This window comes from Artemia sp. Qi Xiang Cuo, chromosome 3, assembly GCF_049724085.1.
Source record: "Artemia sp. Qi Xiang Cuo chromosome 3, ASM4972408v1, whole genome shotgun sequence".
Taxonomy (NCBI): Eukaryota; Metazoa; Arthropoda; class Branchiopoda; order Anostraca; family Artemiidae; genus Artemia; species Artemia sp. Qi Xiang Cuo.
This window is the reverse complement of record NC_142796.1, coordinates 69,197,284-69,269,372: the sequence shown is the minus strand read 5'-3', so window position 1 is coordinate 69,269,372 and position 72,089 is coordinate 69,197,284. Positions and strand designations below refer to the sequence as shown.

General features: G+C 34.8%; 2 protein-coding genes across 2 annotated transcripts in view; one reads left to right on the top strand and one right to left on the bottom strand.

The window, feature by feature from the left end:
• The window catches only part of LOC148954471 (uncharacterized), a 53,278-nt gene extending 41,017 nt beyond the window's left edge, over positions 1-12,261 (bottom strand). The window contains exons 1-3 of the mRNA XM_089086538.1: positions 12,171-12,261; positions 4,276-4,386; positions 2,587-2,687 (exon numbers count right to left, since the gene is read on the bottom strand). Coding sequence (XP_088942664.1) covers positions 2,587-2,687; positions 4,276-4,278 — 104 coding nt within the window. The 5' untranslated portion in view covers positions 4,279-4,386; positions 12,171-12,261. The remainder of the gene's footprint in view (positions 1-2,586; positions 2,688-4,275; positions 4,387-12,170) is intronic.
• A 6,730-nt stretch (positions 12,262-18,991) lies between these two features.
• On the top strand, positions 18,992-66,780 carry Smurf (SMAD specific E3 ubiquitin protein ligase). Its single transcript, XM_089086280.1, has 12 exons — positions 18,992-19,020; positions 20,614-20,714; positions 24,748-24,990; positions 26,557-26,899; positions 27,622-27,854; positions 30,650-30,899; positions 31,798-32,010; positions 44,361-44,520; positions 45,911-46,129; positions 48,081-48,397; positions 51,969-52,291; positions 62,671-66,780. Exons 1-12 carry the CDS (start codon positions 18,992-18,994, stop codon positions 62,853-62,855), a joined length of 2,616 nt encoding a protein of 871 aa, XP_088942406.1. The 3' UTR covers positions 62,856-66,780.
• The last annotated feature ends 5,309 nt before the right edge of the window (positions 66,781-72,089 follow it).

Below are 72,089 nucleotides of genomic sequence, written 5' to 3'. Positions count from 1 at the left end.
AGAGAATCGTGGGCATAGGAGAATCGATTCAACATCATCTGTATACCAGCTTCCAGTGGAAACTCCAGTAGTAACTTCAGAAATAATGGAGGATAGCTCCGTTTCTAGCGAACAACATGAGGTTCAAATGGAGCCTAGTCTAGTTAGTGTAGAAGTAGATAAAGGGGAAATAGAGGTTAAGGCAGGCTCGAGTGGAGAATCAAGTAGTCTTAGGAGAAGCAATAGGAAAACAAGAAATAAACCTCCAGGTTATTATAGAGAGTATTGAAACAATTATAGAGATAAGAAGAGTAAGATGATTGTAAAGATTAGTATGTTATTGCAGTACAAACGGTGTTGGGAATTGATGTTAAGTCAAAATGAGGATGTAGCTGATTTTTATGCTGATTAACTGGACAGGAGAAATGCTTTCTTTGAAATAGGAAAAATAGAAAGATAAAAATGACAAGCGAAAGATGTTTGAAAAACCTTTTTCAAATGATGTATTTACTTCCTTTTGATATCTTATGGATAGTAAAATAACCGAATAATTTGGAAAAAAAGAATTAAAGCTTTGGTAAAAGGAAAGTAAAAGAAAATCTTATTGTGTTTCTATTGAAGATTATCATTTTTGTTTTAGTGTTCTGTTCAAACTTAATTTTTTTTAAAAGATATTCTGACGATGTGCAAATTTTTATATTAGGTGTAGCTATGCGAATTTTATGCGAACTTAGCATGACAATATAAAGTGAAATGAAAGTGCCAATTGGGAAAATATTTTCTTGGGTCTTGTTGATTCAGTTTTAGTGTCAGTATTTTATTTTATGTTCTTGTTAAGTGTACCTTTGTTTGAGGATAGAAAATCGTTTTTTTTGAAAAAAAAAGATTTTGAAAACCCCGGGGAAAATCTGTAAACTTTGGAAGTAGGTTTTTCTTGGTTAAAATCAATAATTAAAATTCTAAGTATATGTCAGAAATTCATATGTATAATCCTTCCCAAAGTCACTTGAACCCAGAATAACCCCACTATCTAAAATACAAACATTGTAAATTATCAACAATCAACAACCCCGCTCCTTAGAATAAAGCAATAATATTTCCTATCTGGAAGAAACTCAATGGTCAACAACCCAACCCGAATTCTCTTTATCAGAAGTTTACAGTTCTGTCAAATGTCCGGATGTGTATGTGTATCTGCATATTGTGCTGAATATAAGTTACCAATTTAGATTATTTGAGTCAGTTCGAATTCTGTATCTGTCCTCGCCATATGTACATTCACTGTATTATATGAATGAATAAACATTTTATACTCTAAACATAAACTATGTGATGGTTAGAGGTTCTAGACATCCTCCACCGGTAGAACCCAGATAATAGGCCAATGCTACCATAAGGCCCTAAAGAGAAGAAGTCTCACTGTACAGAGAAGTAGATAATTCACAGAGAAGTGAACAAAGAAAGTTTACATCATCATCCCTACTTGACACATTATCAGACCACTGTGTCTGCACCCTGGTTAGAATCACATATTGGAAACACTTCAAAGTAAAGATAGATACTCTAAGATCCTGCTAGTTCCAAAAATGGAGCATGATTCCTCTGTCTTGCAAAACCCAAAGCAACAGATCAAGCATAAAAACAAAGGCTCATTAAAGCGAGAGAAGGATTATTAGGACAAAAAAATGTGTAAAACAAATCGAAACTTTGTTTATATGTATTTTTGTTTCTTTTTTGCGAGCTGGCCAAAGAATTAGGGGGGGGGGTCAAATCCAGTAACACCCCTACCCTAAGTGCAGCCTTGGCTAGTAGGATTCTAAGTTTCAAAGTAGGGACTAATTCTGCATTTACTCCAAATTGCAACCAATATTATAGTTCTACAGCAAAAATTAAAACAAGAAGTTAATACGAGTTCATGCACTTAACATAAGAATAACCCATGTTAATAAAAACGATTGTACATTGATTAAAAAAGAAAAAACTTATCTTAAAATCAGCTCTTCAAAAAAAGTCAAGTAAGATGTTAAAACCTAAAAGAAGTCTGCTCGTTTTATGTTTTAGTTCTGCTCTTTACTTTTCTTGGAAAAACTTATTTTTGGAAAAAGCTTTGTAATTGATCAATGTTATAGTCTTAATAGTTGATTACTTAACAATGAATAATAAAAAATAAAGCCCTATATTCCCATATACTAAGGTCTGTTAGGAAAACACAATGCACAAAAGTTTTCAAAAAACCACTTTGAATCCCTCAGTGCCACAAACAAACCATAAACAACCTTATTTTATCTGAGGAACACAGCTCTCAGCCAAAATATTTGCAATGTTTTCTTGTTTTCACTGGCTGCAAGTTTTCCTCGTTTTCCCCCTATATTTATCTAATCTTCCTCAAAGATAAGACTAGTTTCTAGATGTTCTGCTTATTTTTCAGGAAACATAGCTTTTCCAGATTTGCTTTTTTTTGGATCCACCAAATAATTTTAATAATTTGAATCTCTATTCCCCAGCAAATCTTTTCTGAAAAATAGCCTGCATTCTACAAAATCACACCACTTCCCTACAAAACACAGTACGTAGGAATATATTAAAACAAATAAAAATCCAAATCACCTGTCACGATATTTTGGCCTTTCACTCCTGTAGCTACCTCTGTCAGCCTTTCTTTCTTCTGACGCCCTTGCCTCAGCAACACGATATCTGCCATCTCTTTCCTAGAATTTTGTTCTGGCGTTGCAAAGCAGCAAAAGACACATTAGTACAGAAGAAAAAGCACACCAAAGTACACTATGCAAAATATCCATTTTTCCTAATATTACAGTTGCATGAGCTGGTTGAAAATTCCATACAAAAAAAGACTTAAATATTTTTTTTTTTTTAAGGAGAAACCAGCAAAAATGTGTAACTTATGTAAAGACTGTACATCACAGGGGGCGGTTGTAAAAGATACACAATGTTGGGGTAATTTTTAATTCAATTTTTAGTAGGAAAACATAGACAAAACTAAACTTCTTAGTTCTTTTGGTTCAAATCTGGATTATAAACCAAAATTAAATAACACAGAAAAATAACATGATACAAAATGAAAAGAAAAATGATATGAACAAAAAACATGACAATCCAAAATTTTCTCTCTCAAATTAACATTTGAATAAACCTTCACACAGCTCGACAAAAAAATTGTAGGGAAAAGGTAGCAGGACCCCATGCTTCACTTGTTTTGCCCTTATGAAAAAGTCAGAGTAATTTTCTTTCTCCCATTGGAGGAATAAAAACCAATGCCATGGAGGAGCATCAGCCAACTTTGAAGCCACAAGGACCCCTAACAATAGATTCAAAGTGCTTCTTGACAAAGAAAAAGAAGATAAGAGTTACTTAGAAGAAAAACCATTAGACTCCACTTTTTAGGGTTAGCCTCAAAACATTGACTGACTCTAAACTTTGTATCATCATAGGGAAAGCACCAAAAAAAGCAAATTGGCTAATTTGACTAACACCATATTAGAAGGACTGAAGTCAAACTCAAACACAGATTGCCATTGAAAAAAAAAAGTTTTCCTCAGATGATTGGTTCAACCTTTTTTTTTTTACATAATTATTTGGTTTAGCATTTTAATCATTTGTACATACATATATATATATATATCCATTTTTGTGGGTAAAGGGTTAAATGAGAAGGAACTTCTAGAGAACACACCATTTTGATCTAACATAGTCCCCTTATGACTCAATAGCCTCTTAAAAATGAACAGGTTTCTTTCCAGTATTTATTGGCAAGACATTGCTCACTAATAGAACTATACAGATTTTGGCCCTTAGCAGAGGAAATGTATATATATATAAAAAATTAATAAGCTGGTGTTTAAACTAATCAGACTTATGAAATCATCAACATCAGGAGAATAGCAACATATTGTACCTTTTATACTACACAAGTTCAATTAAAAAACTGAACAATTTAATATACATGAACAAAATGGGAATAAGGATTCAAACTATTGATGATTGCTTGAGAACCTGACCACTCTCCTCCCCAGCAAAAAGAAGGCACACAAACATGACGAAAATGAAAACAAAAATCCAGACAGCAGGGTGTGAATAATATTCATATTCAAACACATCCCATACCAAATATGCATTTATAGATACACACAGCCAAAATTTTGAAAGGAGGGGGAGGAAATAACTTTAGGGAACTAGTTTCCCATTTTTCCTTGAGTGGCATGAGGTCCTTTGGTCAAAGTTGGGGGGAAGGGCACTGATATGTGAGTATACATAAATTTATAAGAACAACTGACTTACCATCTGGAAAATCTTGTCCTGACTTCTATATTCTATTCAATCTTCAAGTATGATGTGTTACAATGTCTAAGAATGAATTGTGTAACAATATAGAAGCAACTGATACAGAACCTATAAAATAGACATAAAAAACTTGGTTTCCTTAAGGAATCAAAGACCCCAAGATAAAGAAGGTTTTATCTTCACCCCAAGATAAAACTTTAGTACACACAAAGGAAATATTATATGCACTATTCACTTGACTTATTTCTTTCCATAAAATCCTAAAATGACCTGAAAAATGTAGTAGGCAATAACTTGAGAATCCAAATTAGCAAGTAAAAAGCAAAATTTTCACACAAAAATGTATAGAAAAGAATGAAGTAAAATACCATACACAAATTGACAGAAGCATTAGGATTGGTTGGGGGGGGGGGGCTGCCTATATATCTCCTGGATTTAAATACCAGTAAGTTTAGCTTCACTATACAAATTTCAGTAAAAAATGTGTTATAGAGCAGCATAACCTTACATTTGTGTCAATAATAGTAATTAGCATGTTGACAAAAAGAAATAGAAATTAGAAGTTTTTATTGGATAATTATTAGTGAAAAACAAATTCCTCTGATGTTTAAATATTCCAAAGGAAAAATGTTTCTTCTAGACTAATAAAATAGCACAAATAAGAACCAAAAACAAAACTGTTTTAACTCTGAAAATAAACTTCTTAGAGATCATTTAAGATTTGAATAGTGCAGAAGGTAAATCATCTCTATAAAGCCAGACATGAAAGTTTTGTATCTCTTCCTTGATTTCTTGGAAATAATTGTGTTAAATTTTTCCAAATTGTTATTTACCAAACTTTTTGAATTTTATCAAATGAATCTGCAGAAATGTTATACTAATGAATAGCAACTTCAGAAATGGATTTATAACTCTTTGGTCTGTAGAATATTTTCAATCTCATACCCTATTCTTTCCCTGTATGTAAAGACAAAAGGATTATATGAAAATAGGCTTTAACTTCAAATAAATCCACATACATGGCTTAGATTCCTGCTCAAACGCTATGAACAAGTTGCAAAGACAACTAAATAACAATTCCAGGAATTGACATCACTGCTGCCAAATTTGGTCAAAAGGAAAAAATCCCTGTTGGATTCACAAATTGGGATCACACCTAGATGTTTTGATGAAACTGGTACAAACACTGCATTGAGAAGTTATGCCTTATCCTGTTATAATGAAAGTTTATAGGTGAAATAGGATAAAACACAATGATGACCAAGAATCAGAGTTTTTGTCAATTAAATAATTTTGCCAGAGCTCTCTTTTTCTTTTCTTTTAAGCATTATAGAGCAAAATATTCAAGTTGGACAGAATGGGAGCTTTCTACATTTTGAATTTAAAAATCTGAGACAAATTTTTCCTAATCTTCAATCAATATCAAAAGAATATCCAGAGAATAAATCTGAGAATATTAAAAAATCCAGGAGAGGCATTTTTTCAAGCAAAATTAAGAGATTTTGTCCCTCAAGAGACAGCTTTTGAATAAATCATACCTTGCAGATCTATCATCACAGGAGTCCACACATAAATTCAATTTAATTAATGGTAAGATTTGGCCACTTTTGTCTAATAGTAGACGACAATAGACCTCTTTTACATCCCAGATATTCTTTACTGTTACTAGGTGCAGTACTTACTGCCAATGCTCTACCATTTGGTAAAATTTAAAGGCACTTTAAACAATCTGTCTGTAAGTAGAGAGATCTAGCATGCATTGTTAATGATCTTACTTACTTCCACTTACTTAGTTCTTACTTACTTCAACCTAGAGGCATATAACACAGCAACAGTAGACCTCCACTTCAGCCAATCTGTGCCTCCATTTCAGCCGAGTATGGATGAGGGTGTGGGTCATGTGATGTATGAGTGTGTAGAATTGAGTGAGTTGAGAGATGAAGTACAAGGCATGTTTTTTAAGTAAGTACTGTTTTGCAATTCTGCCGCCACAGCGCTAAGGTTGTTGTTCTGCGCATGTGTGCTGGTTACCTACATCTCTTGTCTACGCACTGACGCCATTACAGTCTGATTCTTAATTGTATACGTTGTTTACTGAGTGTTTAAGATGCCTCCGACAATCATGAGTCCTGCCAATTGTGAAGTACGGGCGGTTATACAATTTCTTAGTGCTAAAGGCATAAAACCGATCAATATTCATTGTGAGATCTGTGAAGTTTACGGACAAAACATTATGAGTGATGGAACGGTAAGGAAATGGGTGAGAGCATTTAAAGATGGCCGCACAAATGTGCATGATGAAGAACAGAGTGGGCATCCTTTGGTCTTTAATGAAGATTTGGTGCAAAAAGTGGAAGAAAAAGTGAGAGAAAACAGATGCTTTACAATTTCATCAATGTGCGACTGGTTTCCTCAATATTCTCGTAGTGTTTTGTATTGCATTGTGACTGAGAACTTGACTTACCAGAAATTGTGTCCATGTTGGGTTCCAAAAATGTTGACGGATTTGCACAAAACCCAACGTTTAGGCAGTGCATTAACTTTCCTTGAGCAGTACCACAATGAAGGTGAAGATTTTTTAGACCAAATTGTTGCTGGTGATGAAACATGGGTGGCCTACGTCACACCAGAATCAAAACAACAATCCATGGAATGGCAACATTCATCATCACCCAAAAAAGTGAAATTAAAGCAAACAATTTCTGCCCGGAAAATCATGGGCACAGTTTTTTGGGACAAAAAAGGAGTATTGCTAGTGGAGTTTCTGCCTTGTAATAAGACAATCAATGCAGCGTTTTATTGTGAGACATGCAATGCAGAACAAAAGACGTGGCAAGTTGAGTAAGCACATCATTTTGCTGCATGACAATGCCCGTCCACATGTGGGTATTTGGACCAAAGATCTCATCAAATCTTTTAAATGGGAAATTCTAGATCATCCTCCATACAACCCTGATCTGGCGCCCAACAACTACCATTTGTTCCTGCACTTGAAGAAACACCTGTGCGGTCAGCATCTTCAAGATGATAACGAAGTCAAAACAGTTGTGATACAGTGGTTAACAAGTCAGGTGGGAGAATTCTATGAGGAGGGTATTCAAAAACTGGTGCCACGTTATGACAAGTGCCTCAATATTCATGGAAATTATGTAGAAAAGTAGATTAAGGTACAGGATTTCATGTTAAAATAAAATTATTGTGATATCTTTGCACATCTTTTTTAATTCCAAAACGGTACTTACTTAAAAAACAACCCTTGTATATGAAGAGTCTGAGTGTGATGAGAAATGGCTGGTGAATTTAACAAGAGATGATTGTTTTGAAAGTATCAAAATTTTAGGACAAATTCTCAGGTTGGCAATGGAGCATAGAAGTAGATTTTTGTAATTTGAGTTTCGCCTTGTTTTGTAATTTGAGATTTCTCTTTCTGATATGTGAGGATAGTGTTATGTTTATGTTATACAAAAAATTGTTTTTGTTTTGTACTGCCAGGGCCTTAGGGCTTTTAGTAGAATAAAACTTACTTATTTATACCAATTTAGGGTACATATTTACAGATTAGGAAGGGGGGGATAGTTCATTTCCAATACAAATGAACTTTTAATTTGGATTCAGGATGTAATTCTGACTATAGAAGTAAGTTTGAACTTAACAAAGTAATCTTTGAAACCTCATAAAATGGGGTGTATCAAAGCTGTGAAGCTGAAAATACTTTTCTTGGTAAAATTCTACTTTATGCTATTTTGGCTACTTTTGGCTATCTTGAGTTAGGGTTCAGTTAGAAAAATAAAACTTTCAGGGATGGGTCTACAGGCTAAAGTATGTCATAGGAAGCTATTTTGAAGTACCTAGCCCACTTCCACTCCTCCCTCTAGAGGGTCCTGAAATTTTGCCTACATGACCAGGTCTTACCTATTGAAATTTTGACAAGACAACAGTTTACCTTAATTTTCAGAAATCATTTTTTTTCTTCTCTGGCTGAAGTTCTAAAAATGCAATTCCTGTTATTTGAGTAGAATTTTAAGCCATATCAATGTTTTTTTCCTCAAAATTTAGGAAATGTACTTGCATATCTTTAAAAGCTTTGAAACTGGGATTGAGCAAAGTTGTGAAACTGAAAACAATTTTGTTGTACTTCATTTAAGCAGTAGATCTATTTTGCAAGGTTTCATTTTTGTAACACACAAATTTTTAAAGGTCACCAAAGGTCAGGGCCCTCTAGAGGGAGGAGTGGAGGTACGTGCTCCAAAATACCTTCCCAGGCCATACTTTAGCCTGTATACCCATCCCTGAAAGTACCATTTTTCTAACGTAAACCCTTTCTAAGATAGCCAAAAGTAGCTAAAGTAGAATTTTACCCCACATAAAACATATTCAAATAGCTTAATCCTATAATGTTGAAAAATTTTGCTTTTCTTTTTTACACCCCTGATTTAAAATATGTAAAAAATGCTGGAACTTATATAAAAATTTTCTTCAAGGGTGCAAAGGTTAGCTGCAAGGGGATTTGATAGCGGGGGGAGGGGGGGGGGGGGGGCGGTGGTCAGCAACCTGCTTGCTGTGCCCCTGCTTATACTAATCTAAGCTGACCATTTTGTTGCAACGTGTTCCACCAGAATCATGCTCTAAAATCTGGTTGATAATTTGCCTGTCTAAAAAATTTGTCTGAGTTTTGTAAAAGGGGAAAACAACCCCTAAAAGTCAAAGACTTTAATAAAACTCATACCATCCAATTTGTGGTTCTTGGTGAATACTCGCTGGAAATCCCCCCCCCCGAAAATACATCCCTGCAAAAAATATCCTCACAGAATATCCCCCCTCCCCCCCCCAAAAAAAAAATACCCCCATGGAAAATAAGGCTTTTCAAATTTCAAATTATCAACCAGATTTTAGAGTATGAAGGGGGAATGGGATGAATGGTAAGGGGGATTTCAAAAACTTTGTGAGTTATAGCAACAGAACCTTGCAAAATAGATCTTCTGTTTACATGAAGCACAACAAAATTGTTTTCAGCTTCAAAACTTTGCTCAATCCAAACTTATAAGGTTTTAAATATATGCAAAAACATTACCTAAATTTTGGAAATAAAACATTTATATGGCTTAAAATTCTGCTCATATGATTTTCAGAACTAGAGCCAGAGAAAAAGCAACTGATAACTGAAAATTAAGGTAAAATGTTGTTTTGTTAAAATTTCAATGGGTAATGGTATTTCAAAAACATCTTCCCATGACTTAACTTGTAACATTGATATGGCTTAAAATTCTGCTCAAATAACTGAAATTACGTTTTCAGAACTAAATCCAGAGAAAAAGAAACTGATAACTGACAATTAAGGTAAAATGTTGTTTTGTCAAAATTTCAATGGGTAATGGGTATTACAAAAACGTCTTCCCATGACATAACTTGAATGGGTATTACAAAAACATCTTCCCATGACATAACTTGTCCTCTAAAGTTGATTCTGATGTTTGTAGCACTCTATGTCTTAGCACTTTAGAAATATTTAAAAAGCTTCTAAAGTGGAATTTTGGAAAATTTTGAGTTTGGAGGGAAGGGGGAATTATTGTAGAATTAATTTGGCCTCTAAAGTTGATTCTGATGTTTGTAGTGCTCTATGTCTTAGCACTTTACAAATATTTAAAAAAGCTTCTAAAGTAAAATTTTGAGTTTGGGGGGAAAGGGGGATTTCAAAAACATCTTCCCAAAATATAATTTGTCCTCTGAAGTCGATTCTGATATTTGTAGAGCTCTATCTATTAGTGCTTTAGAAATATTTAAAAAGCTTCTTAAGTAGAATTTTGGAAAATTTTGAGTTTGGGGGGAAGGGGGATTTCAAAAACCTCTTCCCATGACATAAAGTGTCCTCTAAAGTCAATTCTGATGTTTTAGCACTCTATCTTTTAGTGTTTTAGAAATATTTAAAAAGCTTCTAAAGTAGAATTTGGAAAATTTTGAGTTTGGGGCTTAGCACTTTACAAATATTTAAAAAAGCTTCTAAAGTAGAATTTTGGAAAATTTTGAGTTTGGGGCAAAGGGGGATTTCAAAAACATCTTCCCATGACATAAATTGTCCTCCAAAGTCAATTCTGATGTTTGTAGTGCTCTATGTCTTAGCGCTTTACAAATATTTAAAAAAGCTTCTAAAGTAGAATTTTGGAAAATTTAGAAAATTTTGAGTTTGGGGGGAAGGGGGATTTCAAAAACCTCTTCCTGTGATATAACGTGTCCTCTGAAGTTGATTCTGATGTTTTTAGCACTCTATCTTTTAGTGCTTTAGAAATATCTTAAAAGTTTCTAAAGTAGAATTTTGGAAAATTTTGAGTTTAGGGGGAAGGGGGATTTCAAGAACATCTTCCCATGACATAAATTGTCCTCTGAAGTCAATTCTGATGTTTGAGTTTGGGGGATAGGGGGATTTCAGATACAACATCCCAAACCATAGTTTGTCCTATAAATTCAATTCTGATGTTGGTAGTACCCTATCTCCTAGTGGTTTAGAAATGTTTAAAAAGGCTTCTAAAGTAGAGTCTTTGAAATTTTTGGTTTTGGGGGGAAGGGGGATTACTAAAAAATTTTTACATTCCATGCTATGCCCTATAGAAGTGATTATGGTGTTTGTAATGCTCTATGTCTCAGCGCATTAGAAATATTTAAAAAAGTTTCTAAATTAAAATTTTGTAAAATTTTGAGTTTGCGGGGAAGGGGGATTTCAAAAACCTCTTCCCGTGATATAACATGTCCTCTGAAGTCAATTCTGATGTTTTTTGCACTCTATATTTTAGTGCTTTAGAAATATTTTAAAAGCTTCTAAAGTAGAATTTTAGAAAATTTTGAGTTTGGGTGGAAGGGGGATTTCAAAAACATCTTCCCATGACATAATTTGTCCTTTAAAAACGATTTGTTTATTTTTACTTGTCTATCTCTGGTCAAATTCTTTCCCTAATTAATAAAGTTTAAATGGCTTATCAACACAGAGTTGTTTGACACCAGCATGCTACCCTTAAGGGTAAGGGGTTATATGATAAGCAAAGTTGTGACATCAAAACAAACCCAGTTTCATTATACTGTAACAAAAGTCAGCATGGGTAGGAAATTAGGTCAATATCTACAAAATCATATTATTGAGTTAGGACAAAAGTGAATACACTATTTGATGCCTTTTTTTATGCTGATTACGAATATAATAAGCATTTCTATTGGAAATGAGTTTCAGCCCCCCCCCTATCTATGTCAATAGAGGGGTAGGGGAGGTATCGCCGATATAGGGGGGGGGGGACTGAAATTAATTTACAATATAAACGCAGATTTTATTTATAATATGCATTAAAAAAGGCATCAAATAGTGTATTCACTTTATTCCTAACTCAATAATGATTTCGTAGATATTGACTGAAAATTAAATGGCTTATAGGCCTAATGGAAATAGGATTTTAGAATATATTTTAATGAACAAGGTTAAAAGCTGAAGTTGTGTAAGGTAAGCAGTGATTTATAATTATGATGTAATATAGGATGAAATATGAGCTAAAACAACTAGTAATGTGCAGTAATTTACCATTATATAGAGGGGGTGGGGATGAGTGGAGGTAGGTACTTCAAAGTACATCCATCCCTTAAAGTTTCATTTTCCAAACCCAACCCCTTTCCAAGATAGCCAAAAGTAACTAAAGTAGAATTTTACCGAAATCAGATAGTAAAAAAGAATTACACCACTGAATTTCCATTCAATGCACAATCCATATCTAATAGCCTAATCACTAGGCTAGTTCAGAAAAGGAATTTTCTACCAGGATTACTGGTAAAACAAGCACATTTTACATTAAAACTTAGAACACTATAGGCCTACAAACCAAAATAAACATCAACATAATGGTCGTATCATTGCTTACTGTTAGGTTTAGCTTCAAACAATTCGTCTATATGGCCCTTTATTTTTGTTAGAAATTTTCAGTTTTTCTTCTCTGAAGCCCTTTGAAGCAAACATTAAAGTTTATAATAGATGTCAATACTTTTGATCACTTGCAGATTCTAGAACAAACACAACCATAGATCGTAAATGTATCTTTAAAAGACAATTGTGGACATAATAAATTTCATTTATGGCCTCTCTTCCAGTTTATGACACCCTATCGGTTTTCTTTACGGCGGAGATCAGCTGCGCCTAAGCGAAAACAGTGGCGTAATGCCGATTTTCTCCGATGGCGCGCCAGTCTCCGACGGTGATATTTTCTATCAAGAAGGAGTTTCATACTTGTTCTAAACACGATGAGTGACGCATTGCTCAATTCCAAATAAACTGACGAGTCCATTAAGATCCTTTGGAACTCTGAAACTACGCACTACTTAATCTGCAAATGTAAATTTGAGGAGAATGTGACACAAGCAACGATGCCTAGCCATCGGTAGGATCAAGCTCGCATTTCAATAAATGGTAGCGTTCTACTCCATCCGGGCTTTCATGATACCTGTCGTTGAACTCAATGAAACCCATTTTCCTACAGCCCATCTTTTCAAGCAATGGACCTTATTAATTTTTGTTTTCAGATTGTACTGTTGAGGGAGAAACTTGAAAGTTTTATAACCTTCTGAAAATTGAAAAGTAAAGGACTCGCTAAACGTGAAAAAAGCCTCTTTAAGATGTCTGCTTTATTTTCTGAGAAGTTCTCTTAATTCTTTAAAACCCAGTGTTACTTATTTTTTTGTTAAATTTTAAAAATTGAACCAAGAGCAATGGGAAATTATGCATATTGATGCACATCTTATTTGGTCCTAATCCTACACTAATGAATCTCCCATTGACTCAAGTCAAGACTAAGGAGCATAGAGCGTTGAAAACAATTTTTAATGGAACATAGGCATGGTACGCAACTGCCAAGCTGCCGAAAAACCTATTTTTATGACTAAAATTTATATGGATGCATAATATGAAGGCAATTTGGTTTGTATTGAACAAAAAAAAGAAGCAAAATTAAGTCTCGGTTTGATCATTTTCAAAACTGGACTTGGTTCTTCACTTTAATCTATTAGCTCTTGATGTTTCGTTCGCTTAAGTATAAGTCAGGTCGTTTTCTCACATGTTTATCTGCTTCAGTAAGATCCACAAGTTCTTCAGATGAAGAGTAGAATTCCACCAAAATTCTCTTTTGAGGCTTAATCTGTGATGTTATTATTATTATTATTATAAAAAGTGGGGGATCCACTATCACTGGATCCAGTCTCAAGCCTCTCAAGGCCCATTACCTCCTCGCCCCGGAACTATGCTCAATTTGTGGCTGGTGGGTCGAACATGGGTTCGGTCTCCCCACCCTTGCTATATTTTTTGCCAGCTGTCGGTTTTCTCTTTCGCTTATTATATCCTCTAGCTTAATGATGACAATATAAAGTATCACAAGCCGGTGACTAATCCTAGCTGGATATTCCCTTATTAAATGCCTTCTTGTTTATACAGCGTCCATCTCGCCCTTTTGCCATAATAGAGTTTGGCCTTCCCTACTCGGTAAATATATTTCCCAAAATTTACAATTCCTTTTATAGTTTTAATAACAATTAATGTCTCAGACCTTGTCAGTAATAGAAAATATTTAGTTAGAAGGGTTGAAGCTTTGAGAACAATTCCTTTCTTTCGTTACATCCCACCTTCCTATTTCAATTTTGTTCTGCTCTCTTGTTTGTCCAACTCCTCACAACCATCTGCGAGCAACTCTGAGAAGTTGGCATGAAAGGCTCTAGACCATGGCATCTCAATGATGTCCCAATCTTAGCTGCTTCACCTGCCATCTCATAGCCCTTTGTTCCAGAGCGCCATGGGACCCACATCAGGGATGTTTTGTTTTCTATGGATTCCAAGCTATTCAGGACTTCGTAGCATTCCAATTCTCCCTTTTGTCAGCTCTTTACATTCTAAAGAGCATTTAAGCATGCTTGATTGTCAGTTAAGATACGTATATCTTGTCCTGTATTTCCCATTTGCAGCAACCTTAAATCCTATTCTATTCCGAACATTTCAGCCTGAAAAACAGTTGCAAATTTTCCATGGTGATAACTAATTACCTCCTTTTCCACATCAGGAGTAGTTTGGTATATTACTACTCCAGTTCTAGATTTCATGTTGAACCCCAAATCATCAGTATGACAGACTATCACGATAGTTTGGCGGAGGAGTTTTATCTCTTGCTCCACTTCCTTTCTGTCCTTCATGACAATTTGGGTTTTAGTAGTAGAAGTAGTAGTAGTAAATGTAGCAATGATAGTAGTACCAATGATAGTGCACACATATTGCCTGTAGGTGAGAAAATCTTCTCATTTAAGTATTCTCTGAAACTTCCAACTTAATACCCTAATAAATTCATATGCTCTTTTAACAATGTACATACACATAGCGTCTTCTGACCTAGTTCAAATTGCCCGTAAAAATTGTAAATGGAGTAGTCTGCGGTTGGAAATGATATAAGTACGTAATTTTGAATTTTTTTTTGTTTTTATAATTGTACTGTTTCCTTTTGGAGAAGCCAGCCAATAAACTGGAACCAAGGAAAGCTTGTGTTTTTTTATTTTATAAAACTACATTAACTTAAACACTATGGAAAACATAAGACATAAATTATCAAATTAATAAAATATAATGAGAGCATACCATTATTGTTAAGACTTCCAGCTACAGTGTTGTTCTCTTCGTAATGCCCCCTTGTTGTCTAGCATTTTCAAGATCCATAGTTTAAAGGTCTTGTCGTAATCATTGGTTAGTCTTAACCATCTAAACCTATATACATCATGCACAAAATTAGAAGCCTATTTTCTACGTTTAATATATATATATATATATATATATATATATATATATATATATATATATATATATATATATATATATATATAAAACCATGGAAAATAGGTTTTAATAACAGCGTAGACCAGAAATATTCACAGAACTCAAAATGGGTTAAATTTCACATTTTTATGTTTTTAAAAATAAATTGTACCCCCTCCCCCCCCCCCTGAAAAAACCTCCAAACAAAAGTCCTGGATATGACCCTGGGGAGTACATATCAATTTCTACCTCATCCTCCCCTCATCTCTCCCTTAGAACTGATTCTGTATTCATCTGATGACTCAATGAGAGTTGGAATGTTTTGGTGTTAAAATACACCCTTTGGGGTACCTTCCTCCCTCGCTAACTACAAAAAAATCATAAGACTCCACTGTGGAGGCTTAAAGACCTTATATGCAAATGTTTGGAATTGTAAAACAACAGAGAATTTACCTAAGACAGTGAAATTTGTTTATACCTTTAAAATATTTTGGCTACTTCGGGAGGGAGGGTGATGCCTCAAAGGGCTCATTTTAATGCCAATGCATCCTGACTCTCATTGAGCCTTCAAATAAATACAGAATTAGTTTTAAGGGAGAGACGAGGGGAGGATGGAGGTTTTCACCAAAGACAGTGAAATTTGTTTATACCTTTAAAATATTTTGGCTACTTCGGGAGGGAGGGTGATGCCTCAAAGGGTTCATTTTAATGCCAATGCATCCTAACTCTCATTGAGCCTTCAGATAAATACAGAATTAGATCTTAGGAAGAGACGAGGGGAGGATGGAGGTTTTCACCTAAGACAGTGAAATTTGTTTATACCTTTAAAATATTTTGGCTACTTCGGGAGGGAGGGTGATGCCTCAAAGGGTTCATTTTAATGCCAATGCATCCTAACTCTCATTGAGCCTTCAGATAAATACAGAATTAGTTCTAAGGTAGAGACGAGGGGAGGATGGAGGTTTTCACCTAAGACAGTGAAATTTGTTTATACCTTTAAAATATTTTGGCTACTTCGGGAGGGAGGGTGATGCCTCAAAGGGTACATTTTAATGCCAATGCATCCTAACTCTCATTGAGCCTTCAGATAAATACAGAATTAGTTCTAAGGGAGAGACGAGGGGAGGATGGAGGTTTTCACCAAAGACAGTGAAATTTGTTTATACCTTTAAAATATTTTGGCTACTTCGGGAGGGAGGGTGATGCCTCAAAGGGTTCATTTTAATGCCAATGCATCCTAACTCTCATTGAGCCTCCAGATAAATACAGAATTAGTTCTAAGGGAGAGACGAGGGGAGGATGGAGGTAGAAGTTGATATTTAATCCCTCTTGATTTCTCTGAATATTTCTGGTCCACGTTGTTGTTATGAAAGTAAAGGGTATTATTAAACCCCAAAATGAGCAGAATTAATTCCGTATAGGAGAGGTGCCCCTTCTTCATCCCCACCTCCGCCTCATGGTCGTAAAACTTTGGAGGATGCTCATTTGATCAGAAATTGAGTTCTAGTCCTTTTTCAATAAGTCAAAAGTGATTGGAAACCAACCAGCTGTGTGGGGTTGTTTTTCGCGGGGGGTATTTCCCACGAGGGTGGGAGGAGTATCTTCCGGAGGGCTATTTTTTGCGGGGGGGGGGGGTAAATGCCTAGTCTCATCAAATTGATCTAAGCTATAAATATGTAGATTGAAAAAGTTGGTGATTTGAGGAAAACGATTTGAAAAGATCAAGTTGTGCAAAGTGCAATCCGTTTTACGCCCCTCGTTTTCTCACTTATATTTATAAATTCTCGAGAAAAACAAATTGTCTGCTTATTAGTTCATTTTAAAGATTAGTGTTTATTTAATTTTATGTATATTCGTTATTTTATACTTTTAATCTTCTAAAAATTTTATCTCTAAAATTGACGGTGTTCGTTAATGAGTCCAACTCCTGGGAAGCCAAAAATCTGGTCTTCTTTTTCTACACTCTCCTCCTCCATCCCAATCTATTAAAGGCTTCCCTCTTTGCACCCTCGCAAGAAGTTCCAATTTCTTTTAAATCCTTTCTTACAACCTCTTCCGACGCCATTCGGGGATATTTGTTGAATAATGGTCATTTTGGGTATCGAGAAGACCGACCAAGTGGATAGCTTCACTTACATGGATAGTATCAAACAGTTCGTGGTAACGAACTGTAAGTAAGGAGCGACCCGGCTCCAAAGTAATCGAATCTCTTAAAAAACGAAATATTATGATGCTGATAGATATATCAAAAGAATAAAATTTTGATGCCGATTTCAAAAATATAAGTTACATCAAGTTTAGTCTTACCCATCAAAAGTTACGCGCCTGAAAAATTTGACTTATTTGCGAAAAAAGGGGGAAACAACCCCTAAAAGTCATAGAACTTTAATGAAAATCACACCATCAGATTCAGCGTATCAGAGAACCCTACCATAGAGGTTTCAAGTTCCTATCTGCAAAAATGTGGAATTTTGTATTTTTTGCCTGAAGAAAGATCACGAATGCGTTTTTTTTTTCTTTTTTGTTTTCTTTTCCAGGGGTGATCGTATCGATCCAGTAGTCCTAGAATATCGTGAGAGGGCTTATTCGAATGGAAATTAGAATTTCTAGTGCCCTTTTTAATTGACCAAAAAAATGGAGGGCAACTAGGCCCCCTCCCACGCCCATTTTTTTCTTGAAGTCACCCAATTAAAATTTTTAGATAGCCATTTTGTTCAGCATGGTCGAAAATCTAATTAATATATTTTTGAGTATGACTTAATCCCCCACAGTTCCCAGGGGAAGGGCTGCAAGTTATAAACTTTGCCCATTGTTTACATATAGTATTGGTTATTGGGAAGTATACTGGCGTTTTCAGTAGGATTTTTTTTTCTAGTGGGGGGTCGGGGTCAGAGTAGGGGTTACGGGTAGGTTACGGGTAGGATCTTTCCATGGAGGATATTTTCTTGGGGGAAGGAACATTTCCATGAAGGGGGTGCCGGATTTCCCAGCATTATTTAAAAAAAAACTGTCAGAAATTAAATAAAAAAACAAAGTTTTTTTCAACTGAAAGTAAGGAGCAACGTTAAAACTTAAAACGAACAGAAATTATTACGTATATGAGGGGGTTCGCCCCTTAGTCAATACCTCGCTCTTTACGCTTAAGTTTTTTTAGTACTTTCAAAAGAGCTATCTATTCTAATTAACCGGCCTTTGTGATTCAGGGGTTTGTGATTCGAACAAAATTCGAACTTTAGCGTAAAGAGCGAGGTATTGACTTGGGAGCGAACTCCCTAATATACATAATAATAATATACGAATATAAAAATTCATTACGTAAGTTAATTCGTAAGTTACGTCAAAACGAAATTTCCAGAAAGCCAATAAGCCAAAAAAAGGAAAATTAATATGCGAATTTCGTTGTAATTATTCATGTACGGTGAGCCAAAATCAAAGCTGCATTAATTAAAAAACGTTCAGAAATTAACTAAAAAAATAAGTTTTTTTTACTGAAAGTAAGGAGCGACATTAAAACTTAAAAGGAACAGAAGTTATTCCGTATATGAAAAAGCCTGTCCCCTCCTCAACGCCTCGCTCTTTACGCTAAAGTTTGACTCTGTCTCACAACTTTATTTTTTAAAACAATAAAAAACTTTAGCGTAAAGAGCGAGGTGTTGAGGAGGGGACAGCCCCTTTCATATACGGAATAATTTCTGTTCGTTTTAAGTTTTAATGTCGCTCCTTACTTTCAGTTAAAAAAAACTTGTTTTTTTAGTTAATTATTAGTAAGGATGGTGAATGCAGTGAAGATTTTAGAAGTAGAATAGCCAAGGCCCAGGGTATTTTTTTCAGCGTTGAAAAAAGTTTTGGAAGAATAAATAGTTAATTGTGTGAACCCAGATTAGAATATTTGAAGCTATAGTGATGACAGCGGTCAAGTATTGTTCTGAAACGTGAGTGCTATCGAAAAACGGAGAAGGATTTGTTGGATGTTTTCCAGAGAAATTGGTTTGGATACCCGTTTGACTGACCTTATTTCAAAAGGCGAGATTTACGAAAAATGTAGTTTTTATCCCGCTTTCTAGGGCTATAATGAGACAAAAGTTGAGATGGCTAGGCTAGAATACGTATTGCGAGTGAAAGATTACAGATTGCCAAAGATTGTCCTTTTGGGCTATCAATCTAGGACCAAACGAAAATGTCTCCGAACGGGATGGCCAGAGGTCATAAGAAAGGATTTGAATATATATATATATATATATATATATATATATATATATATATATATATATATATATATATATATATATATATATATATATATATATATATATATATATATATATATATATATATATATATATATATATATATATATATATATATATATATATATATATATATATATATATATATATATATATCGTAGATAATTTCAGTTTTACAGTTTTACTACTGATGACGGTCACTGTATATGTGACCGAAATATCTGGTATTTTTTGTGAAATTTATTATACACTGTCTATTAAAAAGGATTTTGAACTTTTTGATCTTTGAACTTTTTGATCTTTTTTTTAACTTTTTCTCCTTATTTTGAACTTTTATTTTATATATATATATATATATATATATATATATATATATATATATATATATATATATATATATATATATATATATATATATATATATATATATATATATATATATATATATATATATATATATATATATATATATATATATATATATATATATATACATATACACACACAGTATATATATATATATATATATATATATATATATATATATATATATATATATATATATATATATATATATATATATATATATATATATATATATATATATATATATATATATATATATATATATATATATATATATATTTATATATACATATATATATGTACATATATATCTATATGTATATATATATATATATATTTATGTATGTATATTAGTATATTAATAATCTTCTGTTCTTAGAGTTTCAGCAGCAGCACCAAAAGTACATAATTTACAGAGAATATGTTTTTTTTTTTTTGGTATGTTTTTTTATGTTGGAAAGCTATATATTGTTGTGTGAACTTTTTAATCTGATATCTATCTATATTCATCATTGAAAGTGTCACTATTTCTGCACGTTCCATAATTTAATATCCTATTTGTAAATTTTGACACATGAGCAGCAAAGTTATATATGTTTAACGTGGCATTTTTTTATAATTAATTTTCTAAATTACTGATAAAATTGTCACCTTTCAAATACATTTTGGTATTAGTATTTAAATATTCCCCCTTTTTTGTCAAATTCTCATGTTAAACTGTCGTGACTGCAAAGTATTAAGTTGTCATTTATATTAGATTAGCTAATCAGTTTCTTTTGTTTTATGCAATTATAATTACATATCCAAATGTCTTGCTAAAAATAGAGGAAAAATAAGCTATAGATTTGTGTTGACAGTTTCTTTTGTTTGATGTATATATAAATGAAAACTTAAGTCTCTTACCAAAAACAGGCAAAAAAATCAGTTATATGGTATTGTTGACATTCGTAATCATTTCTTTCCTTGTATTTCAGTACTCTGTGCGAAGAATTTGGCAAAGAAAGATTTATTTCGTAAGTATTGTTCCTTGTTTAAAACCAATTTAAAATATTCTTTACTTGTCTTTTCGGCACCTTAATTTTGATATACTTGTAGTATTTGCACGTGTGACTGGCTTACAGAGAATTCAGGAAATATTCTTCTCTGATTCATCCAACTAAGGTGCTTCAGCATGCTATGTATATACACACTTGGGGACATGGGAGAATCCCTCTCCCCAATATCAGTCCAAAAAAAACTCCTTCTACCCCTGAAAATATGCTTATACAATGCAATCGTCACATGAAAAGGTATTCTTGAATTTCAACCTCCCCCTCCCTCCCTGGAAAAAACATCTTGGCACCCTTCTCATCTTGTCTTTTAGAACACGTTACCTTTCATTTTGACAATATAAAAAACTAATGAATTCGTAGTTAGGCAGTCCAAAGACATTTAAAAACAATTGCAGATATTAAAGGATTGACATTAAAAGACTATCCTGTTTCCTTGTTTCTTGACGTTAGGACGTCTTGGTTATAAATAATTTTATTATTCATTAACATTTCTCATCATTGTGTGGGTCTATAAAAATAATAAGAATAAAAAGTTTTAGGCTGTATATTCAAAGTACATATGTATAAAATCTATAATTACTAAATGAATCTACGATTTTATCTCAAATACCAATGGGTTTCCTAGTGAATGTTTGTCTTCTGTTCGTATTAGTAGTGGCGTTTAGGCTTCATATAAGGCTGGAAGACGATCAAAGATTGGAACAAACTAAAATATTGTATGACATGCGTCGTTTTTTTTTTGTTGGGGGGGGGGGCATGACAATAGGTTATTCTAAATAATAAGTCTTTTGTGTCGTAAATTAGAAATTCGGTGGGCCCTTTTTTATGCTTACAAAATTTTATGTCACGATGAAGTATTTTATATCACAAAATGTCAAAATTTTATATCACAAAAATTTTATATCGAAAAATGTCAAATGAAAATCTATAAACCTAAGCACTTGTTTTGGAATTAACCGGTCTGGTCAAAAATAATCACAGAAACCTTAAAATACGGAAACTGTGTGACAGACTATGGCTTCCTTACAGTATTGTCTTAAATAGTTCGAAGTTTCCTAATTTACATTGTATTATGTCTAACTTTTTTTCTTAAGCATTTACTTTCTTCAAGTGTAAATTTAAAATACAAGCCATCTTGTGAAATTGTTTTACATTTTGTCCGCAATAATATATATGATATATATATATATATATATATATATATATATATATATATATATATATATATATATATATATATATATATATATATATATATATATATATATATATATATATATATATATATATATATATATATATATATATATATATATATATATATATATATATATATATATATATATATATATATATATATATATATATATATATATATATATATATATATATATATATATATATATATATATATATATATATATATATATATATATATATATATATATATATATATATATACAGTATATCGTATTTTTAGAGGAACTTTACTTAATCGGCAGGTTGTACACACCCCAGATTGGGTAGGAAATTATGGTCACTGTCACGCGTAAAGGTCGCATTTGACATTTTCATATTTCTGAATATTTGCCAAAAATGGTTTGCTAAGGCGAACAGAGAGAGAAATCAGAGAGCTAAAATTTTAATTTAGGGCTTTCTGGCTTGGTCAGTTAACTGGTGAGATTTGTATTGATAGTTTATCATATCTTTGAGGACTTTGTTCTCTTTTTAAAAATTTCTAATGTAAACTTCTTTTCTTAGGCTCAGCCCTGATGAGAGTTGTATGTTTGGAAACAGTAAAAATTTAACTTTAATTTGTATATACTGTTCCTCAATTTCTCTATTTTAAATTTAAATTAACATTAGCTTTTTAGCTTTGGGATGCAGTTAGCTTTTTACTAGGTCTTCACCCTGAGATTGTGACCTTACCTATTTTCACGGTTTTAATTTGCGATGGGCAAAACCAAAGAATATTATTTAATATGTGCAAATTCGTTTAATGTTCAAAGAATTCTCTAGCAAATACTCTTATCTGTTTTGGGATCTATTTTTTCTCGATACTGAAGATAAAAAATAATATCTCGTATTTTTTTTTCACCTAGTTTTAATTTTGACTGTATAAACATAAGGAAATTGTAAGTTTTTATTCTACTGCTTTCTGTTGTTCATGCCTACATCTAGTAAGGGGAAATTCTTCCTATAGAAGTTTTCTTCTTCTTTTTATCCTACCCCAAGAAAAAGCGCTAGAATACTTAAACCACATAAATGCTGAAAATTAAATAAAAAACTTTGGTTTTTGCAATAGCTAAAAAACAGAAATCTTTTAGTTAAATTCCACCCCCCCACCTTTGAATCAAAATCCATGACATAGCCCAAAACGCTTCTATGTGCATACCTTTTTAAGCTAATGAAAAGTACAGCGGTGTTAGTGTGCGTTAGTACAAGAGGGACTTTCAGTTTGATTTACTTTCGAAGAACCAAATTCGTAGACTATTAGACAATTAATTTGAAATTCATTAAAAAATTAAAAAAAATTAAAAAAATTAAAAAAAAATTAACAACTGTTAAAACTGACGCAATGATGAACACTGTTTCTCCAGCCCACACTTAAGTTTTGGACATCTTTCCTATGAAGTGCCACAGTTTGAAGTTTGGTTGGGAATTTCAAGACGAATAACTGATTTTAATTGGTGACTTGAAGCTGAAGGAAATAAAATAAATATTTAAAAAGTATAAAAAATGTTTTTTTCCAAAATCAGCAAAGTTGACTGAACATAGTAAGAACAAGAATTGTAAAATTTACTGACTGAAGTGTAGTAGAATACAAAATTCAGTTAGTTTAGTGTTCAGAGTGTAATCGACAAAAAAAAACATGTCTAAAAAATATAAATACAGAAATATTTTGGGCTTTCAAAAATAACGTTTCACCTTATTTATTTTTTTTTTGTCTACCTTCTTTGTCTTTTTGTAAGTGCCACAAGCGATAATTATTGTTTTTTTTTGTTTTTTTTTTGTCTATCTGTTTCGTAAAACAAAAAGATAATGTACACAAATAATCAGAAAGATATCCAAAAGTCAAAACATTGGGGATATCCGACATATACTCTATTCCTTTTGTTGGCTAATAACAATGATCTAAAAAAAAAAGTGTTTTTACGCTTGCTTTGTACACTTAACTCTAAATCAGAAAGGGAAAAGTTTTTCTACATTTTAGTGAATTTTTTTCTAAATATTTATTTTTTTAGGAAGTGTAATTTAATTTTTTCTAGCCCTTTTTCTCTATAAGAACTAAAACTGGCCATTCTCCTGTATTTGTTTTTCTCAAGAATCATCTAAGAGCTGCCAGCTCTTGAAGAAATGTAACTGCAGTGTCGAAATTGGAATAAAGGTTGCTCAAAATTTTGTAACAATAATTATTTTTATTTTTTTTATAGTTTTTTTTTCTTTGTTCAAAACGTCCTGTTCTTTTTTTTTTTAGCAAATGACACTGAATCTAAATCAATAACAAAAAAACATCTGATTGTTTTAAGATCTTAGTAAATAAAATTTGAAACACTTAATTGTTTATGAAGTATACCAAATATAGCGTTTCATCCTGACTAATGAGATTGTAATCAAATTTTTATCAAATTTTTCTATAAGAAACGGGATTTGTAAAATCTGGTTCAAAAAATACTGCATCAAAAATCATCTAAGAACTGTGGGCTCTTGAAGAAATGTAATTATATTGCCGAAGCCAAAATGAAAGTTGCTCCCAGCTTTATGACAATTAATGCTTTATTTAGTTTTAATCTAAAACATATGAATTTTGAAAAAAAAACAATCCCCAAACGGTTTTAATTCCCAAAACGACTATATGATTTTTTTTTCGATTTCTGTAAAATATTGTCGAGTTGATAAAATTTTATATAGTACAGTCGATACATGTCGATATTTGATACATGTTCATATGATACAGTTAATTATAATTATATATTATAAAGGTATGTTTCAGGATTGCCGGACCCATTTGCACGTGTAAGTGTTGATGGCTCAGGACAAACCTACAGTACTCATAGTGTGAAGTCAACATTAGACCCCAAATGGAACCAACATTTTGACCTGTTCATTGGCAAAGGAGATTGTTTGACTATTAGTGTTTGGAATCATAGAAAAGTTATGAAGAAAGAAGGCTCTGGTTTTTTAGGATGTGTTCGACTCCTCTCAAGCTCCATTCAGAGACTGAAAGATACAGGATGTAAGAATCCAATTAAAGCATTACAGTTAGGATACAACTCCTGAACACAGACTTGAAATACCTTATTAATTGAATGTGGGAATTGGCTATGAGCCAATTCCCACATTCAATTTTGTTTAGTTTTCAATTTTGAATAGTTTGCTTGTGCTGATTGTGATGATCTTTAGACCGTTGAATCTTTTAGACCGTTGATGATCTTTAGACCGTGTCTTTGTTAGACCGTTATTTCGTTGATCTTTAGACACGAAAATAATCAAATTCTTAGCCAGACTTTGTGAAGCCTATCCCGAGGGTTTTTTCCGTGCAATATTTGCCTCTTTGTTATGACTTGACACTAGAGGAATTTCACCAATCTTCAAAATAGCTCCACTGATATTGTGGCATTCAGTAATGTAAATAACATTCTGAAAGAGCATGCTGAGATATTTCTACTTTTATTTTGGCGGTAAGATATGCTCTGGTTCTGCTAGAGGGTCGGTAATTCACACTTGAATTTGTTTTGGCCGATGTAGGATCATGAAAACGCAAAAACACGCCCTTGATCTGGAACGTACAGTATTGTTGGTTGGGGGAGGGGGCAAGAGATGACATTTGCTCTCTAGATCCCCCTCCCCCGCCTTTCGACTTTAAAAACACCTTTGTTTGTGGAATTTTCGTTGAAAAACGCCTCTTTGAATTTTTATTAAGAAAAAAAATTGAAAAGAGACAAATTTGCCCTCCTCTCCTAGATTTTGAAAAATAAGTTTTTGCTCCCTCTAAATTGTCATGAATTGACGCCACTGGGAACATAAGGAAATCATGGGGAAAACTGTAAAAGTCTAAAAATCTTCGAGAAGGCGGCCCTCGAAAATGATTATCAAAAATTTTGTTGCTTGTCATCCCTCGGAACTAATGACAGGATTTAAAAGTTTTATTCATATACTGGGATTAACTTTCCTAAATTGGAGGTCTCATTTCATGAAAAGAACTAAGATTAATTAAAAATAAAGGCATTGCTGAACCATTTGTTCTGTTTTGCTAATGCTGAGTCTTCTTTAGAAAAACTTTCTTAACAGGATAGGCTTCAAATGATCATTGTTATGTCTGTTGGTCTTAAAAGTCTGTTGACAATGGCGATTCTACTCTAAAATTTCCAACTAAATCATATGTTTTGGTTATATTCAAATGGTCATTGTTATGTCTTTTGATCTTAAAAGTCTGATGACAATGGCGATTCTACTCTAACAGTTCCAACCAAATCATATGTTTTGATTATATTCAAATGGTCATTGTTATGTCTTTTGATCTTAAAAGTCTGTTGACAATGACGATTCTACTCTAAAATTTCCAACCAAATCATATGTTTTGGTGAATTCTTTGTAAAAAATTATTCTAGTTCAACATTCATATTGATTGAAGGGCAATTGAAAAGGCGGACACACACGTAACATGAAAGATTGATTGGAGCTGTTTTCACTTTTGGGATGTAGGATTAAAAAAAAGAAAGAAACAATCTTATACTGAATAGAATCTATTACTGTTTTTGCCTCTAGTTATGTGCTTTCAGCTAATTTAAGTTTGTTGCAGACCAAAGACTGGAGTTGACGAAAGCTGGTGCAGATGATAGTGAAGCTGTTAGAGGAACCATAGTTGTTAGTCTTCTGTCACGTGACGCACAACCTGCTAATTCTTTAGCTATTGCAGATCCTCTAGGAAACTTAAGTTTGACGAATCAAAATCATTCCGAACCTGTAAACGAAGATCAGACTGCTTCTAGTCCCACCTCTCCGTCCCGATCTGAGGATGGTAGCAGCCGGAGTAGCTCAAGTCGAAGAAGAGTTCGACGTGGCTCCACAGTTGGTGTTGCCGCCGGGGTTTCTATCACAGCTGAAATACAACTGAGTCGGGATAAGAGAAGCCAAAGCACAAGGTAACAGCTCATTTTTTTTTCTTTTTTTAATATTGTAGATACAAACCGAAAAGTATACATCTCAGTGGTGATTTAGCTAAATATAAACTGCTACTTTTTATTGCCTAATTTAATCCCCTTATCCGAAAAATAAAGTCGTGATTTTTACCACGAACTTCAGTTTTTCCATGATTTTTTTCTAAATAATGGTGTTTAAAACTAAAGATAAAATAAAATCTAGTCTTAGGAAAGTCTACCTAATTTGAATTTTATTCCATTCTTGACCAAATTTGAATTTCAATGGAATTGCATTTTTTGTAACATTTACGACTTGTTTTTTACACGAAAAATGTAAAATATTGAATGTATGCCATATTTAAGGCTTTAGTAAATATTATATTTTAAAATATCCCATTATAAATTCCTACATGGAAAGCTGACTGTAATTCATTTGGAAATTGCATTTGTAATTCAATCTAAATATAAAATGTGAAAACATCTGGGTAATGAAGAATAAACTAATTATGATGTAACATCTGTGGATTGATCTAAAGATGCAAGCAAATTAAGTTCAAGCAAAAACGTAACGTTGCATTCTGCATGCCAAATGCTTAATCTAAGCTAGTAAGATTTTTTGTTATCTTATTCTCTCACACCCTATATCTCTCTCTCCTCTCTATTTCTTTTTCTCTTTCTCTATTTTTGTCTCTTTCTTCTATTGTGTATTATCTTCTGTTCCCTAGGGAGCGAAGACGGTCTCAGCAAGAACTGCCTTCAGACAATGTTGATGGTGTTGGTAGTAGTAGTAACCGCCGGAGAAACAATGAATCGTCAACACCAAGTCGTCGTTCCGGTGAAAGTTCAAGAGAAGAACGAAGAAGAACAAGCAGATCTAGTCGTCAAACGAATCGTACTCCAAGTGTATTGGTGAACGAAAATGCTGTTAATCCAATTGTAGATTTACCAGATGGATATGGTATGTATTACCATTCTTCTTTCTTGGTGCCACGTCGTACAGTGGTCCTATTATGTGTTTAGTCGTCTCAGCGGCCATATTCTGTTACCATGATGTGGCTCAGTGGCCATGTTCTTTGCTGTATAAATGAATGTTGACCAGTAAAGTGATTATGCAGAGACTATTCACGAAGTGAAGTCCCAGCACTCATCAATGGGGAAATACAATCAACCATTGGGCTTTGGGTATATTTAGTGGTTAGTGGGTAATATATGATTTTGCCAAAAAGAAAAAATAATAAAAACTGAAAAGAAAACGTTTGATTGTAAATAAACATGTTAAGCAATTATTTAAGAAGTCTCAAACAGGGTTAAGAAGAAAAAACTATTATGAATTAAGCGCCATTCAATATAAAGTGAGACCCAAATGGGTAAGAAATTATGGGACTCTATTGTGGGATAACTTAGTTTCATCGTTCACCGAAAGTTTCATCACTCGTCAATGGGAAAACTAATCCATCATTTGCCTCTTTGTATATTAAATATCTCATGGGTAATATATGGTTTTGGAAAAATAAAAACCAATTGAAATGGGAACATTCAACTGTGAACAAGCTGGCTAAGCTGTTATTCAAGAAGCCCAAACATGGTTTAGAAGAAAAAAGAAATGGGAATGAGGTGTTATTACCCTGGGAATGATTCAGAGGCGAACAATGAACAGTGCCAAGCTTCGTAGAGTTGCTAGAAGAAAAAGATCATATAAGAATAAGGAAATGGTCGATGAAAAACCTCTTTAAACCGGAAGGAGCTCGATTTTGATTAAATTTGCCCTTCTTCAGATGAAGAAGAACGATAAAGATTCTAAGCATGTTATTCAATCCCAAAACGTGATTAAGAATAGAAACTGTCCTCGGACGGTTTTACCATTGACTATCAGCGTCGTTGAAACTGAAGCCGGAATTGTTAACTGAAGGCGGAAAGGGCCTATAAACATTTGGTATAGTCTCTGAAGCGAATTCCTCGAAATATGATACAAATCATTTGCGGTGAGACGTAATCGAAAAGTAAAATCAGTTTGAGCTTAACCAGTTCCTCGTCATTGTAATATTTTCCTCATGGACACCTTGTCTGAGATTACTTGACGGTTTCTATATAAGACATGGCTTCTTGTTCCCTCCTCTCTACCACATTGTTTATTTCTAACAAGAGGGGGGACATGGGATTTATTAGTAATTAGCCATTTGGGTCAGGTTTTATGGTCTGTGGCAAAGTAATGCAACATCCACTTAGTTTTGACATATTTTAAATTAGTCTTAATATTTTGTTTGATTTAAAGTTAGATAATTTCTTTTTATTTTTATTTTAATTATTTAAATTTGTCTGTTTTTTATAATTTTTAATTTCAATTTCAACTAAATTTAGTTTTAAATTAGTAAACAGTAACATAGACTTGCATTTTAAAAGTACTGACATAGATTGCGTGTCAGAGAATAGAGAATAAAGTTGGATTTAAGCAGGAACAGTGCTCTCCTGGAACTATCTTTAAATGAAGTATCATATTTTTTATTGTTTTATTTATTTATTTTTAAAAAAAAATTCTTTGGACACGTCATTTGAAAAGTGTTGAGGGGTCAATTACTAAAGCGTTCAATCACTGGCGAAAAAACAAAACGGAAATGATACCCCTGTGATACTTCTGTCGGCGAAGCCGACCAAACGTTGCTGCAATACTTCTCGTTGCCTGACAATTTTATAGCCGAAATGTACCAATCGCAATTCCGACAAATTTACGAGGACAAGTATGATACTTTAGCGAAGAACGGCGACATTGCAACAACAGCCCAGATTGTTGAACTGATGATAGATTCTGCTTTAGCTTTACCACAAGAAAATGTCCTTTGAACCTACCACCTGAAAAATCTAGCAGACTTCAACTGGATTTTTTATCAGATATTTTTTTTGGAGTCTAAAAATTTGGAGGCAACCCAAAAAACTATGAATTTGCTCAAAATTGAAACATCAAAAATGAAATTATTTGTTTATGTACTTTCGACTTGTTGTTAGTGTACATACGTATTTTGACAGTTTTTTTGTAGACTGTGCTTATTTTGTATTGACTTACTTTATATTGTCATCTCTCTAGGGCTATAATGAAAGAAAGGTTGAGGTGGCTAGGGCACGTTGTACGGATGAAGGATGACAGATTGCCGAAGATTGTTCTTTTCGCCTTACCGTCTAGGGCTACACGGAATGGAGGTCGTCCTCGTCTGGGGTGGGAGGACGTCATAAAGAAAGATTTAAAGGAAATGGGAACTTCATGGGCGGGTGTAAAAGGGGCGCTTTGAATAGATTGGGATGGAGGAGGAGCGTACGTAGCTGTGTTGGCCTCAGGCGGCTTGGTGCTGCGGTGAGTTGGTGGTAGTAGTAGTAGTAGTAGTAATAACTATTCTGAAGAATGAACTTATAGGAAATTGGGAATTTATAAGAGGGGTTGTAGAATAAAATTAGGAGTATGTTTAGCCGGAGCTTACGCAGCTGTGTTGACCTTAGGAGCGTAGTGCTGCAATGAGTTGTTAGTTGCAATTTATTCTATTCCATAAGATAAAATATCTTATTCAACTTGTTCTTTTATCTTTTCTATTCTATGATATTCGTATGATATTCTGAATTATTCTATATTCTATCAGAATTTTCTATCCTACGGTATATTCACGTGTGTTCTAGTATAAATTTTGTCCCTTTTGCTATTTGATTATTACTTATAAAACTTATGGATCTTGTGGTATTAAAAGATAATCGCTACTAATTTCTTTTCAGAAATGCGGACAACTCCACAAGGGCAGGTCTACTTCCTTCATGTTCCTACAGGGGCAAGCACCTGGTATGATCCGCGGTTACCTAGAGAAATAAGAGATTCTTCCCAGCCTCTTACCTCAAGCCCCTTACCTCCTGGCTGGGAAGCCAGGCATACTCCGTCTGGTCGAATATATTTCGTTGATCACAACAATCGGACCACCCAGTTTACTGATCCTAGATTTTCATTAGAATGGCTGCGAAATTATGAGAAGTAAGTTATTTCATTTATATCTGACTGTGGAATTGTTAGTTAAAAGTTTAGTGGGCTACTTTCAAATCTTCAAATTATCTTAAGACCAAATCATTTCGCTCAAAGTGTATCTTTTTTTTGGTCTTTTTTTGTCGTGTGAAGAGTAATTAGATGAGGTAATATTTATTTTCAAAGGGCTATACCAAGCTCTAATAGAGCCGAATTTGCTTCATATGGCCGAGTAGAAGAAAACAAGACGTAACAGCCAAGACAGCAAGACAAAGGTTAAAAACTAATCAAACATGAAATCAATCAAACATAAAAATGGTCAATAAATTTAACACAAATTAGTAAAATTAACGTTATAAAATTCCATGTCTAAAATACTGACTAAAATAGAATTTGCTAATTAATGGTACAAAAAACCAACAGGGGGGGGGGGATAATACTTTAGGACCGACAACTATCACGGGTAAAAAAAAGTGTTTTGTAGACTGCAAGATGGTAAGATAAAGGCCGGACTTCCCAGAGCTGAGATGAGACTCTAGTTAAAACCTCTGAAAATTTTTGAATGCGGAAAGAGTTTTCAGCGTAGTGGGATTCTTTGGTAAAGCTTAGTATTCTTAAGTTGTCGTTTGCTTTTTTTTAAAAGAGAGAATTTGGTAGTAGTTGAAGAAAGAAGTAATGATTTTGGAATCTAGTAGTTCTTTGTAACATTCCTTTTTTTTCTGCTATTTCCTGTTAGTCAATAATATTTTCTTTAAATAAAAATTTAGCGGAAGTAAAGTTCGAAGGATCATACCCGAACTAACTGGACTGTCCATTTTCTCTACACATTATATTCATATACATGCATATATTCTGTCTATACCTATTAAACTTATTCTTTATCTTTGAAGTTGTATTTTTTTTTTTTCAGTTCTCAGACAGGACCAGTATCGCAACCTGAAAGGGATAGATTGGCTGACCCACCTCCTCCTCTTCCTCCTGCCTCCGCGACCGATCCCACGTCGAGTCCTTCGAGTCAGCCATGTAGTGGTGATACACGACGCAGTAGATCCTTTGAACCCACTCAGGATGCACGAGCACAAGCGGTCTCCACAAATCCAGAGCCAGATAGACCGGTGACAAGGTGCGTTTTACTTTAGTTTAATCTTGTTTGTTGTGTGACCTTCTTTCATAGTCTTTGTTATATTTGTTGAGTTTATCTCTTAATAATATTCTACTTGGAAGAACCAAAGAGTATGGAAGAACTGACAAATCAAAACAACCAATGCCATCTAGCTTTTGATGTTTCTTTGTCTTTTTCGCGTAATAATAAGGGAAAATTATTTATATAGTGTTATTGGCAAAATTAGTGTATCAATTCATGTCTGATCTCAGTTTCTGAAAGAAAACTCCGCTACGAAGCTTGAAACAATGCCAAGAAACGTCAAACGTTAGATAACGTTTTTTTTTGTTTTTTTTTACAGTTAATAAAAAAAAACTTTTCCCACAAATTAAGTTTTTTTTTAGGTAAAGAACTCCACTTTCTAAAAGCCAGAATAAAATTTGCACTTTGCTGAAAAATTCTTTTTAATGTTTTCACTTTTATAACTTTAAGAAATCAAAAACTAAATAAGATTTTAAGGAATAAATATCAGCATATGTATATTAAACTGACAATGCACGTTCATTTGATTTTTTTTTCACTAAAGTGCAAATTTTATTCTGGTTTTTAGAAAGCATAGAGGTTTTGAACCCGGCTCATGTTAATTTCTGCTCGTTTTGAGTTTGATTCGGCTATCTATTGTAATTTCTGTTCGTTTTGGGTTTTATTTATTTATTGATGCTATTGTGGTACTTCTATGCTTGGTAGATTATTTGATTCTATTTTTGTTCATTTTTGATTGATTGAAGTTCTTTAATTTTTTTTTTAACTTATTTTGCAGAAAAAGTTTTTTTAACTAATTTCTGTTCGTTTTATATTGAAATAGTCTTTTTCGGGGAAAAAGAAAATATTAGTTTGAATTTTTTCAGTTTTTTTTTAAGAATTTATAGTTTGGCCTGCTATTTGTATGCTGAAAAAACTTTTTCAAAAATTTAAAACAACATAAGCTCTTTTGAAAATCATGACACAAACAGTAGTGTTAAATTCAGTCATGTACGTCCTCTAGTAGACCTGATGAATAAAACTTAGTACCATTCCCAAAAAATTATATCTATGCTCTTTCACAGCCTGGATACAATTACGCAACCAGCATACAAACAGTGCGTTTTGATTTAATTTTAAAGCAACATTTAGTTTTTAAGCATATCGGGCAAATTACAAATATGTAAAGGGTTGTCCGACCCAATATCCCTAGAAAAATGATCACTAGATCGTTCAGCTATGGTGAGCAAAGAGGTTGTCTTAAAATTTTGATTGGAAGTGTTTGGAAAATTATGAGCTGTAGAGGAGGGCTGATTGCCCTCCAATCACTTTTGACTCTTGAGAGGGCAGTAGAACTTTTAATTTTCAATCAAATTAGCTCCTTTAAAATATTAATGATATTACTGGCTATGATAGAGCATCGCTGTCTATGTTCTTATATGCCCTATATTGCTTATATGCCCTTTTAATACCTGCATGCATATAGTTTTTTCATTTAATTGAAACTCCCCCTAAACGTGCCCTAAAATTTCAACTTAATACCATTAGTGTCGTTAGTTACAGTAACCGTAAAATGTAAAGCATTAAATGTATACACACGGTGTCTTCTGGCTAGTTCAAAATACACAACCAATGAAGGGGGAGTTTTCAGAGGGTATTTATGTTGTTCAGATGACAACCTGCCATCCGTATGCAGGTTGTCAAAAGGGCATATCAGCAATATCTTAGGAACAGTTTCATGTGTGAAATGAAAACTTATAATGCTTGTTGTGGGGGGTGTTGAACTAACAAAAAGACAAAATTTACTTCACATTACTACTGCCTTTACTCCTAAAACTACTACTACGGCTACTATTATTATTACTGCTACTACTACTGCTGTACTAAAGCTAAGACTACAACTATTATCTGTACTCCTACTGCTACTACTATAACTACTGGTGCTACTACTACTACTAGTAAACCTAAGGGTATTAAGGCGAAAATTTTGAGCATTATTGTAGTTGTGTTGAAATAAATCAAAACACAACACACTATGCCCATACAGGTTTTCAAGAGGACGTATCATTAATGCTTGGGGACCGGTTGATGATATTAAGTTTAAAATTTCCTCATGTGTTGAAGGGGATGTTGAAATAAAGGTGCTATTTGCATACTGCTACTAATGCTACTACAACTATTGATATGCGTAATTACTGAACCTTTCAACAATGCTGAAAAAAAATTGATGTCTCAAAACTTTGTTTGGATGTTTGACATGGGAAATTATGGGCGTGGAGGGGTCTCTCAAATCACTGACTCTTAAAAAGGGCACTATAGCTTCCAATTTAAAATCAAATGAGACCCATCTGAATTTAATGCGACCATTCATTTCATATAAACCTTATATGCTCCTAGGGCATAACTTAAAGCCCTTGTCCCATGGCTCTGGGGGGTTGTGCCAACCCTGGAGGCGTTGTTATATGTTCTTTGGACTATTTTAAACAAAATTAACATCGCACAATTTCAATCAGATGCATCTGGTGAAAACAAGGGAAGTTGTTAGGGGGAGACTACTTGACCTTCATCACTATTGACTCTTAAAAGGGAACTAGAATTTCCAATTTCAACCATATAAAGAGCCATCTCTAAAGTTTATACAACCATCCCTTCCATAAGAACCTTAAAGACCCCAGGGGCATAACTTACAACCCTCACCCTCGGGATCTGATGGTTTGTATTAACCTCAAAAGCCTTGTTATATGATATGTTGACTATCTTGAATAAAAGAATTGTCTCAAGATATCTATTGGATACATCTCAGGAAAACACGACGTGTTTGTGTGTTTGTAGGGGAGGCAGGTTGGCAGCTGCAGTCTGACCATTTTGACTGTTTAAAAGGACACTAGAACTTCTGATTACCAATCCAATGAGTCCCCTCCAAAGCATATACGACCACCCTTTCTATAAGGAACTTATGTACCCCCAGGGCATAACTTACAACCCTTTCCCTGATAGCTTTGGGGGGGAGGGGGCTGTTTTCCTCTCAGATGTAAATTCTGAAACCTTCAACTACAATGAATAAAATTGTTATCTCCAAATTTTTATAAAAGGTGTTAAGGGAAATGATGAGCGTGGAGGGGGTCTTGTTGCTCTCAAATCCGTTTGACTCTTAAAAAGGGTATTATAACTTCAAATTTCAAATCAAGTAAGCCCCGTCTGAAGTTTACACGACCGCCCATTCCATAAAAATCTCATATGCCCTCATGGCATAACTTACAGCCCTATCCCCACGGCATTGTGGGTTTGTGTCACCCCTAGAGAAATTATTATATGTTCTTTGGACTATTTTGAACAAAATCGCTATCTCATAATTTCAATCAGATGTGTTTGGTGAAAGAGGGGCTGTCAGGGAGGGGGGGGGTTCTAAATGTCCTCCGTCACTTTTGACGCTTCAAAAGGAAATAGAACTTCCATTATTCAACCAAATAAGCCTCTTCTAAAGTTATACAACCATCTCTTCCATAAAAACCTTAGATCCCCCGCGGCATAACTTACAACCCTCGTCCCTAGGGTCTGGTGGTTTTTTTCAGCCCCAAAATCTTGTTATACGAACTTTAGAATATTTTGAATAAAATGACTGTCTCAATTTTTTTTATTCGATACATTTCGGCAAAACCCGAAGTTTTGAGGGGGGGGGGGGTAACTGCCTTCTGGTCCCTTCGCCTCTTAAAAAGGGCACTGGAAATTCAGATTATCAATCCAATGAGTCCCCTCCGAAGTATATACAACCACCCTTTCTATAAAAATATTATATTCCCCTGAGGCATAACTTACAACCCTTGCCCTGAGAGCTGTGGGGGTGTCTTTCTCAAAGACATAATTTCCAGACTATTTAACTACAATGAACAAAATTTCTATCTCCAAATTTTGATTGGATGTCTTAGGGGGAATGATGAGCGTAGAAGGGGGGGGCTGGTTGCTCTAAAATCACTTGACTCTTAAAAATGCCCCCTTCTGAAGTTTATGCGACCACCCATTCCATAAAAACCTTATATAGCCCCAGGCCATGACTTAGAACCCTATCCCCGGGGCACTGGGGGGGAGTCACCCCTAGAGGAAAATTGCTATCTAACAATTTTAATCAGATTCGTTTGGTGAATAGAGGTAGTCAGGGGGGAGGGGCTTGCTGCCCTCCATCACTTTTGACACTTAAAAGGGAACTAGAACTTCCAATTTTTACTAAATGAGCCTCCTCTAAAGTTTATACAGCCCTCCCTTCCATAAAATCTTCAATCCCCCCTGGGCATGACTTACAACCCTTGCCTCTAGACTCTGGGGTTTGTTTCAACCCCAAAAACTTTGTTATATGATATTTAAACTATTTTGAATAAAATGGCTATCTCAAAATTTCTATTAGATGCATTTCCGGACCCCATGGCATAACTCACAACCTTAGCCCTGAGGGCTGTGGGGGGTTGTCATCCTCAAAGACATAATTCCGAACCCTTCAACTACGTTGAACAAAATGGTTATATCAAAATGTTGATCAGAAGTGTTTGGGGAAATGAAGGACGTGGAGGGGGGGCATTTCCCTCCAATCACTTTTGACTATTAATAAGGGCACTAGCCCTCTCAATTTCCAATCGAATGAGCCCTTTTTGAAGTTTTAACGACAACGCTTTCTATAAAAACCTTTTATGCCTCCAAGGCATAACTTACAACCTTTGCCCTGAGGGCTTTGGGGGGGGGGGGGGGGTTCATTCTCAAAGACAAAATTTCCGGACCTTTCAACTACGTTGAACAAAATGGTTACCTCAAAATTTTGATTGGATGTGTTTGGGGAAATATTGGGCACGGGAGGGGAGTTAGTTACCCTCCAATCGTTTTCGCCTATTGAAAAGAGCACCAGTTCTCTTAATTTGTAATCGAATGAGCCCTTTTTGAAGTTTCTGCGACAATGTCTTCTATAAAAAACCGAATATTCCTCCAGGGTATAACTTACAACCCTTACCCTGAGGGTTTTAGGGGGATTGTCATCCTCAAATACATAATTTCCGAACTTTGCAACTACGTTGAACAAAATGGCTCTCTTAAAATTTTTATTGGATGTGTTTGGGGAAATTGAGGGTGTGGAAGGAGGGTTAGTTGCCCTCCAATCACTTTTGACTATTAAAAAGGGCACTAGCCCCTTCAATTTCCAATCGAATGAGCACTTGAAGTTTCTATGACAACTCCTTTGATACGAAGTGCCCAGGTCTAAAACCAACCAACCCCCGCCCCCCCAAAAAAAATACATTGTGCCAATATCGTTCTTTACTTTAGAGGATCCTGACACCTCTTGCCAAACGAAGGCAGTAGGAAACCTGAATCTGTAGGTGTTGTTTTTCTAGGCACTTGAGCTCTCAAGACTTCATCAGTAATTGATTGCCCGAGCAAATTATTGACTGTCATTTGTCTTGTCCTTTTCAAAAGAATCTTCCCGAAGCTGGGTCTTAAATTCCCAAGGAATACCAAGGGAGAATCTGTGAACTTATATAAAGTCATTGTATGGTGTATCCTATTCTACTCATGCAAGGTGAGAACACCTGTACTTCCAGACTTATTTTTGGGCTTAGAGAGGAAGAAATTTTTTAGTCCAATTATTGTAGTGCCTCACTCTTGGCTGGCACTTGAATAGAAACATTTCTATTACCTTCGATATGAAGCAGTACCGGAGAATACTCGCTACTGATTTCTTCTACTTTTTAATGTATTTTGCCTTGGTGAATGTAAAACTCAACTCTGTGCAGTGGCTTTGTAACTGTGCAACTGTGGCCGTAGATCAAGCACAATGTGGTCAAAGTTCTCACCCATACGTCCTCTAGTGATGGGTCGACTTAGTGTTTCTCGTAAGAAACTCACTAAATCCTGAACACTAGATTGATGACTCTGACGATCAGTGGCGTATTCACTGAGTCTTTCTGTATATTGTTTGTCTTTCGTCGCCAACAGGGTCTACAGGTTCGGCCAAATTGTGAGACACTCTTCTCGTCGTTTCACTGCAGGCTGCTTGAATCTCTCTCGATTGACATCCACTAAACGTCCAATTCCTTTTTTACAAGCAGACACTTCAATCTATGACCATATTTGTGACTGCTGGGATGGTCTGTTACAACCTGGCCGAGCCAGATCTTGACAGGAATTGGTAGAAACGCTATGCTTAACCAAAAACACTGAAGCTTAGGAAAGAAGTAAAGTACTTAATTTAACATCAATCTTTACGAAAATAAAGACAGCTATAGTTGAAACTGCTGGGATGGTCTGTTACAACCTGGCCGAGCCAGATCTTGACAGGAATTGGTAGAAACGCTATGCTTAACCATGAACACTGAAGCTTAGAAAAGAAGTAAAGTACTTAATTTAACATCAATCTTTACGAAAATAAAGGCTAGTATGTTGTTGTGAAAATAGATCGGAGTTGTAAACCCCACAGTCAATTCAAAAAGATTTGAATTGACTTTTGGAAAGTGGAGCATCAGAAAGTTATACTAGCTGATTTTTGGAAGATATGTTCAGAGTTTATGGACTTATATGAGACTTGAGGGCCATTTTGTCTAAATGCGACGTATTTGATACATGGTGCATTTATCAAAATAAGTATAATTTTCCAGGAGTTTCCAACCTCTCGTATTTTTGTGCCTCTGGCCAGATTTTTAAACGGATTGATGGTCGCTTAATGTTCGACGTAAAAATATTCAAGTTGTCTAGAGGAATACTGTGAAATTGCGAAATTCGTATGTTTTTATATTTTTGTAAAATACAAAAAAATCTCGATTTAAAGGGAGAAAATATCAATTTGTTTTCAGTGTAAATTGGGCTTACATTGCAGCGCATATGAACATCGCCAGGATACGCTAGAAAGGCTTACGTCAGCTTTATGTTTCTTAGTTTTGTATTGCGCGTAATTATATCTTTCTAAATAACTATTGGAGCACATATTTCGTTTGGTTGCAGTTGATAAAGTTATAGATATAAGTTTGCACACAAATGAAACATAAGAAGCTTAACTTTTTCAGTCATACAATAGAAGAGATATTATTCTGCAGAAATTCGATTTCCGGCTGTTTACCCAGTCAGACGTATAGCTACTAAAAAGTTCATAAAAAAGAAGTTGCTTACGAAACTCGCTCCTAGAAGCAATGGCATATGTTGGTTTATTTTTCCCTTGTTTAAAATTAATATTTTTTAAAAAAAAAAAAAAAAAAAAGAAAAAAAAAATCTATCTGATTCCCCAAAAAACGAGCTTTCGTTTGTCGAGATAAAGTTTGCATGTTAATTGTGAACTTTTCCAAAAAAACATATTATTTTCTGGGAAAGTTCCAAGATTTTGGGTCGAATTCAATTTTCTTAAGGCGAACCTTGAAGAATCACTATCTCGTCCATTGTAGATTTTCTAGGTCGTGTGGCCGTACTATTTATAATTGATTGGCCGGTCTTGCCATAACTTGTAGAGCTTGAAAAAGGAATCCGAAATAACTACAGAAAACTAAAAGCCGACATTTACTTTCCCAGAAATTTTAGACATATTATCTAACCTCCCCTGTTTTGTGCCGAAATAGAAGTATTCAGTTTTAATGAAGCTCACGTCGTCAGAAAATCTAAGTTTTATTTTTCGGTTAAGCGGAGCAGAATTATCTCTTTGAAGTCCAGGAAAGGGCAGTTCCTAAAAATCCTCTTGCATTCCTGCTTAGCTAACGCTTACCATCAGTTCAATGGAATTAACATTTTAATAATTGGGCTGTGTTTTGGGTTTCCTGTGGTGCCACCTGCTATGACTGATAAATTTGCCGACAAAAGGGAAATAAAATTTCACTGTCTTTTAGGCCAAATTTTATAATCAAACCACAAATTCTTAATAGGTTTCGATGATAGCTAATCCCCTGAGAAAATTTGCTAATGGACTCTTCGTCTTTGAGCGCTGAGGCTCGCAAAAAGATTTCTAAGGTATCGCATCGCCTTAAGCCAAAGATATTGTCACAGTATTAGAAATTAGATTTTTGACTGATACTTTCGAATAGAACAGAAAATAGAGAGTCAGAAAACGCCTAATTTTGTGTGTTTTCTGTTTCTAGTCTCATTAAAAATAAAAAACGACATCATGTTGCTGCAGGCTATTTTGGCCTTTTTAGGCTTAAATGGACGTGTTTTACATGGATGCTGACTCGATATTAGAAATCAACGCCATCGTTTACTAAAAAAATCGCCTTCAAACCAACTGCAGCAGATGTGTGACACCAGACCCCTTTTTGTTTAGCGATAGCCAGCGGTGGATCTCAGACTATTATTCCTTCGTGTGTTTTTTTTAATCTTATTATTAATTTAATTATTAAAATTAAATTCATTCTTATGTAATTCATTCAGATTTAATCTTATTATTAATGTAAGTGTAATAATATAAGTGTAATGTAAGTGCTGTATAAGTGTAACATTTCTTCTTCTCTTGTTTAACGTTAAATTCTAAGCAAGTTTTGAGTGCACTGGTCTATTCACAGTGAATTGACCCGTTTCAACTTCGATAAAATTCTTTATTGCGAAACTCTTTATGCAAATTTTATACCAAAGACGAGCCATAAAAGAAAAATGTCGTTGTCGCTTGTCTTCTAATCGCAGGCAGTATGAGCCTCTTCTAGATGTCATGGCTTCACCATAGATTCGATACAACCACCATGGGAAAAATACGAATTATTCTTTAAATTGTGACCTGTTTAAATCGTTTTTGTGGCCAGAAATGTCAATATCCCAGTTTTAAGAAAAAACAAACAAACTATCTAGCCGATTTAAAGTCCTGGCCATGGCACACGGTAGGCTTATATATATTGATTCTCGTTATCGCTTGTCATCTAACTGCAGATAATGTGAACTTCTTTATGATGTCATGACTTCAGATTACTACTACTACTACTACTAACAACTCACCGCAGCACCAAGCTGCCTGAGGCCAACACAGCTACGCACGCTCCTCCTCCACCCCAATCTATTCAAAGCCTTCCTTTTTACACCCGCCAACGAAGTTCCCATTTCCTTTAAATCTTTCTTTATGACGTCCTCCCACCCCAGACGGGGACGACCTGATTTATGTTTAGCCCTAAATGGTTGGCCGAATAGAACACTCTTTGGCAATCTGTCATCCTTCATCCGCACAACGTGCCCTAGCCACCTCAACCTTTCTTTCATTATAGACCTATGAAGCGGTATTGAGCCAAATTACTTGTACAGCCTATTGTTGAACATTCAGTTGTTGAGCTGGGTTCCCAAATCAATCCCAAAAACAGTTCTCTGGGCGTCATCTAGCAAATTATTATTTGCTTTTTGAAGCGCTCTCCATTCAAAATTAAATTTGCTATCAGTCTACTTTGTAGTCAATGAGGTTCTAATTTTGGTTTACACATTTATCTTCCTTTCCTTCCAGATTTTAACTGTGAAAAAATACCCTGAACCTTCGCTATTCTACGTTCAACATCTTGACTACTCCCACCATCTTTACTGATATTACTACCAAGGTGAGTAAAGCCGCCCATCTGATCAATCTTTTCATTACCCAACATCACCTTTTCATCTTCATTTATTCCTAGCCTTAGTGACTTAGTCTTCTTAACATTAATTTTCAAACCAATTCTAGCACCCTGAACTCGCAAAACCTCTAAAACTTCATTATTTTGCTCACGCTTTCCTCTAGAATGCTTAAATCATCAGCATAATCCAAGTCCAGGAGACTTTTTCCTCCCCATTTGATTCCGTGGTCTCCCATTGCCTTTCCTGTGCTCCTTAAACAAAGTCCATCAAAATAATCCATACACAAGGGGATAGAACACAACCCTGCTTAACTCCTGATTTAATACAAAACCAGCTGCTAACCTCATTTCTTATCTCAGCTGCAGCAGTGTTATTCTCGTACATAGCACTAATCACTTTAATGTATTCGTGTAGTATACTATACAAGGATAAGACCTTTGCTAAAAGCTCTTATATCGATAGAATCTAACACTTGCACATTATTTATAAGACCAAGGACCAAAGGTGTTTGAAAACTCAGGCACTTCTCAATTACTAGCCTGAGAGTGAAAATTTGGTCAACACATCCTCTACCTTTTCTAAAACCGCACTGCTCTTCTCTTAAAACTTTGTCTGCGGCATCTCTCAGTCTAAAAAGTATCATATTACTAAGTAATTTACTACCTACAGAAACCAGCCTCGACAATTACAACACTCACTTTTATCACCTTTCTTATAAAGTGGCCTAATTAAGGTTTTCCTAAAATCCTTAGGTACTTCCCCTTTTTCAAAAATCATATTCATAATCTTCAGTAACTTATTTCTAACCTCAGAGCCACCATATTTAAGAAACTCATTTACCACCCTATTAGCACCTGGAGCCTTATTATTCTTTAATCCTTTTCGTACTGTTGCTAATTCCGCCTCACAAAACAAATCTTCCTTCACAATAAGGTATCACAAACTTTTTCATTTTCCTCTATGTTTTCTCCTGCAACTCTATCTCAGTTAAGCAAATTCTCAAAATGTTCGGCCCATCTCCCTTTAGTTTTTTCCTTATCGCTAATTGCGACCCCATTCCTATCTTTAACTTGGCCAAGTCCGGATTGACTACTCCCTCTCAATTTGTTAACGTGCCAGTACAATATTTTACTATTATGCCGTCTAGCTGCATCTTCCAGATCCTCGGCAATTTTATCCATGGCATCCACTTCATACCTCCTTAGTTCATTTTTTAATACTTTCTCCGCTTTCTTTACATTTCTTTTATTTTCATATGATCTATCACTCAGATAATTCTTGTACAAGTCCTTTCTCCTTTCTATTAAACATAAAGCTTTTTCACTAATATTCTTAGCTGCAGATCTAGCTTTCTTCCCTAATACACCTTCAGCAACTTCACAAATTATTTTTCTAAAATTATTCCAACCATCTTCCACATTATCAAATTTTAAGCTCTCAAGTTTAGTATTCAACTGTTCCTGGAAAGTTTCTCTCAAATTCTCATCCTGGAGTCTACCAACATCATAACTTCCCGGGAGGTAGTTACCCTTCCGAAATTTGAGCTTTAAATTAACCCTTGACACAGATTAGGTTCGAAGCAACCGCTCTGGGAAATATACTAAAAAGGCTTATAATTCTAACAAAAAGATGTTTTAAATAAATACACAGTTTCTCGTTTAAAGGAGTATATATATTAGTTATTCTTATTTTTTAAGTCATGGGGTGTCAAATAAGAAATAGCAACTGAGTTTAGAAAGTTTGCGTGGATTCAATTCCTTCTTCCTGGTAGTGTATCAAAGAATCATCCATTTTATAAGATTTGTTCTTTTCTGAAACTAGTTGTGATTCTCGCTGTCTCTTCTCTTCTGTCAGCAGATTTCATTTACGATTTGATGTATTCGATGTGATACTGGTTGTAAAATGTCTTCTAGCCGCAGATCTCGCTTTCGCTTAATTTTCGTGCGTCATTACCTCAGACTTTTTCCATGTCTTTTACTTTAAGTGTTCGGATTGATTCAGAATCATGTTTTCCAATGCCTATGCCCTCTGAAATATCTAAAATCGGCATAATCATCATTTCTTTCTTTAGTTTTAATTAATAGGGTGGCAAATCACCAGTTTGAGTTGAATTTAGAAATTTTGTCGTGAATTCAATTCCCCCTTTTCTGCTTAACCGTTCCTTAGTCGATCATAATTTTCTCAAATATTTAAACTCCGTAATAGCATAATTATTGTGTTAATTTTTAGTTTTAAGTCGCTTTTTCATTTGAAATTCAATTTGCACTCCTGGGGCGAAAATGATGTAGTTTACGCTCTTGAAAAATGCTCATATATATGACGTCACTAATATGCTTTTCTTTTTCCAAAATTAAGGCTCTAAACGTATTTTCTCAAACTTGTGACCTATCTAGATCTTTTTTCAGGTCAGAAAATGCCAGGGTATCAATTTTCCTATCTAGATCTTTTTTCAGGTCAGAAAATGCCAGGGTATCAATATATATATATATATATATATATATATATATATATATATATATATATATATATATATATATATATATATATATATATATATATATATATATATATATATCTCTTTAAATGAGCATTTATGTATATATATATATATATATATATATTATATACTGGATAGACGACTTTTTTCTCCAATAATAATTTAAGTGTTTCTTTTTATTGGTGTGTTTGATTTTTTTTTTTTTTTTTTCTTGCTCCACTATAATCTTTTATAGATGATGGATAAGTAAACTATTATTATTATTATATATTATTTTGTTATAATTTGGCGACAAATATAAGTGTATTATTTGTTAAAGGTGTGGAAGTGGTTCTAGCACCAAGAGCGAAGAGGAGCCGTTGCCAAAGTACAAGAGAGACTTAGTTGCCAAAATCAAAGTGTTGCGGAATGAACTGCTAACGATGCAGCCTCAGTCAGGTCATTGTCGGATCGAAGTGTCTCGTCAAGAAATCTTTGAGGTAAGCTTATGCTAATTCATTGTCTTACGGTTTAAATTGGAAATATTTTGAATGATAAAGCCAAAAGTGGATTTTTCGTGAAAATTTATTGCAAAAATTGTACTTTCGGAAAGCTACAGAAAAACTAGTTCATCCCGGCTCTTATGTGACATTTCGTTTTGTGGTGGTTCTGTATTTATACTGTGCTTATCAATTGTTAAAGCACTAGTTTTAGTGATATTTTGTATTAACAACAAAATACATTTTTACCATGAGTAAAATTACGACTAACAAAGCTGTCGGTAAGATGTTGGAAATGGTTTTGTATTTCATCGCTGGTGGCAGCTCGCAGTTGCAGCATTTTTTTTATTTCCAATGACCTGGCAGGTTCTTAGTAGCCCCTTGAAGTAACCTGGTCAACTTGTTCTGGTAGCAACGTCTTGTCCCCTGTTCATATTGAAAAAAAAAGGATTTTTAAGTCCTGTAGTGGTGGAGTAGGATTGATATCTGCTTGGTAATACGGGCCCTGGAGTTTGAACTCATCTGCAGCAATTCACTGCAATGCTTGAAATTTGATCTCAGTGTTGAAATTATGTGGAAACGTCCCCACAACAATTCACACTAGAAGAAGACGAATGAAGCTTTGAAATACAACCTTTGTTTATTATGCCAAGATTTTTGTAGGTAATCAAATGTTGTAGTTCCTCCATTCAAAATTCCATTAAGATAGTTGAATTTCTAAAATGTACGAGGGTACCTGATCAAAACTAAAACTAGTTGTTTCTTTGTCGTTTTAATTTCATTTCAAATTTAATTTACATTATTTCAAATATTGGTTCTATAATAATTAAGCAGGCCCCGTGGAGTTTCCTAAATCTGTCGTGCAAACAAAGAAGAAATGGAGTTAATGTTCGAAATCAGTGGAAAATAAATATTCATTAATTATTTTTCTTTGTTGGATTTCTCCGTTTAAGCTACCAAAAATTTAGTAATTCTTGTTTCTAATATCTCCTTATATTAAAAACTATTATTAGTTAAGGTTATGTACCCCGTCCCCAACATCCCATCTGAAGAGGCAAGCAAAACTACCTCCGTAGGCATTCTCATCATAAACTCTCAGTGCCTCTTATGCAGTGGTGTATGATTTGTCCGTGTCTACAGCCATCACTTAAGGGTCCTCTAGCGTAATTTTAGTTTCTAAGAAAAATCCTCTCTAGTAAAAATGCTGTCAGTCCTCTCCAATAAAAGCAAGATGGTCAGCATATACTACAATTTTCTTTTTTTTTTCAAATATTGAGTCATATCAATTTTCATCTTTTTTTAATTTTAGAATTAGTTTACAATTTTAGAAGTATTTAAAAATTATAAATCTGGTAAGTTCAAATACCTTAATCATAAATCTATATTCCAGGACTCGTATCGTATCGTTATGAAATTAAGGCCAAAAGATCTCCGAAAGCGGTTGATGGTTCGCTTTAAGGGAGAAGAAGGTCTGGATTACGGAGGTGTGGCTAGAGAATGGCTTCATCTTCTTTCAAAGCAAATGCTCAATCCAGCCTATGGTCTATTCCAATATGTTAGAGACGATAATTACATCCTTCAAATCAACTCAGAGAGTGGTGTGAATCCGGTAAGATTCTACTCCTCTCCCTCCTCAATTTATTCTATCCCCCTCCTTTATCTCTCTCCCCCTTCCTCTTTCTTCCCCTCTCTTTTCTTTCACCGCCCTCTCTATTCTCTCCCTCCCCCTGTCTTGCCTCTCTAACTTCTCCTCTCTGTCTCTCTTCCTTTCACTTTCTCTCTTTTGATATCTTGTAATTTAGTTTTATTGTAGTAATTAACTTTATGTAATTTTGACAGCATGTAAAATTAAAAAAATGGCATTAAATCAAGAGTATTTATATTATTATTTCTTGTATTTTAAGTTTGATTGATGTGTGTCAAGGAAAGAGTTGAGTGTTGGATATTGAGTTAGTTGTACCAGGGTATATGACGTCGTTGTTATTATTTTTTTTTTTTTTACCCCTTCTGAAGTAAAAGTTAAAAGATAAAGTTTGGCATTGCAGACTTTTAAGGCCACCATCTCGATAGTGGCTTCGCAAAACCTTTCTATAAACTTTACTTTTTACTATCATATTTCCACCTTGTTAGTAGAACCATGGGGATGGGAGTATTTGAAGGTTAGGTTAGGTCTTGGCGGTGGCTTTAAAATACCTTTCTATAAACTTCTCTTTTTAGGAGCATCCATCGTATTTATACTTTGTTGGTAGAGCCATGGGCATGGAAGTCTTTCATGGCGGCCACCTCGATGGTGGATTTACAATAAATTTCTATAAACTCAACTTTTTTTTTTTTTAGGAACATCCTTCACATTTCCACTTTGTTGGTAGAGCCATTGGGGTGGGAGTCTTTCACTGTCACCATCTTGACGGTGGCATTAAAATACCTTTCTATAAACTTCTCTTTTCAGGAGCGTCTGTCGTATTTCTACTTTGTTGGTAGAGCCATGGGCATGGAAGTCTTTCATGGCCACCGCCTCGATGGTGGCTTTTTAGGAACATCTATCATATTTACATTTTGTTGGTAGAGCCATGGGCATGGGAGTCTTTCACGGTCACCATCTTGACGGTGGCTTTAAATACCTTTCTATAAGCTTGTCTTTCTAGGAACATCTATCATATTTCTATTTTGTTGGTAGAGCCATGGGCATGGAAGTCTTTCATGGCCACCACCTCAGTGGTGGCTTTACAATGCCTTTCTAAAAACTGTATGCTTTTTTTTAGGAACATCTATCATATTCCCTTTTTGTTTGTAGAACAATGGGGTTAGGAGTCTTTAACGGCCACCATCTTGACGGTGGCTTTAAAATACCTTTCTGTAAACTTTTCTCTATAGGAGCATCTATCATATTTCTACTTTGTTGGTAGAGCCATGGGCATGGAAGTCTTTCATGGCCACCATCTCGATGGGGCTTTATAACGTCTTTCTAAAATCTATACTTTTTTGGAACATCTACCATATTTCTACTTTGTTGGTAGAGCCATGGACTTGGAAGTCTTTCATGGCCACCAATTCGATGGTGGCTTTACAATGCCTTTCTAAAAACTTTATACTTTTTTTTGGAATATTTATCATATTCCCACTTTCCTGGTAGAACCATAGGGTTGAGAGACTTTAACGGCCACAAATCTTGACGGTGGTTTTGAAATACCTTTCTATAAACTTTTCTCTTTAGGAGCATCTATCATATTTCTACTTTGTTGGTAGAGCCATGGGCATGGAAGTCTTTCATGGCCACCACCTCGATTGTGGCTTTGCAGTGCCTTTCTAAAAACTTTATACTTTTTTTTAGGAACATTTATCATATTCCCACTTTGTTGGTAGAACCATGGGGCTGGTAGTCTTTAACGGCAACCATCTTGACGGTGGCTTTAAAATACCTTTCTATAAACTTTTCTCTTTAAGAGCATCTATTATATTTCTGCTTTGTCGGTGGAGCCATGGGCATGGGAGTCTTTCATGGCCACCACCTCGATGGTGGCTTTACAATGCTTTTCTATAAACTTTACTTTTTTTTTTAGGAGCATCTATCATATTTCCACTTTGTGGGTAGAACCATGGGTATGGCAGTCTTTCATGGCCACCATCTCGACGGTGGCTTTACAATGCCTTTCTATAAACTGCTGCTTAATAAACCGGTTACGTTAGAGGATATAGCTGGCGTTGATCCAGGTTTACATAGAAGCCTATCCTGGCTTCTGGACAATCCAGTGAGTGATGTGGTGGAGACAACTTTTAGTGTAGAAACAGATAGTTTTGGAATGGTAAAAGTCCACGATCTGAAAGTCAATGGAAGGAACATACCTGTGACTGATGAAAATAAAAAGGAATATGTGAAGTAAGTTGAATAAGTTGAATTTGTTTTTCTCTCCTTCTCTGATCTTATAACTGTAATCATCTCTCTAAAGGACTTTCCAAGGATGTCTTTTGACGAAATCCTCGTGACAAAACTTAGGAAAAGCTACAGACGAAGGTATGTCGAGCAAATCAGAGTAAAAAATTCTCTGGCTTTTCTGACTTGACCTCTGTTTTTTTTTTTTTTTTTTTTTTTTTTTTTTTTTTTTTTTTTTTTTGCTGCTCTGACTTCTTTTTGGGCCCACAAGCACTCCTTAAAAACTTTCAAACAAAGTAATCGAATTAAAGACGCTTCTTGACTACTAAAGTCTTTGCGTCAGCCCCGTAGTGTGTCGCAACAGCAAGGTTCAAACAAGGTTTCTCTGGGTCCCGTATTACCAAGCTATGATCAAACATACTGTGCCACGACAGGACAAGTTTTCTAGCTGGAAAACTATAGGTCTACCCGTTCACCTGCGAGTCTAGGGGACTTGTCTGTCATGTGCCAATCCTAAAACACGCTAGTCTGCCACAGACTCTAAGCGAGTTCAAGCAAATACAGTCCCCCCTTTCGCATACAAGTCCAGTTGATGTTGTCCGTCATGAGTCAAACCAAAAATCTTGATCATCCATTAGTTCTATGGCTGTCTACCTTAGTTCTACCCTAGGATGGATGGATGGATGATAGACAAAATCTAACAACAATTGAAAATGACATCATTTTTTTTATACAATCCTGAAAAAGGCTTATGGCAGCTTTGCCTCTCTCTGACTACCTGTCTTGGCTTTGTCTCCAATTGGCCAATGGCTTGATGACGACGTGATTTAATTCAACTGCCCAAGTATTACGTTGTTCTGAATTTTTGGTTGTGTGTCATTGTTTTGTTACCAACAATTGAGTTTCCGCCGTGCTTACAAAAACTTTTGTTTTTAGGAAATAAACCAAAAAGTCGGATTTGGGAATACCGCCGAGTAACGAAATTGGAACTTTTTTGGTCTCCTATTTTCTTTTTATACGAATTAAAACGGGCATTTTTAAGACCAATTTTCTCTCTCAATGTGAAGTACTAATTAGAAGTTCTGAACCGTTCATATTTTTGGGTTAATGGGCTTTTAAGATTTTCTTCTGTGAAATTCGGGGAAATTGAAGTTTAACTGTGTAAAAGTTTTGTTGTGATTTTTTAATGCCAAGTTCAGAAATTTTATCATTTTGTTTTTGTTTGTTTTATTTTCTGTAAATAAAACATTTAGTAGACACTCTAGTAGGTGCCAGACGTGTTATCTAATAGTTGAGACTCTGAAAGCCAAATTTGCACTTCTCTGAAATTATTTTATACTTTGTATTTGCGCATGTCCAAACGCGATGCCCAATTATGGATCTTGTATCTGATAAAAATCATCAATAACCTTATAAAAATAAATAAATTTTTTTTTACCTCTTGAAACTATTTAAAATCAAAATTCAACGTGAAAAATATATAAAAAAAAGAAAAATCTAAATATATGTTCCACAATAAAAACAGTTCCTGAATAGTTTTCCCGAATAAATTGGCGATTATTAATAGTTTTAACGTCATTTTTTAATCTATTCAGTTTTAGTGTAACTCTATATAAAGCAGAAAAATACGAACGGGAAGAATGGTTCTAGGCATACGGACATGAACACCATCCCTTGTATCATGGGATGGATCTGATAAAAAGGATATTGAATAGTTGTGGGTGACAAAATTTACTTACGAATAATTGCGATGGATCCCTACTAATATGCCTGTCTTAATAAAATTCCAGTCTATTGTCAAAAGCGACGCTAGATGGTAGCTTATGTTGTAAATAATTCGAATCTCTCAAAGCACCAATGACAATGACCTTGAAGCACCAAAACAATTTTTTTATTTATTTATTTTATAACCCATCAAAAATACAAAGCAAGACGATGGAGTATAACGAAAAGAAAGAAAATGAAAAAAAAAAGAAAAAAGAAAAAAAAAACATACAAAAACAGGAGAAAATGCGTACAAACTCAAACTCAAAAAGGCCGGGTTCTCTAAGAATTTTTATTTTGGTTATTATACAACTATTAACATCTTTCTCATTGCGTGAGTTCTCTCCTTGATTGCCACATTGAATCGTGAAGATCAACAAACAGAAACTTTTCTGCTTGTTGATTTTTTTTGATTTTTTTTTAGTAATTCGGATCTCTTGAAGCACCAAGGACATCAAAATCAAACACTTATTGGCCCCTGGCTCCATCTTTGTTTTGTTCATTCCTGAAGGCCGGGTTTTCTAAGAACTTATTATTTTGGTTATTACACAACTATTAACATCTTTCTCATTGCGTAAGTTCTCTCCTTTATTGCAACATTGAATTGGGAAGATCAACAAGCAGAAACTTTTCTGCTTGTTGATTTATTTATTTATTTTTAATAATAATTTGGATCTCTTGAAGCACCAAGGACATCAAAATGAAACACTTATTGGTCCCTGGCTCCATCTTTGTTCTGTTCATTCCTGAAGGCCGGGTTTTCTAAGAACTTTTTATTTTGGTTATTACGCAACTATTAACATCTTTCTCATTGCGTAAGTTCTTTCCTTTACTGCAACACTGAATTGGGAAGATCAACAAGCAGAAACTTTTCTTCTTTATACAAATAGCCAGACCAAAAGATTGTACACTCCAAATATTGTCAGCTATTTCAACAGTCAATCCGGTGATACAGCTGGGTCCACTCAAAAGGAAGCACTAATGTTCTGATAACAATTTAAAATATCCTAAAATATTTACTTGTATTATTCCTAAGAGCGCTTTACTTTATCCGCCTCTCCCCCCTCCCATTGTGGAAATATGTAGCCCTAATTAAGTTTCATGCATTTTGCCATACGTCACCTTTTTCTTCAAATAGATTTTACGACAAAGAAACAACTTGGACAAAATCAAACAACGTAAAAATGAATGAAAAGTTTATAATTTGGGCTATATATTTGTGCATTAGGGGTGGTGGTGGCAAAGTAAAGTGAAAAGTTTTTAGGAAGAATATGAGTAAACATTTTAGGATTTTTTAAAAGTTGTTTTAGAATTGTATATTTTGCTTTTGAATAGGCCTAGCTGTGAACTAACACCACTAATAATGTGCGCTAAGTGCACTAGTAATATCTTTTTGAATAAAAAAAAATTCTATTGATTTTTCAGTAGTTATCTAAAGGGATAAATTTAACAAAATAAGATAGACTAAATTGGTCTTTCTAAAAATATTCTCGTGTAGGTTTCAAGTGCCAATAAAAAAGATTGCGGAAAAGGCTTATGATCCATCACCAAAGCTCCATCAAATGATACTTAATATTTAATTTTCAAAATTATACTAACTACCTTCAAATGACCCTGCTGGGATTTTTTCGATCAGTATTTATGTCAGATCAACGGTATTTGGTATCTAATTGAATACCTATACCTTTAGAAATGACATAAGAAAGTCGTTACCCTCTAGAATGAGTAAGAATCCACTAAATACAATGAAATTCTTTAACTCATGTATGTGCACGTTCACTTAGAGAGAGTGTAAAATTATTTATTTTTATAGGCTGTACGTCAGCTACCGATTCATGCGCGGCACTGAGCAACAGTTTTTATCATTACAAAAGGGTTTTTTTGAAGTGGTTGCCTCTGCTTCTCTAAAGCCGTTTGATGAAAAAGAACTTGAGCTTCTTATATGCGGAATCTCGAAAATTGATGTTGTTGACTGGAAAGCAAACACAAGATTAAAACACTGTACGCCAGAGACACCTGTAGTTCAATGGTTTTGGCAGATTGTAGACGACTATCCAGAAGACATGAGAGCACGTCTTTTGCAGTTCGTCACGGGCTCATCTAGAGTACCGTTGCAGGGATTCAAAGCGCTGCAAGGTAACCTCTCTTCTAGTCTAATTAGATCATTCCATTATCAAAACGTGCTGTCTACATTTTTTATTAGGTTTTGAGAAAAATGTATCCTGTATCGCTTTTTACTAGGGGAGTCTTTTCTTTAGAACAATCCTTAAATTAAAATTTGGACTCCAAGAGCCAAATATGGAATTGCCTAAATCAGAATTAGGGCTCCGAGAGCCAAACTTTGATTCTTCGAAGGAACTTTTGAATTCCAAGAACCATAACGACCAGGGGTCTGAAAATCCTCTGAGCATTCATCGCTGTTAGCTTCTCTGTCCATATCAATAATCCTGCGTTGCGAACTACTATGAATATGTCTATAATCTTTTCACTTTCCTCTACCAAATGTCTAATAAACCAATCACTGCATTATCTTTTTCACTTATTTTATAATTTTTGTCCCGCCAACCCAAACCTAAGCAAATGTTAAAATTGATATTGCGTTGGTCAACCCAGGTGAACACAGATATCTGTCTCAGCTGAACTCGAAGGTGGAACTAAGGCACTCTTCCTTTGAGTAGAATTCAGTATCACATTATTTTTGTTGGTAGGACGCTAATTACTTGCAGCAGTACCAAGTGGCATCTGAAATCCAGATGATTTGTGGGAAATTATTTAACCATAAGCTCCAAAGACTCATGATGGCTGATCTTCCAGGCTCACACCATTAATGCCATCCTAAGCCAAAGGATTGGTGACACCGGAATTTGAACCTCCGGCCTGTAGGACATGAAATTGCAAGTCTAGCGTGTCATCCACTTGGTTAGGGTGCCAATTAGTAAAAGTTTGTGTGGTTAGTTGAAAAAAACTAAGGGGTCTATATTATTCCATTGGATAGCTAGGATTTTTTATCCAGTTTTGTTTTGATGAAGACACAAAAGAAGATATTTTCAAAATACCCCCACCCATCCGTAATTTGCACCCTTGTGTTGGATTTTTTCGGAAGCCTAGTGTATTGCTTTGCTTTTATTTTAGTTCATTCCATTAATTCGGCAGTCTCTATTTTAGAAATTGTTGAGTAGCTATGCAAAAGAAAACGCTAAATGATTGATAGATATATTCATTGTTTTTCATTCATGTGAATAGCTTGATATTTGAAAATAATTGTACTTGGCACTCTCACTCTTGGCCTCTGAATACAAACTTGACTGAAGTAAAATAAATCCGGAAAAGAAACGTTGTTTATTAAATAATAAGGAGGACATTTTAAAACAAAGTTTTCAGCAGACCAGGGTTACCAGCTGGACTGATTTTATGTCAAAAGAACACGTTCCAATATGTCGGGACGCAATGACATAGAAGGGTCAAAAAGTTACACATTTTAGAAATTTGGACATAAAAGGGCCAATAAGTTACGTATTTTAGAAATTTGGACATAAAAGGGCTAATAAGATACATATTTTAGAAATCTGGACATAAAAGGGCCAATAAGTTACATATTTTAGAAACTTGGACATAAAAGGGCTAATAAGTTACATATTTTAGAAACTTGGACATAAAAGGGCTAATAAGTAACATATTTAGAAATATGGACATAAAAGGGCCAATAAGTTACATATTTAGAAATTTGGACATAAAAGGGCCAATAAGTTAAATATTTTAGAAATTTGGACATAAAAGTGCCAATAAGTTACATATTTTAGAAATTTGGACATAAAAGGGCCAATAAGTTACATATTTTAGAAATTTCGACATAAAAGGGCCAATAAGTTACACATTTTAGAAATTTGGACATAAAAGTGCCAATAAGTTACATATTTTTGAAATTTGGACATAAAAGGGCATTCTGTAACTTTACGATATAATAAGAAACGTTTTTCAACTGGATATCAAGGCCGTATCCATTGGGAGAGGTTACCCGGTTTGAACCCCCGAAATTTTTGACCGAGTCGAAAATGAGTCTAAAAAATACCTGTAAAGACAAAACCTTACCAGAAAAAAGTTGCTAAAAAAAAAAAGGGTTAACCCCCCCCCCCCCCCCCCGAACAAAAATCCTGGATACCTGCTTGCTGGATATATATTTTGGTTTAAAAAAAATTTAATTCTTCAACAAAGTAGTGCTTTTTCTTGTGTTTTTTTTTTCTTAGCATCCAGGTTTTGCCAGAGATGTCGTTAATAAAGAATTTTTTCTAAATTAAAAGATTTACGTATTTATATAAGTTTTATGCTTTCGTACTAAGTCATTTTGTATAAATGTTTTATATGGATTTTTTATCGTTTTCATTCAATTTGATGTTAAGTGGCCCCATTGAAAGAGGTTTACAAAGCGTCTTTTGGTTGATAATACAACTGGTAAAAAAAACTACTTTCTGAGATTCCAAGATGGACACATCTTAGCTAAAAATAAGACATTTTAGGATGCTCAAGGGACTCGTTCATGGACCAAAATGTTGGCAACCCTGCAGCAGACTGGAGACTCAAAAGCAACAAGTTTATTCTCACTAAAATTCGGTCTTCAGTACCCGGTAACTGCTCTTTAAGATCTAAAATCCGGGTAGTATTTTGCTAATTGGCTTTGGGGTCCCAGGGCATCTAAAGTTGGGATAGCAGCTTCCTAATTAGCAAACTAGAAATTGATAGCTAAAACTAAGCATAGATATGATAAGCGTGGCCTATAACCCTCTTCATTCATGCTTATTCTAGCCCCCCTCAAGCCTCTTTTGAATGCTTTTAATCCTGCAACAGACGTCTGTGATCCCTAAATTGGTGTCAAGGACTCAGCCCTCCTGCTTAAAATCAATTTTTAAATATAAAAGCAACTGCAAAGTTGTGTTCATCATTCTTTGGCCCATGGTCACTCACGAAAAGCAATATATTTTTCGTTCTTGAAACTCGAGTTCAGTGTAATGAATAGATCTTCATCCTTAACATCTATCGAGTTGCAAACAAAATTATCCTACTGATTCTGTTCTGACAGTTTTTAATTTGGTTCCTAGCAGTAGCAACGATTCATGAGAAGATGGGGGGGGGGATTCTTTTTATATCTTTTTATTGAAGACACGAAAGTAGTTTTGAAAATCTAAAATGGAACCTTTTCATTTTTTTGGCTAAATAAAGATAAAAAACGAAAGTATTTTTCAAATTAGGGGGGGGGGGGAGATTGCCGGGAATATTTTAAGGGGTGGGACCTCTGAGAAGTTTTTCCTTGGAACTGCCCTCGGTTAGAGCAACCAAGGGCATTTTGTAGAAGACACAAATGTTCCATTCTTATAACCTTATATTTATGGCTCTTGATGGAGCGGGGTTGAGGTAGCTCATCAATGAAAAATCATTCCCTGTTTTCATTCATCTACATTGTTGACTAATTTTTCCTAGCAAAACATTTTTCTACAAATACTAATGCTATTTGTACCAATCGTATGGATTATCATGTTATCGACAATACTATATGGATTTTCCTGATCGCCGAAATTAACAACCAGCATCCTCGATTTTAAATAGCTGCAACTTTTTTGGGTGCCAAAAGCTGAGCCCCCGGGAATTCCGACTTTAGGCCCATAGAGGTCTAATCCGGGTACCGAAATACCGACTTTAGTTTTACTGCAACAAGTGTAAGTGACCATGGTTGCCAACTAGCAACATAATAGTTAGCGAAGTTATGAAACAAGACTAGCCGAAAATATCAGGATTTTAATGACTTAACCAACACATTCAGAGTTAGAGTTTTTCTTTTGTGTCCAGACCCCATATTCTGGTCTAAGACTCCTGGTGATGCTCTAAATAATTTCAGTTTTAAAGGGATATGTAAATCTCTTTATTTTTAGTGACTGCACTCTGGGTCTCATGGAATGATTCTAGTTCGTTATTTTATGTGTGTGTATGTTTATAAATCCATAAAACTAGTATGATAATCGGGATGTTTGGTATTTAATTGTTTTGATGGACTTTACAATGCATAGGAACTGGTTTAACCTCCACCCGCTCCTTAGAGCCCAATGACAGCTTAAGTTTAGATATCTTTTTTCGTGTTTTCTTTTAAGCAGATTGCTGTTAAAGAAAGGAGTAATTGAGTCATAAGATTGTCAAATGCATGCAAAAAAAACTAATATGCATGCTTGTATTTCAGTTTCATCAAATGAATGAAATAAATCAGTCTATTTTTAATTACGTGTGCTTGGAAGTTTTCCTTTAAGCTGCCACAAGACATTTCACACTATCTGTTCTTTTTTCTTTCTTTTTTTTTTATCAAAAATAGACTATAATGTTGAAAAGATACAAAATTATCTTCTAATGCATATTTGAAATTCTTCTTCTTTTCTTTCTTTTCTTTCCAGCGGTATTTCGTCCACCTTTCTGCGCTTCCTCTTCTTTTTGTTTTCTCAATAATAAGTGGTGATACATCACGTAATGGATAGAATCAAACCGGTTATTGTTTCCTTTTCATACTCCTGAAAGGAAAAAAAAATCAATCCTGTTTCTTTCTTCTTTTTTTTCATCTAAGACTCTTTGATTATTTTTAATCTAGTTTGTCCCTAGTTATCTATTGTTCCTTCTCTTTACTATTTATCTATCTTAACTCCTAATTAATGTTCTATAGCTTTCCATCTTTTAAATTCCTCACGTACATAATCTTTTCTCTCCTGGTACCTTTTATCTACATTTTTCCTAAAAACCTTTTTTTTTCATTCATACAATTCTCCATCCATTAATTTACCATACAACTATTTCAACATTCTCATTCTAGCTACCCACGGCGACAAGTGACTCCTCCCATTAATTAGGCCTATAACATATACCATTAAAATGCAATTTTACAATGCATATACGTTTCTGTACTTTAAAATATATTCATCTTTCTCATAATACTTTAAAACAATCTTCACTATATTAACATAAATCAAATAAAAAAGTAAGTATATAACACCATTTTTTTGTAATATATCACATTTCAACACACTACTTTCGCTGGATCTTGGGTCGTTAGGTATCTACAATAATCTTCAAAACAATTCCCAAAAGTCAAATACTTCACAATCCAGATGAATCGTATCCCCCTCAATATATAAAATAAATTCCACTAGTTTTAAAATAAATTCCCAACCAACATTAAAAAAATGACCAAATCTAAAATCTATAATCTAAAAATTCATAAAATCCTATATTATAACTATTCAATTAGATTTAAATCTTACCTAATAAATAAACTTAAAAATCCTGAACAAATCCTGAAGCTAACTATTATAATATGAAAATTCTAATTAAACTCTAAAATCAAACACTTCATTACAAGTTCGAAATATTTAACTTAAAATCTGCTCTTATTCCATATACCAAAATTAAGAACTCCATTTTCTAATCTTCTACCTAGATCCTTACCACAAAATGAAAAAACAAAAACATACAAATTTAAAACCTTAAACCCTTAAACCCTATAATTTTTCTCAACTCTCCTTTTATTATTATTATTTTTTCCCTTTTTTTAACAACACATCCTTGCCCACCAAGACACAAAAACTATTCCCTTCTACTTTATACCAAACACGTTCTCAATTTTCTTACACTTCATAATCCTTATCCTTAATCCTAATCCATAATCCTTATCCATTCTGTTTCCACACGATTTATCACATCATAATCTGTCGATAGTGTTATGACATCATAACACTATCTGTTCTTGAATGGTAAATTCATGAATGTGAACTATATTATTCTGTACTTTTTTATTTTTAGTAGTTTGTGTTTTACTCTTCATTTAAATGTGGATAATAGTTGAGTGTGAAAATTAGTTCAAATGTGAATAATAATGAAAGGATATACTATGCTCTGGTTAATATAACTACTGCATATTATAAAGTAATTCGTTATTTTAGTGTTTTATTTTAGTCTGATTGTATTCTAAGGCTATACACGAGACCATTAGGGAGAGGATGGTGAAGAGGAATTGTCACAAACTGAACTATAACCATGAAATTAGCTATCTAAATATATCTCTCTTTTTGTTTTTGCATGTCTCCCGATTTTTGTAAGTTGGTGCGATTGGAGCTTGTGATGTCCATTAGTTTTTAGTGGTATAAGAATTTACTCTTGTTGGATTTATCACTGAATTTCGGGGTTCAATCTTTTTTTGGTATAACTTTGATTTGTTATCAATGTTTGGCTAAGTGGATTCGTGTTAAAAGGGATGTCTAACAAACAACGGCGGTAACGAAGATGGTTTTAGAAAAGGCAGTAGGCGTTGTTTTTTTGGCGAGAATAGAGCTTGGCTTGGATGGGAGTTGAAATAAATTGTTCCTTTTTAGATTCACAATGAAACTTCTTAATCTTTTACAGTGAGACATTGAGTCTTGATGTCGCAATTTAAATACTCTGGGAACGTTTTATTTTTACTCCCATGTTAGTTATTAGTTAGTTTTGTTTTAATATCTTTAATCCTTGTTTCAGTAAAAAAGAATGAAGCAAATAGTGTGCTTACATCATCAGTTATTAATCTCTTTCAAATTTCTTTCAAATATGAAATAATAAAACAAAAACCGTAGTTCTTTTAAAAATAAAACCTTTGCACTTTTTTAACCCATGTGCTGTATTCATTTTATCTTTATATTTTCATTTTATCATTACATTTTCCCGTCTCATAAGTTTTCTGTCGTTTCAGTCGACTTTCTCTTTTACCAACCGGTTTCCTTCGGTACTTTTTTCTTTTACCTCTTTCTCCAGGGTTGACTTATAGATTAAATTTTCCTGTCTCATTAGTTTTGCCTCGTTTTTGTCGACTTTCTCTTTTACCAACCGCTTTCCATCGGGACTCATTTCTTGTCCTTCTGTCTCCAGGGTAGACTTATAGATTACATTTTCCCGTCTCATAAGTTTTCAGTCGTTTATTTCGACTTTCTCTTTTACCAATCGGTTTCGTTTGTTACTTCTTTCTTTTTCTTCTATTTCCAGGGTTGACTCATAGATTACACTTCCCCGTCTCATTAGTTTTGCGTCGTTTTTGTCGACTTTCTCTTTTACCAACCTGTGTCCTTAGTTACTTTTTTCTTGTCCGTATGTCTCCAGGGTTTAATTATAGATTACATTTTCCCGTCTCATAAGTTTTATGTCGTTTCAGTCGACTTCCTCTTTTACCAACCTGTTTCCTTCGGGACTTTTTTCTTTTAATTCTTTATCCAGGGTTGACTTATAGATTACATTTTCCCGTCTCATAAGTTTTGCGTCGTTTAAGTCGACTTTCTCTTTTACCAATCGGTTTCGTTCGGTACTCTTTTGTTTTTCTTCTATCTCCAGGGTTGACTTATAGATTACATTTTCCCGTCTCATAAGTTTTTCGTCGTTTCAGTCGACTTTCTCTTTTACCAATCGGTTTCGTTCGGTACTCTTTTCCTTCTATCTCCAGGGTTGACTTATAGATTACATTTTCCCGTCTCATTAGTTTTTTGTTGTTTCAGTCGACTTTCAGTCGACCTCACAAGTTTTCGTCGTTTCTGTCGACTCTCTCTTTTACCAACCGGTTTCCTTCAGCACTCTTTTCTTTTCTTTCTTTCTCCACGGTTGACTTATAGATTACATTTTCTCGTCTCACAAGTTTTGCGTCGTTTCTGTCGACTCTCTCTTTTACCAACCGGTTTCCTTCGGAACTCTTTTCTTTTCCTTCTTTCTCCGGGGTTGACTTATAGATTACACTTCTCCTGTCCCATTAGTTTTGCCTCGTTTTTGTCGTCTTTATCTTCTACCAACCACTTTCCATCGTGACTCAGTTATTGTCCTTATTTATCCCGGGTTGAATTATATATTCCAAGTTACCGTATCAGAATTTTTCTGTCGTTTATGTCGAATTTCTCTTTTAACCAACGGTTTCCTTCGGTCCTTCTTTCTTTTGCTTCTTTTTCAAGGGTTGACTTATAGATTACATTTTCCCGTCTCACAAGTTTTGCGTCGTGTCTGTCGACTCTCTTTTACCAACCGGTTTCCTTCAGTACTCTTTTCTTTTCCTTCTTTCTCCGGGGGTGACTTATAGATTACATTTATCCCGGCTCTTTAGTTTTGCGTCGTTTTTTTCGACTTTATATTTTAACAACCACTTTCTATCGGGACTCATTTCTTTTCCATATTTCTACCGGGTTGAATTATAGATTCCATTTTACCCTCTCATAAGTTTTATGTCGTTTCAGTCGACTTTCTCTTTTACCAACCTGTTTCCTTCGGTACTCCGTTCTTTTCCTTCTTTCTCCACGGTTGACTTATAGATTACATTGTCTCGTCTCACAAGTTTTGCGTCATTTCTCTCGACTCTCTTTTAACAACCGGTTTCCTTCAGACCTCGTTTCTTTTGCTTCTTTATAAAGGGTTTACTTTTAAATTAAATTTATACCGTCCCATTAGTTTTGCGTCGTTTTTGTCGACTTTCTATTTTAACAACCACTTTATTTCGGGACTCATTTATTTTCCTTATTTATCCAGGGTTGAATTATATATTCCTTTTTACCGTATCATAAGTTTTCTGTCGTTTCTGTCGACTCCCTCTTTTACCAACCGGTTTCCTTCGGTCCTCAGTTCTTTTCCTTCTTTCTCCAGGGTTGAATTATAGATTACAATTTCCCGTCTCATAAGTTTAGCGTCGTTTCTATCGAGTTTATCTTTTACCAATCGGTTTCCTTCGGAACTCTATTCTTTTCCTTCTTTCTCCAGGGTTGACTTTTAAATTACATTTCTCCCGTCCCATTAGTTTTGCGTCGTTTTTTTCGTCTTTCTCTTTTACCAACCACTTTCCTTCGGGACTCATTTCTTTTCCTTCTTTCTCCAGGGTTGAATTATAGATTCCTTTTTCCCGTCTCATAAGTTTTCTGTCGTTTCAGTCGACTTTCTCTTTTACCAACCTGTTTCCTTCGGTACTCCTTTCTTTTCCTTCTTTCTCCACGGTTGACTTATAGATTACATTTTCTCGTCTCATAAGTTTTTCGTCGTTTCAATCGACTTTCTCTTTTACCCATCGGGTTAGTTCAGACCTCTATTCCTGTCCTTGGATATCCAGGAGTTAATTTTAGATTACACTTCTCCTGTCTCATTTGTTTTTCCTCTTTGTTTTGGTCTGTATATTCTAAAACAAGCTGTATATAGTTAATTTTTTCTTGTCCTTATTTATCCAGGGTTTACTTATATATTACAATTTAACGTATCATAATTTTTCTGTCGTTTAAGTAGAATTTCTATTTTACCAACCGGTTTCCTTCGGTACTCCGTTCTTTTCCTTGTTTCTCCAGGGTTGACTTATAGATTACATTTTCTCGTCTCACAAGTTTTGCGTCATTTCTGTCGACTCTCTCTTTTACCAACCGGTTTCCTTTAGGCCTTTTTTGGTTTCCCTATTTCTCCAGGAGTTACTTATAGATTACATTTCTCCTGGCTCTTTAGTTTTACGTCGTTTTTTTCGACTTTCTCTTTTGACAACCGCTTTCCATCGGGACTCATTTATTTTACTTTTTTATACAGGGTAGAATTATATATTAAATTTTCCCGTCTCATAAGTTTTCAGTCGTTTCAGTCGAATTCCTCTTTTACCAACCTGTTTCCTTCGGTACTGTTTTCTTTTCATTCTTTGTCCAGGGTTGACTTATAGATTACATTTTCCCGTCTCATTAGTTTTGCGTCGTTTATGTAGACTCTCTCTTTTAACAACCGGTTTCCGTCGGGACTCTTTTCTTTTCATTATTTCTCCGGGGTTTACTTATAGATTACATTTCTCCCGTCTCTTTAGTTTTGCGTCGTTTTTGTCGACTTTCTCTTCTACCAACCACTTTCCTTCGGGACTCATTTCTTTTCCTTCTTTCTCCAGGGTTGAATTATAGATTACATTTTCCCTTCTCATAAGTTTTCGTTCGTTTCTGTCGTCTCCCTCTGTTACCCACCGGTATCATTCGGTACTCTTGTGTTTTACATATATCTCCGCTGTTTAAGCATAAATTACATTTTCTTGTCTCACTAGTTTATAGTAATTTTAATAGAGATTATAGGGTAACAATCGCATTAGTTCTGTACTCTATTGTTTTCATTATATATACAGGGTTGAATTATATATTACAATTTCTCCCGTCTCATTAGTTTTGCGTCGTTTTTGTCGTCTTTCTCTTTTACCAACCGGTTTCCTTCGGGACTCTTTTATTTTACTTTTTTCTCCAGGGTTGAATTATAGATTACAATTTCCCGTCTCATAAGTTTAGCGTCGTTTCTGTCGAGTTTATCTTTTACCAACCGGTTTCCTTCGGTACTCTATTCTTTTCTGTCTTTCTCCAGGGTTGACTTTTAAATTTCATTTTCCCGTTTCACAAGTTTTTCGTCGTTTCTGTCGACTTTCTCTTTTACCAACCGGTTTCCTTTGTTAGTCTTTCCTTTTACTTCTTTCTATTTTACTCTCTGTTTTCTAGGTGCAACAGGAGCTGCAGGCCCGCGATTATTTACGCTTCATGTAATTGACACACCAGTTGATCATCTACCAAAAGCACACACTTGTTTCAATCGACTTGACTTGCCCGCGTATGAAAATCGCACACAAATGTATGATAAACTAACTCAAGCTGTTGAGGAAACTTGTGGATTCCTAGTGGAATAAATATAGGAAAAGTTATTTATTTTTGTGAACTGTATTCCTCTACATAAATTAACAATGTTTAACTGGAGTTTTGTGTTGAACTACGTTACTTGTCCATATTTTTTATGTGTTCCTTGTAAGAAAATTGCAGTTTCAAAGCGTTTGTCTCAATTCTTATGTCGCAGTTCATAGTAATCGCCAGTGTGACGCATGCTGAATGTTTACAGTATTATATCTAAATAAGCTTCCTATTATTGTTTCTGTTGTTAAAATCATACAAAAAATAGACCTACTTAAAGAATTTGAATAAAGGTCTTAACAAGTATACAATAGTTCTGTTTCATATGCAAAATACCGAGGTCTTAATAAGGATGTGAAAGGTGTTAATTCTTACGTTTTCTAGCAAATAACTCAGACATGAATGTTAAGAAAAACTTAAATTCGCCCTTAATTCCAATCACTTATATAAAAAATTATATTAGCATATCATTCCGCTGATTTGAGAGGAAGTTAATAAATTTATTCAAGTTGCAGAACATTCTACTGCATCTTTGAAGTTTGCGTCTTCAATCCATTTTCGAAACTACACATTTTTTGCATAAGCTAAAATGGCATTTTCGCTTAAAACATGCATGGTGTATATGGCGTAGGTACACAGAAATGGCATGTCTGACGTGAGGGGAGCAGTCAGGGATACAGTATCGTAGCTGCTAAATTCTTATTTTTATCCCATAAACGCCAATGCATGCGGCTTGAAAATGCTGAGGGTGAAGAATTGGTTGACTCAGTTCAGAGAGCCCTCTGCTTTACTATCGGTGTTCTGCTTCAGCCTCTAAATTTAAGACACATTTTAGCAAAGAAAGACCTATATATGATCGATCGGTGATTTCTGCAAAATCTGTTTATGTCTTATTACAATTTACCTTGCTACTTAACTCTGGAATAATTGTAAGTCTCGCGAGAGCTTACAGTGTGAGAAATCATGATGAATAGAGAGAAAAATTGTTTACTTCCTTCTTTCCCCCCTCTCCCTTAATACAAAAATTTGAAGTCCCTTTACTCATGGCCCTTCTTTTCCCGGCAATGCCTCTAAATTTTTACTTCATTCCCCACGCTGCTTTTAAGATATTGCAAATTTGTCCTCGCAAATTTTGAATCTCGAAAATTGAAGTTGTTGACTAGAAAGCAAAGGTAAGATTAAAACAAAGCTATGAGCTGATTTTTGGAATAAATACAAAATAAAATAAAACCGAAATAATAAAAAAGATCGATTCTGTTCGTTTGGTCAAAGCCAGTTTTTGCAGGCAATGTGTTTTAATTTGCGGTTATACTTTTTTTTTTAAATTAACAGCTATTAAAATACCTTTTGATTTTCTGCAGATACTCTTTCTTTTTAGAAAGAAGAAACAACTTAAAGTGTACTTGCAAAATGTGTTTAGGAAAGACATTCCATGACAAAGAGTATGAGTAACTTCTAAGAGTGGAAACTGGCTTTAAAAAAAATATAGCTTAAATAAAAAATAAAGTATTTTTCAAGCTTTGTAGTCTTTTTTTGTCACTAGCTGAGATCAGATACTTATTAATATCCTAATTTTACCGATCACACTAATTAAATTAATTATTCTTATTTTTACACCGAAAAAAAATGTCACATGTCGCCAAACGCTAGATGGCGTTGTTTTTTGTTGACACTAGCACCAGTTCTATCAACCTGTAAAACGATGTAATATCCGATCTTTAATAGTGTAAAAAATATTCGAAACTAGAATGGCCACCTTCTGCAGTTATTCAAAGGAGGTTATGGATCACTTTTTGTCCAAGAGGTATTCATATTTCGTTTTATTAAATGAAATGCGTTCGGTTGGTTGGGCCGATCCACATCATTATGCATTATTTGGGTTTAATGAATGTTTTGACATGCGGGGAGTTCCTTCTTGTATAATGAGAAAATTCTATTTTTCCAAATTGTGTTATATCTTCTTTTTTCAAATACAGAAATAGTTGGAATTGTGTCGTGTTTATATCAAAATTTAGCCTATTTTATCAGCTGGGGGAAAGGGGAATTTAGAGCTTCCTTGTATAAACAAATATGCGGTAATAACAATCGAAAGCCAAATTTTTTTTCGTTTTGCTGTCCTGTAAAATCTATTTGGAATTACTGCTGATTAAATCCTCATAAAGGCAGATGCCATTTCTTCTATTATCGCTGAATTTTTCAGGGTTTTCCTGAATTCCCTGGAAGAAAATTTGGTTCTCCAAAATATCTCTAAAAATTACATTTCTTAAATGCACGAACGCTAAAAACAATTGGTTAATGTTCGTAATTGTATGTCAGAAAAATTTTCTTTCCCAACTTTCCCAATTGTGAAAATCTGTCAATAATGAAAGATTTAATCTGTCATAGAGGCAGGTACCATTTCTTCTACTATTCCCGATTGTTTGGGGGTTTCCGCGAATTTCTCTGGAAGAAAATTGGGTTCACCAAATTCTTCCTGAAAATTATAATTCTTAAATGCCCAAACGCGAAATACAATTGGTTAATTTTTGCAGCGTTATCGTTCAGAAAATTTTGGAGAACCAGGTTTTTCTTTTCTGTGAAATTCGGGGAAAGCCCGAGAAATCAGGGTATAGCAGAAGCATACTTTGATGGTTTACAATAGCCCCGCCATTTCTGTCCTGATTCTTTTTTCTTTTCCGGTTAACGTTAATGTAAACATTTTCCCGGGCCAATTAATTGTTTTTACTGGCTTGAACTTACCATTACATTGAACAACCCAAAATGCTTTTCAACGAAAATCTTCAGTCTATTATATTTGGTTCTTTCTATCTATCCTACTTGATAATTGTTTTTACATGTTTGTACCTGCAATATGATTTTAATCCTTTGGACATTGTAGTATCGGATAACATCGTTCAACACGGGCTTGTAGTCAATGTGAGTAATTTGGCAGACTGTGATTATAAATGTGCAGTAGTGAACAAGTGTTATCTTGATAATTATCAAATTAAGTTAGCTGATTTTCGTTCTCAATTGGTACATAGCATTGCATTTATTTAATGACGATGTTTTTTTCTTGTATTTTATTTCATTTTTCTAATCTTTTCTTCTTTAAGATTTCTTCCATTTCATGAGGAAGACACGGAAGAAATCTTAAAGTATTTTTGGCGTGTTCAAAATGGAAATAGTCTTTTTTATCAAGTATCTGACTAGGATTCAAGCACCCATGCAAGGATTTATTATAAGGGGGAAGGGGATTCATTAAAATAGGAAAAACTAGGCGAACTATTTGAAATTCGTGTAAAGCTATGTGGAAAGTGGAAAATTTTTGAGATTAAGGAATTAGCTCCTCTACCCTCTCCCCTGCCTGCTTACCTGTTAGAAACCATAAAAATTCCATTTTCTGATGAATAGGACTTAGTCATATGCGCTTTTTTTATTTAATTTTGTTTCATCTTTAAGGGGGCTCAAAGCCAAAGACTTTTCTGGAGAGATGCCTATAGAATAATCCTATTCCCCTCCTTCAGTCTTATGATACCGTTCTGGATGAGGAAATTGTACGTAAATATCTTCATGAGAAATAAGCAGAAATAGAACGTCTGAAACACTTTATTTTGAAATCATTTTCCGATGTATTTTTTGTTGTATACTTCTGTGTATTTGAACCTGTTCCTTTTTTCTGTTTTGTTCCTTTATTATCCTATTCGTGATATTGTTGTATGTACATAAAGTCAGTTGATAGTTTTGTACACTTTAGGGCCAGTTTGATAGGGTCATTTTGCACGATAAGTTTCATTTCTTCTGTTCATTCTTCTTTTTATTTTGATTTGGTTAATTTGGTTTTAATTCTGTGGTTAGATTTTGTTTGTTTTTTGTTTCGTCTTTTCCTACACTGCCTATTGAAGGCTTGACGAAAATGTTCTTTCTTTGTTTACCGAAAATAAAGCTTTTAATATAATTCGGGCTTTGTTACTACGTTTTAGTTACTGGTGCAGCTAGTGATATGAGGAGGAAGGGAGGGACGGCTGCTAGAATATTTTTAAACGTTTTAGTTACTGGTGCAAACGTTTTGGTTACTGGTGCAGCTAGTGATACGTGGAGGAAGGGAGGGACGGCTGCTAGAATATTTGGAATTGATTTATTTTTTGTCAAATTTACAGTCTACTTTGTTTTGATTTTCCGTGTATATGTAAATTCTAGCTTAACTGAAATTGAAGTTCTACATATAAAGTTTTTTTTTTGGGGGGGGGGGGGAGTGGGAGCAACACTTCAGTTTTGTCCCTTTCTTTTTCTTTTCTAATGCTGCTAGTTTCTGTTTATTACGAGAAAGTGGTTTGGTTTTAACTTTCGCGATTTTTAGAGAAGATATGGACCTTTGGTTGGATCAAGGAGTGTGATATTACAATTTTGAAAGGTATGTATAATTCTTGCTTGAGGCCAAAAAAGTTAAGTTTTTGCTTGTATTTGAGCCAGCGCCATCATATACATTTTTTTCAAGAAAGGAAGTCACGCCTAAGTTTTTTCTCTCCAGTTGTGAATATATCATACCGAAAGTTGCATCCCCCACCCTCCATTTTTTTTCTATTGTGATAGTACATTTTCAAACTTTAGGATTCTTGGCTTCACTTTACACCTGCAAGTTTATTTATTTCAGGCCCAAGGAAAGAATGTATTTTTTTTATGAAAATCTGCCTTTAAAGTGTTTTTCAAGATTTTTAAAGGTCATTCCTTAATTTTTTTCATCTTTAGTCAGAATCAGATGGTCTTAACTCAGTTCCAATTTTGCGCTTAACTCAACTTTCGTTCAACTCCCAGTCAAATTTATCCCGTTTAATTCAAACCTCGTCTAACAACCCTCATCCTTCTTAACCCCCACTCAATTCATCCCCATGCAACCCAATCTCGTGCAAAAGCTGAATTGCATGGTTTGAGTTAAAGGGGAATTGTGCTGTGGTTCTTATCTGGATAGCTCTAAAAAAAGAAATCGCGAAAATTCTCGATCTTCCTCTTGGGTGACAGCTCTAGAAATCGCTCCCCAGCTATGATTTGTTCTATTTGTTTTGGTAGCAGATACATCGTTTTTATACTGGTCCTCATTTGTATAGCTGTTAGAAAAGAAATTTCTTCTGGCAAGCTTTAAGTTCTTGGAGCCAGTTTTTCTTCTTTCAAGTGGAAAAATCTGTTCTGACAAGCAACTAGAAGTTTCAGATTGAAGTTAGACGGTGAAGTCAGAAGTGACAACCTAAAAGTTCTTAATGTATGGTTTTTCTGGTAAAAATGTTTTCCTAAAATAAAAAAAATAAAAATAAGAGATTCAAACAGAGAGCTTTTTCACACGGGTCTTAAAGTACTCCCATCTACTTTTACAAGCCATTTCTGTTTGTGATTAGAGTTGAGTTCGCTGAGAAAGAAAAATGGCGTCACGTGTGCTTCCTATACTTAATGGTCATCTCATTGCTAAAGAAATTGGATCTAACTCTGCTTTTTTCTTAATAGTAATATTAGAAAGTTGGTCCTCGGTAAAAAAAAAAGCCATGTTTTAAACTGAGAGAGAGTTAATTTCTTTTAACGCTCTTCAATAGTCCTTGAATAGCGGATTAAAGTATATAACATCAGTTTTTCTTCTTATAAAATCTCTTTTAATATGACCCATCATTTGGAAGTTTTGAGCGACTGAAAACTTCTTTGATGTGGTGCCTATAGGGGAAAAATTAAAAGACTAGACGAAAACTAGCTCAATCCTCATTAGGTGGTTTGGTACAAAAACACAAACGCTATTTTCGCAGAAAGGCATGTCTGCACAAAGAGGTGCACATTTTGCACCCTTCCATTGCCAGCTTCTTAGTGGAGTGTTTCATATGGTGCATCTTGCTTGAACCCAAATCGTATTAGGAGTTTCAATTTGTATGAATCGATGTCGAAATTGGACACCTTGCATCTCTAGCTCCAACCGGTTCCGACTTTAGTAAAAAAGTTGACATTTAGGACCTCGTTTGAACAGAAGATTTTCAGTTGGAGGTACAAATTGAGCCCCTGCCAGCTGCAACATCCCCTTCTAGTACAGTCAATATAAGGTTTGACCGCAAACAAATTGCAACAGAAATGATTTTTACACCATCTTGTAGAGAAAAAAAAACTGTACAACATATCAAAAGTTGCGAAACCTAGCGGGGTGCAAAATTAGTGTTTTTTAGAGTTTTGTGTTTTATTTTTCGTTTTTAAGCCTAAATTTTCGATTTTCTCAAGGCTTAGAGTTTACTTCATGGGAAACACATTTCTGATGTAGTTTTATGTGCTGAACTCGAATATTACATCAGATTGTAGATACGGTGAACCAAAAGTGTTTCACATTCATCACCATTCACGAAGTTCGCGATTCTATTATAACATAGTCTTTTGGACCCATTTCTTTACTAGTTTTATGCGATGAGCTTGAATATCACATCAGATCAAGTATATGTTCAAATGACAGTGTTTTACATTAATCACCAAAAGGTTTTGTCAAAATAATCAATCATCTCTTAATGAATTAACTGACTAAAATCACAGGTAACAAAAATCACATTGGTAAAAGGCAGGCAACTTTTCAAATGACTTGTGACATTAATCACTGGCAGTGTAGTTTGAAACTTCGTCGTCGAGATCGTCGATGAGATCTTCTGATTTGGGAGAATTATCACATTCTGCTCCCTGACAAGTTTTGCACGCGAGAGTGCAAGACATGCCGTTTCTGACGCAAGTGCACCGAGCAGAGGTGCAGTTTGAACGGCAGGAACACTTAACAATCTTAAGAAGTTGGGGAGGTGCTGGGGGTAGGTCCGTCATCACAGGGTATAATGTACCATTTCTGTCCTTCCAGCCCCACTTTTGAGGGTCCAATTCTAGATTACGGTCGTCATTCCGGGCGTGTACCTGAAATTAAACTCTATAGCTTTGAAATGCTGCAGAGTTGGATGTGGGAGGTAGCTGCTCTGGGTGAACAAAAGCCGTTGCTGTGACGAGCTTTCTTTCGAAGAGCTGCTTTCGAAGCTCGTTCAGATTTCCCCCTTCTTTCCACCATATATTATAAGAAGTGCGTCTTCTCCGGCTTCCTTGACTTCGATTTTTGTTGCTGCCATCTTCATAAAGACCTTAGCAGATGCTCGAAAACTTTCGTCTTCTATCACTTTTTTCAGGGTAAGACCTTTTCCGATGTTGTGGACACGTGATGTAGAATCACACCCAAGGAATGCATGGGCAAAGAGGATCAGACCACATACTTCTTGGCCTAATCTTTTTTTCATTTCATGAACATCCCAGCACCTTCGCTCTTTATTTTTTTTTGGCTCTGGGGCGAAGTACACCTTGTTAGTGGAGACATCACAGTGGTATCAGAGAAGGACCAGAAGATCCGTATCTTCTCCAATAACGGCAGTTACCTTCTGTTTAGCTGATTCGATAGCAGCTTTTACAATAGGCACGTCTGCATCACTGGGGGCTTGGACTACAAAATAGCCTTTTTTCCGGAGATGAACTGCAAGCGCACTAATGAATCTTGACTTGTTTTTCTTGTTCCCGAGAAATTCTTCTTTCTTAACTTTCAGACGCATGTCATTCGTGAAGAAAACCTCGCGACCAATCGTTCGATTACGATACGAATTGGCCATATCTTTGATGGAAGGTTCACTATCATACCCATCGAAAACAACAGTTGCGCCAGGGTACTTCCGCAAAATATACAGAGAGTAGCTCTGTATGATACCCGCATACGTGTCATTTTTTATCCATGGGACTCGGTGCAATAAAGATCCGCCGTCAAGTACGTAGTGTGTCCCGGCGTTCAGCACACACGGAATTTCTTCGAGTTTGCATGCAAGTGCAATGGCCTTGGCGAATTCGGCTTTGTTCAGCACTCTCGGCATAAATGAGCTGTCAAACTGAGCAGCGGGATACGAATAAAGTTCATACCGGAAGCACTCTGATTCAGGAATTCTTGTCCTTTTGGCTAACGCAATGAAGCGTTGGAATAGCAAAGCTGGATCCAGTCGCTTGCAATCTCCTCTAGCTGTTTGCTTTGTTGTTATCTGGACTGCCTGTTCCTTTCTTCGGAAGACAAAATCCGTCGCCACTTTTCCAGTCATAGCATCAAGGATTTTTAGCCCGACAGCCTTCGCACAATCAACGTTTGCAGATTCATATGCAGTCAAACCGGTAGCAATGCTTCTAAGCTGGGTATCCCCTCCGAATGGTGAGCCATTTTCAAAGTACGTGACCATCGCCTGCGTATCCTTGAAGTCTCGTTCTTGTCTGGGGCCTGCGTTCTCCTTGTGATGCTCGCTTGCCCCATAGAGAATTTGCGTCAGATCTTTCATTAGGAGGTTAACAGCAGAGCAGGTTGGGCGTGCTAAAACCCACAGCGACCTCTGGGTTTCGGTCATGCCCGTACCCCTAGTCAGTCCGCCTGCTGTTTTCAACGAGCGTATAAGCTCTTGTTCAATAACTAGATCCGTCGACAAGCCAGCCCAATAGCGATCAGATCGTCTGACGACGTGCATTTCTTGTTGGAATGAACTATGAACAGTAGGGTGGGTTTCTTCAAGCTTGACCATCTTCTGAAGGTATATTCGGCACGATTTGGCATAGTTGTTGTGACCACAGGCCGCAAGAAAAGGTAGCATTTCAGACACAGACAGGTGTAAGTCCCAAAGCCCCATCCGCTCAGCTTTGATGAAAGAACGAAGTATCCCAACCATATTCATAAGCTGAAACCACAGCTTTGAAAATATAGTATTCAGTCGATAAATATAGTATTTTTAAATCTATTATTTAAATTTTTAAATATAGTATTTTTAAATATAGTATTTAAAAATATAGTATTCAGTCGATAGGGCGACGTTATTCCAGACTTCATTCGCCCCAAAGGACGAAAAAAGGGAAATATGGCCACGAAATACGAATTTCTTGTTTGGTGATGAATGTGAAACACTAACGGTGGGACATAACTTGAATCTGATGTTATATTCGAATTCAGCACACAAAACTAGTTCAGAAACATGTCTCCCATGAAGTAAATGCTAAGCTCTAGGATAACGGAAAATTTCCGCTAAAAACAACAAAAAACAAACGGAAAACGCTAAAAAACACTTATTTTGCACCCCGCTGGGTTTCTCAACTTCTGATATGTTGTACAGTTTTTTTTTCTCTACAAGATGGTGTAAAAATCATTTCTGTTGCAATTTGTTTGCGGTCGAGTCCTATTTGACGCTAGATTGACTGTA

What these genes read in the sequence shown, in the direction of transcription:
- Smurf (XM_089086280.1), top strand. Translation starts at nt 18,992, where the DNA reads ATGACAGCGGTCAAGTATTGTTCTGAAAC. An exon ending in TGGCTGCGAAATTATGAGAA is followed by an intron (nt 30,900 to 31,797) that starts GTAAGTTATTTC and finishes TTTTTTTTTCAG; the next exon opens with TTCTCAGACAGGACCAGTAT. An exon ending in CCAGATAGACCGGTGACAAG is followed by an intron (nt 32,011 to 44,360) that starts GTGCGTTTTACT and finishes TATTTGTTAAAG; the next exon opens with GTGTGGAAGTGGTTCTAGCA.